Source organism: Adiantum capillus-veneris, chromosome 24, assembly GCF_014529385.1.
Source record: "Adiantum capillus-veneris isolate H3 chromosome 24, ASM1452938v2, whole genome shotgun sequence".
Classification (NCBI taxonomy): Eukaryota; Viridiplantae; Streptophyta; class Polypodiopsida; order Polypodiales; family Pteridaceae; genus Adiantum; species Adiantum capillus-veneris.
Window position 1 is genome coordinate 8,895,856 of NC_140954.1, and position 72,089 is coordinate 8,967,944.

The 72,089-nt window shown below is 40.5% G+C and overlaps 1 pseudogene; it reads left to right on the top strand.

Annotated features, from left to right (window-relative positions):
- The first annotated feature begins 1,108 nt into the window (after positions 1 to 1,108).
- LOC147425912 (uncharacterized) lies at positions 1,109 to 20,492 on the top strand (annotated as a pseudogene).
- Positions 20,493 to 72,089: the final 51,597 nt, after the last annotated feature.

Here is a 72,089-nt window from a genome sequence, read left to right on the forward strand (position 1 = left end):
ACCCACGCACCTTCTTGAAAAACCTGAGGTTCCCATTGCTGCTCCTCATTCTTCGAGTTGTGGAGAACCATACTTTGAATGATGGGTTTGGGGCGTCTATTTTTACCATTGTTGGCCATGGATGCTTAAGTGGGAGCTTGAAATTGCAATGGAGAGCTTGGGGAAGGAGGAGGGAGATAGAGTTTAGAGAGAGAGAGTGGGAGCTTAAAGTTGCAATGGAGAGCTTGAGGAAGGAGGAGGGAGACAGAGTTTAGAGACAGAGTGGGAGCTTAAAGTTACAATGGAGAGCTTGAGAAAGGAGGAGGGAGACAGAGTTTAGAGAGAGAGTGGGAGCTTAAAGTTGCAATGGAGAGCTTGAGGAAGGAGGAAGGTGTAAGAGTTTAGAGAGAGAGTGGGAGCTTTGTGTTATGGAAAGGGGCTATGGAGGAAGGGAGTCTTGAGAAAGAGGTTCTAGAGTGAGAAAATGACTTTTTGATCATAGGGTAGGTTTGGGGGGAGTTTTGGATGGAATATTTTGAATTTAAGTTTTTTTTTGAAAATTTTAAAATTTTAGGGTTTTTGCAAAAACGTATCTGTGGAACCCCCCCCCCCCCCCCCCCCCCCCCCCCCCCCCCTCCCCCTCCTTTTACCCATCCACCTCCCTCTAGGATACAAAGCAATAAATGAGTGGACAACCCTATTATTCCCTCTACTTTCTTAGGTTCTAAACTTATATACATTGCTCTCTTCCTATTGGCTGGAGCCTAATTAACCTTAATCCTATATGGCCCAAGGAGAGTCCACATTTTTCCTAATGTGCACATTGCGGGAGTCAGTTTCAAGAAAGAACATGGCTAAATAGCATGCAGTTGAATAGGATTTTGTTGCTACTCTTAGAGGAGGTGGTAATAGTAATGCAATAATTTCTCAAGGTTCTTCTATAAGTAGTAGTTCACCTATGTCTAGTGCTTTTGCTGCGAGAAACTCATTTGAGGATTCTCGAGAAAAAGGAAAGAAAAAGATGTGTTGCCATTATTGCAAGGCTAATGATCACTTGATCAAGAAATGTCCTAAGTTGAAGGCCAAAGAAGCCAAGAAGACAGAGGTTGGATCTCCTACCAGTGCAACTATGGCAAAATCTTCTATAAATGGAGATTTTGATATTGATATAGATGCAAAATGGGCATTTAGTGCAGAGTGTAGTTATGATCCTGCTGTCCTTGAGGTATGTATGTCAATTGCTATAGAGTCACATGTTTGGTACTTTGGTAATGGTGCTACAAAATACATTACTTTGCTTGTGACTTGTTTACCTCTCTTGAGGTTGTCCCTCATGGAGTACGATCACTTGTGCCAACACTGCCTCTTATCTAGTCAAGGGAGTTGGAAAGGTAATGCTAACTACTATGAATGGCAGTTATTTCACACTTGTTGGTGCACCTTTTGTCTCTATTTTCACTTGCACAACTTGGTCTTACTGTCAAATTTATGGATGATAGATGTAAAATTCATGATCTTAATGAAATTGTTGCATCTGGCATTTTGTGTTGTGGGATGCATAAGCTCACTTTTTACAACAAGTATGGACAAAAAAAATTTAAATGTAGTTGTGAAATCAAAGGCTATTTCAAATACAAAACTTTGGCATGCACGTTTTGGGCATTTGAGTTTTGCAAGTTTGATGCATGTGCAAAAATCTGATATGGTTGCTTCTTTGCCACCTCTTGAAGCACCTTCTAAGCATGTTTGTGGAGGATACATTTTGGGTAAGATATAATGTTCAAATTTTCCAAAGGATGGTTCAATAAGGGCTACATACAGGTTACAACTTGTGTGTAGTGATGTTTGTGGGCCTATGCAAACTCCATCCTTGGGTAATTACCTGTACTTCATGACTTTTGACTCTAGGCATGTACGGGTGTATCCACTTAAATCTAAGTTTGAAGTGTTCATTTGCTTCAAGAAAATTTTGGTTATGGCTAAAATGTCTCAAAATATACAATAGGCACCCTCCGTTTAGATTGAGGGGGAGAGTATATGTCTCACGAGTTAATGTATTTCTAGCTAGTCATGGGATAAAACAGCAATGTACAATACCATATACACTTCAAAAAAATGGTGTTGCTGAGAGGAAAAATGGGTCGCTTATGGAGATGGCATAATGTATGGTCAAGAGTCAAGATTTACCACTTTTTTTTTGGCTTGAGGCTGTCATGTGTGCTCCCTATGTACTTAATAGGTGTCCTACTAAAGATTTGCAGTCTAAGACTCCTTATGGCATGATAAGAAGCCATCTACTGATCACATGAGCATTTTTGGTTTTTTAGCTTATACTTTGGTGGCACAAAAGCAACACAAAAAATTGGATGACAAGGCCATCAAATGCATTTTTGTTGATTACAATCATGAAAGCAAAGGCTATATGTTATACCATCCTCAAACAACACGGTACCTGGTTTCACAAGATGTTGAATTTGTCAAAGATTTTGTCAGCCTTTGTTATCATGTACTAGAGACAATAATGTAAGCTCACATGACATTTATGACAATTTGTTGCCACCATTTACTGGTGGAAACTTGAATGTAAGTTCCAGTGAGGCAAATGTACAACATATGAGGGTTTAAAAAATTGCTATAAATCAGCCTATTATCGATGCAAATGTACATGACGTACTTGTTGTGGAAATGGCTAAGAATGAAGAGGCTAGATGTATGCCAAAATATTTGGTGCATACTCTGCATGATAGTAAATTGGATGCATCTATGTCTAGCTTTACCCATTCAAGTTCTCACCATGCATCATATACATCAGATTGTTATGCTTTGGCCATTTCTCATTTATGTAATGAAGAAGAATCTCTTTCTTTGATGAAACATAGAATTCAAAAATCAATGGCTACATACAATCACAATATGATGATGCACTCATAGAAAATGAAACATGGAATTTATTTAATTTGACTCCTGGAAAAAAGGGCATTGGTACAAACTGGGTTTACAAGTTGAAATGTAAGCTCAATGGTGAGATGGATCACAACAAGGCTAGACTTGCTACAAAAGGTCATGCACATTAGGGCATTGACTATGAAAAGACTTTTGCTCCCACTTGTTGTATGACTATTGTTCATTTTTTATATGCAATGGCAGCTCGCTTTGAATGGAATGCACATCAATTAGAATTTGTTACTGCTTTCTTGAATGGTGACATGTTTAACGAAGTATATGTAAAGAAAGTGTGCAAATGCAAGAAAGATTTATATGGGTGAAGTAGTCTCCTCGTGCTTGGTATAAGAAAGATGACACTCATTTGGTTAAATAAGGCTTTTGTAACAGTTCAATTGAAGGCATTTTGTTTGTCAAATGTGAGGGTGATGTATATCTCATTGTCGTTTTCTATGTAGATGATTTGCTAATTATTGGTCTGAATAAGTCACACACTACTGAATCCAAGGCTGAATTGAATGCTACTTTCAAGATGAAATACTTGGGGCTTTGGAAACATTACTTGGGCATACATTTTAAGTGGTGTGATGGAGGTATCACTTTATGTCAAGCAAGATATATAGAGAAATACAAACTTTATTAATACTCCAATGAAAATATGTTTCAAATTAGGTCTTCATGATGTTGAAGATCTTGCACATGCCATTCTTATTAGATTATTGTTGGATGCCTTATTTATGTATGTATTATGAGGCCAAATATTCAATTTGCAATCTCATAGGTTAGCAAACTTATGCATATCCCAAAGGCTAAGCATTCGTAGGCTGTTAAAAGGATCTTCCACTACTTGAATGGCACCTTACATCTTGGGTTTTTTAATCCCAAGGGAGATCATTGCCACTAGATTTACATGATTTTTTGAACTTAGATTGGGTTGGTTGCTATGATACACGAGTGTCCACAAGAGGTTTTTGTTTCATGCTCAGTAGAGCTACAATTGAGTATGTATGACTCAAACACTTTATGTCTCATTTGGGTTTTGGATAGGAAACTGCCAACATCATCTACACTGACAGAGTGCATGGACAATTATGAGGAACCCAATTTTTCATGCCCACTCAAAGCACATTGAGGTGCATTATCACTATGTTAAGGAGAGACTCTTAGTAGGAGAGATCAATTTGGCTTATGTGCTAACACATGATAACCTTGTAGATTTGCCTTGTGAGAAGTTTGAAGCTTTTTGCAAAGCTTTGGGTTTACTTCCCTTTGTGAATTGATCATGTCCATACGGCATGGCACTTCCCCAGGGGTACACTACATGCCATCTCTTGTTCATTGCATCACTCCAAGGGGGAATTTGTTTGCATATATGTGGTAGTGATGTGTGTGAACACTCTTAGGACCGTTGGGGGCACTTTTTTCATCACACTAGGAGGTTTTCTTCTTGGTGCATTGTATATGCAGCCATCACTCTAGGGTTATCTTTTTGTTTGCACACTAAGAAACACACTCTAGCTATGTGTCTTGAGTTTCTTCATCCTCTTCAAGTTGTGTGTGCATCCCTACAACCTCAATTGTAATAGTTCATGCTAAAAACAACCAAAAATATGAATGAATACTACGACAACAAGCTCCAGCTTGGTTCTTGGATTTATCATGTTTACAAAATTATTGACATCTAGGAACGTCTAACACTAGCTATTTGATGGCACGGCTCGTGCAATCATGAAATTTTTTTCTTGAAGTCAACAAGCTACCAAAACCCTCAAGTGGCTAGGAAAATTCAAGACTTCCATGATCTAGCCACACTTACTTTTGCATGAATCCCATTGAACTACTTCAAAAATTTTGACAGTCCCATCTAGGCAACTGATGTAATGGTATAAATTTTTAACAATGATATTTTCATTTTAACTAAGATATGAGGTTGATAGATAAATATGTAGATATTTAATTATATAGACAAAAATCAATAGTCAATTGGATATGTATGTAGATGTGTGGGTGTGTGTGCCAGAGTGTGTGTGTGTGTGTGTGTGTGTGGGTGTTTATATGAATGAGTGAATTTTTATGTATATACAATATGTCCATATGCTTGTGTTGCCACTAATTCTCTATCTACTTATCATTATGTATCTATCCACCACTATCTCTCCATGTATCTCACCACTAGATGTCTAATTACTTACACTTTTTATATGTTCAATAAACCTCTACTAAAATATGTATAGTCATAGATAAAAAAATAGACAATGGATAGATTGAAGATATAATGGTAGATAGATTGATAGTGGATGTATAATTCAATAGACATATGTAGAGATATATAAACAAATGTCTTTACAAGTACATGAAAATAGTCCATGGATTAAGAGATCAAGCTAAAGAGATATAAGACAATCAAGAAAAGAGACAAACATAGAGATAGATCAATATACTTAGAATAGATAGGTTGATGGAGTGGATAGATATATAGAGATATATATCCATAAATTGATAAATAAGCATGTAGGTAGAAAGCGTGAAAGTGTGCCCTTTTTTACTACCACTGTGAAATCAAACTCAAGTAGGATGATAAACCGCCAACTAATAGTGGATCTAAGGATTCTAACAAAATAAGGGAATTTATTGATGGTTCATCAGAGAACTCTAATGATTCATATTGAGGTGCCAGTGAATAGGGAAGGCTAGCAGTTCAAGATTTAACTAAGTAGATGCAAGAGCTTCATTTTGTTACCATATACATGTGGTAGTGATGTGTGTGAACACACTAGGACTGCCGGGGCATTTTTTGCCTCTTTAGGAGGTTTTTCCCCCCATGCATTGTATATACGCCCATCACTCTAGGGCTATTCATCTATCCATTGCACACTAAGTAATACACTCTCTATTGTGTGCCTTGAGCTTCCTTCATCTTCTCCAAGCTATGTGTGTCTCTCAGCAACCCTAATTCCAACAATTGGTATCAGAGCAGGTCACGTCCTCCCGGGCTTAGTCGCCAGCTGCTCCAGCACAAGCCTGCTCACCTTCTCCGATTTCAGTGAGCTTTGGCGAGCGTTCACAGGTCGAATTTTTTTTTGGGAGGGCTCGTAGAGCGTGGTTTGCTCAGAATTTTGATTTGGGCTCATTTCGGCCTCCGTTTCCACTACAGGCTACTAGTACTGCACAGGCTATTTCGTCATTTTGTGCAGAATTTATGTCAGTGCCGTTTTTTGCATAACAGGTTCCTTTTAGTCTTCTACAGTTTATGCTATGTAGCACGTGTTGTTCTCGCTCCATTTCTCCTATTTTCGGACAGTTTTCACATTAGGTGCAACATTAACAACAACACAGATGTGTTCAAGATGTTTGTTGTTGAGGACAGGTTGGATGGGGACAATTACCTTATGTGGGCTTATATGATGCAACATGTTCTTGTGTCAAAGGGCGTCTGGAACATTGTGCAGGGCATTGATGTACGTCCTGGTTCTGAGGATGTAGGCGATGTTGAGGATGTTGCAGGTCTTGCTGCAAGGATTGCTGCTGTTAGAGTTGTTTTGCCTACGGCAGAACAAGCTCGTTGGGATGTTAAGGATGCGCAAGCTCTTGCATTGATTGCGTTGTCTGTGAAGCGCACCATTGTTCCTCACATCCGTTCAACAAAATCTGCAAAACAGGCTTGGGATATTTTAGCAGGTCTTTATGCAAGCCGCAATGAGGCTAAAATTGCTTTGCTGCGTAAAGAGCTGGAGTTGAAGATTATGCATGAGGAAGATGATATGGACACTTTCCTTGCTAGTATCAAGGATATCAATGAGAAACTTATTTCTGCAGGTGAAGTCATTTCAGACAGTTCCCTTGTGCAGACTGTTCTTGATGCCTTACTAGATTCTTACCAGACTTTTGCTAGTACTTGAAGACTTATGACCCAAGGAAATCCTGAAGTTGTCACGTTTGATGCATTATGCACATTGCTGTTGCAAGAGTCACTTTCTAGAAAAAACAGGACTAGGCGGCGTGCAGTTGAACAGGCTTTTATTGCTTCTTAAAGAAAGGGTGTAACAGCAATGCAGCCACTTCTTATGGTTCTGCTGCGAGTGGCAAAAATACTGTTCCTAATGCTTCTGTTGGCAACACTTCATCTGGCAACTCTGGTGACAAGGGCAAAAAGAAGATGCGTTGCCATTATTGTAAAGCTAATGATCACTTGATCAAGTCGTGTCCTAAGTTGAAGGCCAAAGAGGCTAAGAAGAAAGAGGGTGGTTCGACTACAAATGTTGGTTCCACTACAAATGCAGCCATTGTTGAGTCTTCTTTGAAAGGAGAGTGTAATGCTGATGTTGATGCAGAATGGGCTTTTAGCGCAGAGTGCACTTACAATCTTGTTGTCCATGATGCATGCTTGTCAGTTGCTGCAGATTCACATGTGTGGTCTTTCAACAGTGGTGCTACAAAGCACATTACCTCACATCGTGAATTGTTTACCACTCTCGAGTCTGTCCCTCATGAGAATTCAGTCACTTGTGCCAACAATGCCTCTTATCCAGTTCAGGGAGTTGGAAAGATTGTGCTTACTGCTGCTAATGGTAGTCCTTTCACACTTGTTGGTGCACTTTATGTACCTGGGATCAAGAAGAATCTCTTGTTTGTATCCGCACTTGCTAGACTTGGACTTGTAGTCAAATTTGTGGATGACAGATGTACAGTTCATGATCTCAGTTTTGGTGATGAAATTGTTGCATCTGGCCTTTTGTGCAGTGGGCTGTATAAGCTCACTTTGTATGACAAGTGTGGACAAAATTTTGCAAATGTTGTTGCAGATTCAAGGGCTGTTTCAGATGCAAAACTTTGGCATGCACGTTTTGGTCATCTAAATTTTGCCAGTTTGCTGCATTTGCAGAAATCTGATTTTGTTGCTTCTTTGCCGCCTCTTGAAGCACCTGTCAAACATGTTTGTGAAGGCTGTATTTTGGGTAAGATCCAGCGTTCTAAATTTCCAAAGGATGGTTCAGTTCGGGTCACATGCAGGTTGCAGCTTGTGCATAGTGATGTTTGTGGGCCCATGCAAACTCCGTCCTTGGGCAATTACCTGTACTTCGTGACTTTCATTGATGATTACTCCAGGCATGCATGGGTATTTCCACTTAAAGCAAAGTTCGAAGTTTTTGTGTGCTTCAAACAATTTTTGGCTATGGCTGAAAATGTCTCGAAATGTACTATGGGCACCCTCCGTTCCGATCGAGGGGGGGAGTATATGTCTCATGAATTTCATGCATTTTTGGCTAGTCATGGGATAAAACACCAATGTACAGTGCCTTATACACCTCAGCAAAATGGTGTTGCTAAGAGGAAAAACAGGTCACTGACGGAAATGGAATGATGGATGGTCAAAAGTCAAGCTTTGCCGCATTCTTTTTGGATTGAGGCCATCATGTGTGCCACTTATGTACTTAACAGGTGTCCTACGAAAGCTTTGCAATCTATTACTCCATATGAAGCATGGCATGATAGAAAGCCTTCTATTGAGCACATGCGTGGTTTTGGCTGTTTGGCATATGCTTTGGTGCCACAAGTGCAGCGCAGAAAATTGGATGATAAGGCTGTCAAATGTATTTTTGTTGGTTATAGTGCTGAAAGCAAAGGTTACAGGTTGTATCATCTGCAAACAAAACGTATTCTGGTTTCTCGGGATGTAGTGTTTGTGAAAGATTCTTTTCAGCCCTTGTTGTCATGTACTAGAGACAGTAATGTAAGCTCACAGGACATTTATGACACTTTGTTGCCTCTTTTCAGTGGCGGAAAGACGAATGTAAGTTCCAATGAGGCAAATGTACAGCCTATGGGGGTTTCTGAAAATGTTACAGTTCAACCTATTATACTGATGCAGATGTACATGATGTGAAATTGATGAGGAAAGGGCTGAAAATGAGCAGGCTAGAGGTATGCCAAAATGGTTGGTGCACACATTGCGTGACAGTAAATTGGATGCAACTTTGTTTAGTCGTACTCGTTCAGACTCTCGCCATGCTTCTTATGCATCAGATTGTTATGCTTTGGCTGTGTCTAGCTTACATGATGTTGAGGAGCCTCTGTCTTTTGATGAAGCACAAAATTCAGAAAATTGGATGGTTGCCATGCAATCACAATATGATGCAATTATAGAAAATGACACATGGACTGTATGTGATTTGCCTCCTGGCAAAAAGGCCATTGGTACGAAATGGGTTTACAGGTTGAAACGCAAGCCGGATGGTGAGATCAATCGCCATAAGGCTTGACTTGTTGTAAAGGGTTATGCACAACAAAAAGGCATAGATTATGAAGAGACTTTTGCTCCCACTTGTCGTGTGACTACTGTACGTTTTCTATGTGCATTGGCAGCTCATTTTGGTTGGGATGTACATCAATCAGACATTATTGCTGCTTTCTTGAATAGTGACATATTTGAGGAAGTTTATGTAACGCAGCCTCGCGGTTTTGTCATAAAAGGACAAGAGGACAAAGTGTGCAGATGTAAGAAGGCTTTGTATGGGTTGAAGCAATCTCCTCGTGCTTGGTATGAGAAAGTTGACACTCATTTGGTTAAACGAGGCTTTCGTAACAGTCCAACAGAAAGCACATTGTATGTAAAGCGTGAGGATGATGATTGTGGTTCTTTATGTCGATGATTTGCTGATCATTGGACCAAATGAGAGACATATTGCTGAATTTAAGGCTGATTTGAATGCTACTTTCAAGATGAAAGATTTGGGACTGTTGCATCATTAAGTGGGTATAGAGTTTAAGCAGTGTGATGGTGGTATTGCCTTGTGTCAGAAAAGTTACATAGAGACATTGCTATGTAAGTTTGGACTTGAGGATTGCAAACCTATTGACACTCCCATGGAAATAGGTTTGAAGTTGAGTCTACATGATGCTGGCGATCCTGCTGATGTCACTCTTTACCAAACTGCTGTTGGCTGCCTCATTTATGTATGCAACACGAGGCCAGATATTCAGTTTGCAGTCTCACAGGTCAGCAGATTCATGCATAGCCCAGGGTCTAAGCATTGGCAGGCTGTCAAGAGGATTTTCCGCTACCTTAGTGGCACTTTACACCTTGGCTTGTTTTATCCCAAGGGGGGATCATTGCCGCCAAACTTACATGCTTTTTCAGACTCAGATTGGGCTAGTTGTTTTGACACGCGAGTATCCACAAGTGGTTTTTGTTTCATGTTTGGCAGTTCATGTATATCATGGTTGAGCAAGAAGCAACCTACTGTGGCCACTTCAAGTTGTGAGGCTGAGTACAGGGCAATCTTCACAGCTACGGTTGAGTGTGTATGGCTCAGACGCCTTATGGCTGATTTGGGTGTTGGACAGGACACTGCCAACACTATCTACACTGACAGTTAGAACGCATTGGCAGTTGCGAGGAACCCAGTTTTTCATGCTCGCACAAAGCAAATTGAGGTGCATTACCACTATGTCAGGGAGAGGCTCTCAGTAGGAGAGATCAGCTTGGCTTATGTGCCAACACAGGACAACCTTGCAGATCTTTTCACAAAGGCATTGTCTCGTGAGAAGCTTGAAGCTTTCTGCAAAGCTTTGGGCTTACTCCCCTTTGTGGACTGATCATGTCCTTAGGGCATGGCACTTTCCTTTACTCATGTGCCAGCTCTCGTTCACCGCATCACTCCAGGGGGGATCTGTTACCATATACATGTGGTAGTGATGTGTGAGAACACACTAGGACCGCCAGGGCATTTTTTCCCTCTTTAGGAGGTTTTTTCCCCGTGCATTGTATATACGCGCATCACTCCAGGGCTATCCATCTTTCCATTTCACACTAAGTAATACACTCTCTATTGTGTGCCTTGAGCTTCCTTCGTCTTCTCCAAGCTGTGTGTGTCTCTCAACAAACCTAATTCCAACACATTTGAGTGTTATGGACAGAGGTTAGCCGAGGGATGGAAAAGGCAGGCCTAGGCCATTGCGTGGCAGATGTATACCGGGTATGTCCACCGTAGTATTGAGCACAACTATGGAAGCATACCCCGTTACCAATGCACTACAAAAGATGACATTTTGGACTAGGTGCCCTCGAACACTTATTGCCCTATTAAGTGCACTGTATTCCAGAGCCTGGTTGATGTCCAAAATCACCAGATCACACACTGACCGAGGCAACCAAACCGATACGGAATCAGCCCTCTATGAAACTTAAATCGCCAATATGTTGGCAATCAGATATCCAGTTGCCGATTTGAAAATACCGATGTGCTCCACAAGTCCATCACTTCAAGCCCATGCATTCACTTCCTCCCTGATCCCTCATCACAGATCTGCAATCGACTCAAACTTCAAACTGACATACCTTGCTCACCGTAGCTCCAATTGACAAGACATAAAGACAAGATTGTAGAGAAATTTGAGCACTGTAGTTCTAGTCTATAAACTCCCATTGCTTATCACTTCAGATATACCCACTTTTAGCATTAAAAACATAAGTTCTTGCCCCTTAAAGCAATATTATTTGGCATACATTTAGCATTATACTTGGTTTGTTAACAAGCCTTGATCACTGCTCAAGAAATGTGTAGGCTTCAAAGAAGCTTAGCTTGCATTTCTTTGCTCTTTTCCCATCATGGAATCGGAGCGGCATGACAACGTCACATATGCAGTAGGAACACTGTTTTGGTCATATCTCTTAAACTGCTGTGAATCAGGTCAAACCATTTAAACCAAAGATTAAACACATCATTTATAACATTTTCTCGTTGGATATTATGTGAAAATTCCGCACGAGCAAAGAGTTACAGTGAAAAAATAGCTTGTTGTCCACTACACAAGTCAAATTTTTGGACCCTAGGCTCCTTGGAGAACCCCTATATAGACTCATTGGATGAGCGAACCCACTTAGAAAAACAAAAATCTTGATTAACCTTGCTGATAAATAAATTTAGGTCTATGAAATTACTTTGTGATTGTGAGTTATTAACAGTCCTATGTATGAGATTACCTACGCATGTATGGGTGCTACCAAGGGGGAGTGCCATATGCCGTCGTGAGCTCGATGAGTTGTTCATATATATTTTATAGTTTGTTTTGGTGATTTTATTCCAAGTTTTTGATGTCCATAAAATTATATGGGGGTATATGGTTAGCCAACCCGAACCTTATAGAGAAATATGAATAAGGTGTCTTTTTTTACCGTTTGTTGCATGAGTCTCATACGAGCAAAGTGATGTGATAAGGTGTTAGTCTATATTATGGATTTGAGCTTGATACATTGGTTTGAGGTCAAATACTATCATTTTAATGTTATGCATGCATCCAAAAATGACAGAAAGTTGTTTTTTACATATATGTGTGTTATGGTTGATCAAGGGGACGGGGCTATTATGCATCATGTTATGTTGATGGAATGATGTCATGTGATGTATGGAACCTCACGGATGGATGTGGATGCCTCATGTGCATGTGTATATTTCTTTCCACCCTTCAAGGCCAAAACTAGCTCTATTACTAGGGGGGTGAGGTGTCATCATAGTGCATCACTTATGCATGGTTAAACATTGTCAAAATTGGATTTTGAAGTCATTTTTAGGTGTTTGTCAGACATATTTTGTGCATAAAAAATTCATGTCTCAAGGGTCATGTGTGTGGGCTTAGTTTGATTGGTGGATATGTCAAACTCTAAGTGTGGAAGTTGGTTCAGTTTGGAATATGGGTTATGTTTAAGGGTTGAGATTCCTCATGAATTATAGTTGTGATTTTTATTATGGAAGCCAGTGTGGCTTTTGGATCTTTTTTTGGGATATGGTTGTGTTGCTAAAATTTTTGCATCACCTCAAGTGGGTGGAGTGCTCACCCATGTGATGTGATTGGATTATGATTTATGGTTCTGGATTGGATCATGAAGGGTTTTGATGGTTAATGATAGATGTGTAGGGGTAGAGACCCTTTACAGTTTGATTGCTCGGAAAAGATTGTTTGTGCATATGGAAGATGCTATTGTGATTGGACTCATGTGTTATTTTTCTCATGGAAATATTTCTACAAGATTAGGATCACCTACATCGCTTAGCCTTAGACAATAGAGTCGATGACCTAGGGCTTTGCTGGATCAGGGGTGTTGCATAGGTCTTCTTTTTTATTAGGATCATCTACATGGTTAGTGCGTTAGGGATTGAATAACCTACTCCGATAACGCATCGGGGATCATGCCTTGGCTTTGCCTAAACACATGATGATGGGCATCAAAGAGGCGTGGCGCCTAAACTGGTACGGTTGGTGTTGATACCCTACCATCTACTGGTATTTAGGATCCTTTCGGAGCTCGCATTCATGGAGGGAGGCGAAGCGTCCTCAGCTTCTTATGTCTCGCTCAAGTAGGTTGGAGGTGTTTTGGCTTGCACCCGGTGAAGTGAAATTCTCTCTGTCCGTAGTAGTAGAGCGAAAGTGGATGAATAGACCAGTCAATCCCTACACAGGGTCCCATGCTCTGCTAGTCATTTTATATTTTTGACGTTATGGTATACCCATATTTTGTTATTGAATTAATTCATGGTTGCATGTTTCATTTAGATGGGGCATTTAAAGATTCTCTCTTGCCATTCCCTTGTGGCTTTGTGCACTCTATTTCATCCTCCACTATTCTCTCTCTCTCTCTCTCTCTCTCTCTCTCTATATATATATATATATATATTCCCGCAATGTGGTGTACACATATATTCACCCTCCACAATGTCATTTTTCTTGAGTACACTTTCATTCATATCACCCATTCATAGGTAGCACTAGTTGCTAGGTGCCTCTGGATGCAGTCCGGCTCATGTCTTAAACTCCATGCTAGGTCAGAAGCTGAGAACTCCTCCTCTATGCAAACACTCGCAACTCTAATGTGTATTGAAATTGTATAAAAGTATAAATTGTATATTTTTTCATAGACCTCTTGGACCCTGGGTATCTCTCAATTTATGTGCTTGAGCATATCTTCAAGAGCATTTATAGAAGTCACCATTGTAGGTCCTACTTCTGTTGCCATAGTAGATATTGTCCGCTCACTTTGCATGTCCTTAACAATCCTCTCTTCATTGAAGATCTCACAATTATCCCCCAAGCCTATAAAAGACATATTTAGGAATTTTGGAAATTATTCAAGTCCCAATTTTTAAAATATTTCTGAAAAATTTAGTATTTTTGTGTGGTTTCAACTATCATCTATTTGCGGGCACACTAAATTTAATTCCTTTTTTGTTTAGATAGTCCCTATATTTTGGCATACCTTACCTATTTGAATGGGCCCATCACTTAATAGAATTCTCTAGACGATGTAATGTACTCTGTTCTAGTCATAACATAATAAGGACATTAGGGTGCTTGGAGGTCAGATAGAAGGAGTTTGATGCTTGTTAATGAGTTCAATTTAGGGCAATAAGAGGTCTTTTGGAAGGAGTTTGATGTTTGTTACATATTAAAAAGACTCCTCTTTAAATAATTTGTTCGGATACTAAGCTGAAATTTGTTAAAATTAGGGCTTTTTGGTTTTAAAAGAACATATATTTGATTCTAATTAATCGTGAAAAAATAAATTTATAAATTGAAACCACTTTCCCTAGCATGAAAATTTTAGATATGACAAGAGAACCAAGCCTCTATCATGGCATGTACAAAAAGATGTGGAGGATTGAACTTAAGTTCGAACATCCACACTTAGCTCGAACTTAAGTCTGAGCCTCTACCCTACTCGGTACAAAACTCGTACAATATTGGAAGAGGGTAAACCCCTACTAGGTAGGAGAACGGGTGGAAGCTCGAACTCAACCCTTGGTAGAAACAAATTAGAGAGAAATATGAAATAGATGAGTGAGAGAGAGAGAGAGAGAGAGAGAGAGAGAGAGAGAGAGAGAGAGAGTCATAACATAATAAGGACTTTAGGGCACTTAGAGACAATTAGAAGGAGCTTGATGTTTGTTAATGACTTCAATTTAGGGCACTACGAGGGTTTTTGGAAGGAGTTTGATTGTTTGTTACTTATAAAAAAAACTCCTCTTTAAATAAATTTTGTGCATACAAAGTTGCAAATTTGTTAAAATTAGTGGACATTTGGTGGAAAAAAGCATATATTTGATTCTAATTAATCGTGAAAAAATGAATTTATACATAGAATCAAGATCCCTAGCATGCAAATTTTAGATATGACAAGCACTTTTTAAAGAACCAAGCCTCTATCATGGCATGTACAAAAAGGTGTGTAGGCTCGAACTTAAGTTCGAACCTCCACACTTGGCTCGAACTTAAGTCCACAAACTTGTACAAAATTGAAATAGGGTAGACCCCTACTAGGTGGAAAAATGTGTGGAGGCTCGAACTTGAGTTCGAGCATCTACCCTTGGTAGACACAAATTAGAGGGAAATGTGAAATAGATGAGAGAGAGAGAGAGAGAGAGAGAGAGAGAGAGAGAGAGAGAGAGAGAGAGATAGATAGTTCTATTATCGTCCTGGGAGGTCAAATATGACCTATGGGACCAAATGAACATGTCACGGGGTGTGAGTGGAGTACATAAGTGACTCTCGATGCTCAAAAATGGCTGAAATGAGCGTCGCAATAGAGAGTCCACATCGTGGTTGGGAGAGGAAGGTATGTAGGGAGAGATCATGGCTGAATATATGGGGAAAAGAGGACCTAATGTGGTCAAAAGCTGAGCACTCGAGTAGTGTGTGGTACTCACTCTCTCGCACTTGACGAGGGCATAAGGTGCAAAGTCGATGACACTCCTCGCTAGTGCCCCAACGTCCTGTCTCGCAGCGTAGAGAATGGGAGCTAAGACGAATGGAGGCAATGGTGCGGATCGCACTCAACGGGATGGGCTCAAGGATGTAGGAATGGGTTCGGTTACCTTGTTCCGAGAAGAAGAGAGATTTGTAGTTTGGGGCAACGTGTGTGGTGTAATGGCTGAAGCGAGAACCTCCGGATTTCTCCCAAGCCGTGATACATTGGCGTTGTAAGAAGGCCTCATTGACTTGGGAGTCGATCGACGCATCCTTGACCAAGTGACATGCATCCCATCTTCCAAACCATTTCTTGATATCAAGCATCCACCCCGAACTTAGTATTTTGCTCTTGCATGTCTTTTGAACCATTTGACATGCTTCATATGTGATTCTAGGAAGTCGATGCAAAGGGCTACGTTGTGTCTTACGCATGTACTCCACAACCCTTTGCATGCCCAAGACCTCAATGGGAAGCAATCCGGACTCAAGAAGTAAGAGCATGTAGGGTGTTTGTGTCTTGACTTGGAGAAAGTTGGTGAGAAAACGCTTTTGGACATTCTCAAAACTCTTTCCAAGTAGACTTCCCGATGCTTCCACCCCACACCTCCACTCCATAAAGAAGCACCGGTGTCACCAATGTGTCAAAGAGGTACTTTTTGAGAGCCCAACACTTGATCTCTCCTGCATTGCACATGTTCTCAAATGCATAATAGGCCCTCTTTCCGGCTTCCAAGCGACGCATTGCACAATCCTTCCATTTATGATTGGATGGAACCTCAAGGCCAAGGTACTTGAAGTGATCTACCACTTCAAGTTTCTCATTGTTATATACAATGCATGGATTTTCATCATTGAGGGTCTTTACAAGCATAACCTTGGTTTTGGATCCATTCACGATCAGCCCGCTATGTAGGCAAAAGCGTTCCAAGACACTCATAAGCTTTTGTGCATCTTCTAAGGTATGTGCCAAGAGCACTACATCATCGGCATAAAGCAAAAGCATGATCACCGCATTTCCAATCTTAACCTCTTCTATGCCTTCTTGCTGCATAAAGTCAAGAACCATGCATTCCAATTCATCAATGAGTAGCCCAAAGAGGGTTGGGGAAAGTGGGCATCCTTGTTTGACACCAATAGTGCTTGCAAAAAATTCTGAAATTCCATCTCCCATACGTAATCGACATATCACTTTTTGGTATGATGCTTTCAAAAACCTGCTTGGCCAAGTGCACGTTTGCCATTCTTTTCAGCCCATTCACTTATCTTCATCTCCATGATACATCCAAATAACTTTGCCATTAAAGAACCAACCATTATAGTGCGATAGTTGTTCACATTGTTTACATCTCCTCCTTTGTGCAAAGGTTTGATCCAATTTGCACTCCAATCATGAGGCATGCCATACTAAAGTGCAAGGTTAAACATATCGCATATCCAATATCGTGTTTTCTTGCTTGTCCATTTAATCATTTCAGCCTTGACACCTTGAAGGTCACCTGCCTTGCGAGTAGCAAGTTTCTCAAGCGCATGGCATACATCTTCAATGGTAAAGAAGGGAGACATAAACGGAAGGGAGCTACAACACTCCATCTTATCAACATTGGGTTGCTCATAGAGATTCTTACAATGCATATACATATCCTCAAGAGTCAAGTCACCAAAGCTCTCAACGCGCTTGCCTTTGAGATTTTGCCAAAACTTGCCACATGCATGTGCTTTCTCTTGTGCTAAAAGAAGTTGTTTTTCGACTTCCCACCTTCTCCTCTTCTTTTGAACAAGTGCTTTGTATGTGTGTGAACATTCCAAGTAAACTTCCTTGTCTTTGATTGCATCCAATCTTAGCAAGTGTTTTCGGGCTTGACTACATTCCATGTCAAACCATTTCTTCTTGGTGCTACCCTTCTTAGACCTTTTGCAAGACATGTGTTTCACAGAAAAGCATTCCTTCGCACAAGAGAAAATTACTTATTTGAAAACTTTCCACTTGCATTCTAATGTTGGGCTCTCTTGATGCTCTATCATGCTTAACATTTGGTCCACCATATCAGCATATATAAGTGCTCGTTTGAAGTCTAGACGTAGGTACAAATGATTCACATAATGATTGGAGGCTACATGCTCGGACCGTTTACCACACTTGAGGTCAATACATAACATCCTATGATCCGATTCCGGATTCCATTCACCAAGTGTAAAGCTTTGTATGCATTCTAGAGTGGCTTCCGAGAACAACATATAGTCAATCACGCTAGCACCGTTGTGCTTTCTACATGTAAAGTCATTGGTGCCTTGCTATAGAGATACACCATTTGCAATGAGCATTGCGGTACTATTGCACATATGTAGAAGTGACTTTCCATAGTGATCCACTTCTTTTGCATCATTAGAACTTCGATTATACATGAATGAGTCATTCATTCTTCTTGAGACATGTGGCATGTCTACTTGTTGTGTGTCGTGTTGTAGCATATTTGTGCGAGCATTCATGTCTCCAAAAACAATGACTTCACCTTGATCCTTGTAATGAGCAATGTCTTCCTCTAGTTCAACAAAGGGCTGATCTCTATCCATATTCAAGCAAGCATAAAAGTTGGAGTCATAGTGAGGAATGTAGCAACCGGCCACAAACATGACTTGACCATTTGGTGGACTGATTTTCAGCCATAAGTAGCGTTTATACTTATCTTCTTTGACAATGGAAACATCTTTCAAACCCTTTTTAGTCATACATGCTACGCCTCCTTGGCCTCTTCGTTGCTTTGCATTTTTGGCCCACATCAAAGAATGCACATCGTATTTGTCAAATCCAAGAATTCGTTGCGCATCATGCTCCCATGTTTCGACAAGAAGTATCACATCGGAGTCATTGGTAAGCTCATCAATGCCAATTCCCGCATTCCATGGATACCCGTTACAATTCCAAAAGCTTATTCGCAAGCGTGAGTTGGTCTCATAGATCATGTGTCCCTATTTGTTGGGTGGACTTGCATCCTCCTTAAGTGGCTTTTCTTCTTGAGGTGATACCTTAAACTTCTTGCTTCTTTCCTCATATGCTTTGCGACGTACATTTTGTTGCATAATAGTGCGATCCTCATATACATTACAACCTGTTCCTTTGAGGTAGATCCAACCATTGTCAAGGATGATCTTTCTCTTTACCTCATCAGCCATCGTACATACAATAGGTCTTTCTCCCGAGCGAGTGGCTCCTTGTTTTCCAACTCGATGTGCACCATAAGCCATGATTCCTGACATGCCAAAGTGTGTAGCAAAAAAATCTTCAATAGCAACTGCAAGAGATTGGGGTGTTTCCATGCTTTCCTCCTTGATTCCACGAATGACGATGTTCTTTGAGCGTTTTTGTCGTTCGTGCAATTCTTGAGTGTCCACATTCTCTACATTCTTTGCTTGGACAACGGCTTGCGTGATAGGAGATGTAGAAACCACATTATCCTTACATATATCAGCCCATGATTTGGATGCATTTCTCATCTCACATACATCATGTCGTATTGTATCTATTGTTTCCTCTTTCAATACATGATCACTCTCAACTTTGCTCAAGCGCTCTTTCAATACATTCATGTCAACAAGAGAGCCTTTACATTCTTGAACTTCATTCTCAAGATGCATCAAGCGTGTTGTTTGCATTTCAAGAACCTTCTTGAGGTGCTCATTCTCCACAACGAGAACTCTTAAAGTACCATTCTCCATTGCAAGTGCGCGCAACTCTTCACCTTGTTTGTTGACGGTTTCTTGTAACGAGATCAAGTAAGCCATGATCATTGCGTCCGTTGTTGTAGATGATGTGGTTGGATTAGCATCCAAATTCCTTGGAAATTTTGCATCATTCTCCATGGCGAGTGTGGATTTTCCACCCTTGCGAGTTTTGTCTGACATTGCCTTCAAGTCGGCAACAAAAACGCAAAGTTTTGACAGTTTTTTCAGTTCTGAGATGCTGTTACAGCAAAGCCTTCCATTACACAGAAAAATTCTGTCTTTACATCAATGCGTAGAGGGATTCGTGCTCTTCGATTGAGGCTATAGATCACCTAAATCGGAGTTCGGATGAGCAAGTTATGGTCAAAAGAGTGAACTGCTGTCTACTAGGTCAAAAAACGGCTGAGAGAGAGAGAGAGAGAGAGAGAGAGAGAGAGAGAGAGAGAGAGAGAGAGAGAGAGAGGCCAACCTAATTGTGTCAACCTTGCAAGAGTGTATGTGATGCTAGATCGGTGCAGAGCTTTAGTGAGTGGGAAGGGGGAGAGACATGTAACTCTCATCTCAACTACTTTGAGTAGTCTAACAGTAGTTGATATGGATGTAGAGGATAGTTGCAAATATTTTCTCGCAAAATGTTGATGTCGTAGGCTCAAGCACTTGAAGGAGCTATGACATTGAGTGCATGAGGTTTGCATTGCAAACAAGTTCTATTCCCAAGTTCATGTGCACAAGGTACTAGCTTCTCCTGCATGCCTGCAACATGCTTGAAGAAGGCGAGGATAGAAAGTCCTGCCCATCTATGAAATCATAAATTGATCCAGCTGCATTCTCTAATGTGGACCTGCACGTGGGGCTTATATCAAGTACAAAACCAGAGCTCGACCCTGAAATGAGTGCAAAGCAAGGAAAACCTACCGATAGCCGACGACTCCTGGAATTGGCTATTGATATTGGATGTGAGAGCAGGACTGTGGTCTTAGCATGCAAGTATGTCATGGATGTTGAAGATATAGTAGGGAAGAAAGTGCACGAGCTTCAAAGTTATATTACATGGGCTTGGCTGCCTCCCACCAGGCTCTCAAGTAGCGGAAGCTGCATTTCCAAAGTAACTTCACCGGATGGTGTAAGCAGAACCTTCCTTCTCGTTGTCGTCTAGCTATAAGAACAAAGTTGATAGATCCCTATGGTTTCTAGGTTGAGATGAGCTTGATGACATGAAGTGGCCAGATATTAGCTTGAATGGTTGCGGGGCTACTGGAATGCAAATGCATTATCTCATGCTGATCGATTGGACAGTCAATAGCTAGAGAATCTCTGGAAGCGCATTCAAAAAAAAATTTAGCTTGCAAAGCAGACATGATAACGGACTGTGCTGCTATCGGAATCCAGCATTACAGCTTGAGGGTTGTGAGAAACAAGCTACTACTTACATAGTAGGGGCTTGCTGCGACGTGGTTTTGTGCTCTACCGCCTGGACCAAGGCCGCGGGATCTATTGTTGGTGGCCAGCCTTCCAGGGCGTCAGCAGACAACAATGAAGCTGTACTATTGAGCATGTGATCTTTTGCACTCTTGATAGAGCTTGCTGCTCCAGATTGTAGCAATGCAGCACGACAGGCTCCTGTGGACAAGAGCTTAGCACAACTGGATTGCACAATACCACTGACGGCATTCCCTGCTCCCAGTCGTCATATTTGACGGCCGCCATGTTTGAAATTCAAATTAAAGTGAAGCAACTCGCAATCAATAAACTAAAGTGAACTTGGAAGCATGCCTTGGATCGGTTTGAAGTTTGAATGAGCAAGTTTGGGAGTACTCTGTGGACTTTGGTAGAATTTGGGAGCAAGTTTCTACCAAAGGCCTTTGGATTGTCCACTCCAGAGCCAAAGTTTTGTGACATTTACTTGTCACAACAATTTGGTTCTGAATAACATGAGGATTGAAATTTCTGTCATCGATGAACTATTACTTGTCTACGGGGTGTAGAAGATAATCCCCAAGGCTATGTATTGTGACACCATCATCAGAACAAGGATAGCCACATGGTTGTATACCATGTACTTTTGATAAGGCTCAGCTTAGATCAGTTTGGGCTTGAAGTTGTGTTTTGACACAATGCTTACTCCTAGAGAATCACGCTTGAGGATGAAGGTTCAAAAGAATTCATTTCCACCCAAGTTTGTAGTGTCAAGACTCAATCATAAGTGATTTTACAAGTCCATGCAAACCACTAAAAACTTCCTCTCAAGAAACAGAGAACAAGAAGAATTGTCCCATTTTTATGCATTTTTCCCATAATTCCTAATATGTCTTATAACATCTAGAATGCATGCTTCCAGGGTGGTATGCTTCTTGCTATATAGAATATCATGCAACCCTTTGTTGAATAAGCCCTCTAGAAACAATGAGACAAGTCACTCCTCAGTTCGAATGTCACCTCCAGACATCTGTCAATGTACTATCTCATCCCAACTCACACATCTCTTACAGAGTCCCCTTGTTTTTGCTTGAAACTGCAGATTTGTGCTACCATGTTGTGCTTATTTTCCATCTTTAAACAAGCAACAATAAATCTCATTGCCAATGTCAATAAATCTGTAATGTATCCAAGAGGTATGGTTTGAATCCATACCAAAGCCTTACCTTCCAAAGTCATTCCAAATCCCTTGAATTGAGTATGGAAGTTATATTTTTTTCTACCCTCATTACTTGCATGAAGCTTGCTAAGTGGTCATATGGATCCCTAGATCCACTGTATTTTTTGACCCATTTTTTAGAAGCAATTGGTATGACTCTATGGTTATGCTCTGCACCCACTCTTTTGGCTGGTGGACCTCCAACTAAGCCTTCAAACCAGTTGCTTAGTAAATGTGACTCCTGTGGACCTCTTCTAGTCCTATTGTCACATGTTCTTTCTCATTCTGTGGTGGTTTTTGTCCCTCTCTTCCAATTATCATCATTGAGGTGGCTTTCTTGGGCTACACTACTCCGTTGGTTAGCCATACTGCCAAATGATCTTTCTGTTGGTCCAATTTTCTATTTCGTTTCAAGTACCATACCCTCAATTATCTCTCGAATTGAGTAGCCCTGATACTTAATATGGTCAACCTTCTTCAGAGTCATCATAACAATTGTTGTCACAATCCCTAAAGAAATGTACAAAAAGATTTGCTAAACCCTTCTCTCTCATCTTTAAAATGTACATAACTTTCAAGGGTGTCGATTGCCTTAGTTTAGCGTGAGATGTCCATATCAGTCTCGTAACATTATTGTACTCCCAACAATGAACTCCGACTTGTGGGTTAGCAGTTGGTATGCATTTCAGAGGCTTGATATCCACCTGTTCATACCCTTCTAACACTGGCGGTCCTTCTTTAGTGGCCATGTTTGAAATTAATGTATCCACCTCCAAACCCCATTTGTCCACAGTGTTGGGATTCCCAATTTTTAGATTTTGCACTCCGTTTTGTTCCATCTAGAAGGTATCATGTTTGTTTGCTCTAACCTCCTCTTCAAATTCAATTGTTTGGTCATTGACTCTAACCACATACTCTTCATTAGGATCTAGATAAATTTGAGCCCCATATATTATGTGTTTGAGCCTAAGAGAGGTTCCCATCCCCAATTGAGTAGAGAAGGAAGACATCTCTGAACTTGAGTCAGAGTAAGTATACCGACACTTCTTTCACTATGGTCTCTAGCGGTCTCCCTTGATTTACGCTCTCCTCAGTAGATACTCTACTCTTAGTTTCTTGATTATAACCATAGTTTACTATGACATGGCCTAATCTAAGGTACATAAAGACCCAAAATACTTAATAAAATAGAATGCATGGTCTTTAGAACCAATACCAATCCGTTTCAATTGTCGTATATCCTAGCTAGTTGTTGCTCAAGCTTGATCTCGATCACTCCTATACAATCAAAGGTATATAAGTCAATCTATTAATCTGCAAGTATATACAAGGACTCTTGGTCAAAATTTTTTGCTTTAAACCTTGCAATGTAGCCAAAGGACCAATCTACAACCTTCAATGCCAAAAACTCAATTTCAAGCAATACACAGTGTCCGAATGACTTCAAATTTTCTAGGCTATCTGTATGAGGTGTCTACTAACCTTGTGCACCAAAAAATTAAATAATGAGCTCTCTGGCTAGCACAAGATAACAATTGTGCTTATTATCTACTAAGTAAAAAAGACACCATTTTTCACTTTTGTTGATCCCCACTAGTTAAGTGTATGTTCCATAAGCTCTTAATGAGGTTTTACAATTTTTGGGAAAATTTGCCTCAATCTCTTAGAAGTTTTTATGTCTGGTAGTTTCAGATGCAATTCAAGTGGTCATACAAGTCAGATGTTGTTTAAATCACTTGAAAATTCCCACAAGTACTCTACTTCTACCCTAGACCCAACCCCTTTTGAAAAGAATTTCAAGAGTTGAATTTTTACAAAGGAAGATAATAAGCACACTTATTGTCTATTGGGTCAAAAGAAGGATTCTTTCCACTTTTTTGACTTATACTGAATGTTCACACTATAAAAAAAAGTCACAAATCAAGTTTCATGGAGTTTGGTTTAGTTTTCAAGTTTCTAGGCCAAATTTTATATCTGTAGTTTGATTTCAATGAAGTCTAGGCCTATCTGGCTATCCAAGTTTTCAATTGGAACCAAACTTAAATCAAGGTTTTATTATACTATGTTCTAACCTGTGCTTTTGACAAATGGCAAAAATCTTGCAGTTTAAAGCCCAAAGATAATGATCTCGCTTATGACCTAAGTACTCATTTTGTAAGTTTTTCTCACTTTTCACTTCCTATAGTTGTAACATGGTATTTTAAGACTTGTCAAGAGGTTTCAACGAATTTTGTTATGTTTCAAGTGTTCTTAGCCCCAATCGTCTGTCTGTCCAAAGTGAGAGTTGTCTTGGCTTAGTTTTTGCATTCAAATGGAATCACAATATTATGAGCCTTTACAAAGGTGTTTACATATTACCCAAACAAGATGTTCATGTGAAAAAAGTTCAAATTTCAGGCCTCTGAAAAAAGCACTTATTATTATCTACAGGACAGAATATGCACTATTGGAAATTTTAATGGCAATCAGGTTTTATACAATCTATTGCAACTTTTGGCCCAAAAGATTCACATTTGCATGCATTTAATTCAAGGGAGATAATAATCGCTCTTTTAGCCGAACTTTGAAATTTTTCTTGAAAGCTAATTTTTGACGTACCAACATGTTTCTACAACTTTTCCATTATCAATGATGACCAGAACTACTATTTTTGATGTCTCAAAATCACCTCATGATTCTTGTACCGAAAAACTCTGAAATTTGCAAAACGCTTCACTGATGACAATTCAGAGGGTGTGATAGGTCAAAAACTTGCCTTGATGTCTACTTACCCTACTCCTAGTCAACTCAACAAACGGTAGTGGAAAGTGTCCACTAACACTTTTTTTTTCTTGTTTTTCTTTTTAAAGTGAGTATCAACCCCCAAACGCAGACATAGTCTAAGCTATCAACCACTCAAAAACTCCTAATCTAAGCCTAAAGGTCTTCGGCGAGTACTACTCCTCCCAAGATACCTCTACACAGCTGAAGACACACCTCAACCATGCGGTTTCTAAAAGTTGTTTTCATACTCTAAGTGAACCTAGAGGAATTTTTGGACAATATTACTGAGCACTGAGTCTTTTTCCTAGTTTAGGTCACCTCATCCCTGGCAACGGCCAAAATGTGAGCTCACTAGTTTGCCAAGCCTCACTATCTTAAAGTAGAGACATTGAGAACCACGTACATAAATGTTATACAATGGGATGAAGTTAACTTGAATAGTGCATGGAAGCTACAAGAGGTTGTTAGGCTCTTGGGAAACACACTCAATCCCTATCTACTCGAAGCTACACTCAATTGCATGTGAGATAGAAAACGCTAACTACGACACCCGCAAGCAAATCTCATTGATTCACTAAGCAAACGAAGTCCAATCGAGACTTGTAGAACAGTTAAGCATTTACTAAAGAGATATACCTATGGCCTCAAATACCCCTTTCCAACACTTGCCATAATTGCAATTATTATCTACATGACGGATTTGACCAAACTATTTTCGGCTCAGAATACACCCTAGAGCTTAGCAATGATGCCTCAACACCCTTCCTATGCATGAAATGTAGTTTTGTTATGTAAATATTGAGTTGTGAGCACATTTAGAAGGAGGTTAGTTACAAAAAAACACAATTTTACCACAAGAGACTTCATATGTCGGAAAGAGATTTCACATGTGAACGAGATGAAGCAAACGGACACTTCATGAGCGAGTTATGAGCATGAAGGGGAGTACACAATGCTCTATAGAAACATTGTAAACTTATTGTCCAAAAAAAAAAAAACTCTCCCTAAGTTTTACAAAAATTGGCTTTTATACCTTAGCCAAAGTTTTTAGGTCACAATGGATAATCTCCTAACTCTTTTACAGCCTAGGGATTCATTGATACAATTTGAAAGCATTTAGTCCCACTATATTTGACTCATAATCATATCATCTTTTACATTTTTAGTCCTAGAATCAATAATATACAAAGGCATTTGACTAGAGACATCTAGTTTGCTCAAAAAATGGAAAATTACAATATAAGTTGTTACATAGGCTCGCGAGGTTTCATATGGCAATAGAAACTATGCAAGTGCAGGGGCAAAGGTGTGCGGGCATGTACATGACAGGTGTTTCTAAAGAGGCCTCCAAAATTATAGACCATGCATTAGGGATAGAAATGAATAAGAGGAAGTGATAATGACAGGAAAGCACAGAGTATGTGTTTTGGAAACTCAAAACTCAAACTTGTGTGTGATAAATACCGGGTCAGAATAGCTAAGGGTCCCGATTTACTTCTAGTAGAGACTTCCAAAGGAGGGTAGGGAAAGGGACCTATGTGGCTTGCAAACACTTGTATTGCATCTACTTGAGAGTGTTTGGAATGGACATAAACCATAACATGTTCATTCATCAATCTAGTTTGGGTAATAACCGGCTCCAAACTCTATTGAAGGCCAAAAAAGTATTGTAAGAATTTTGCAATTTTGGGTTGTCATTTCGAGTTCTGCAAATGATTATATTGTCTTCACTTGAGCACAAAGTGAATTCTTTTCTTATTGTCTTTTAATTTGTAATTCAATTTTAAGTGCGTAACAATATAAATATTTTGGTGAATAGATAGAAGTACAGAGAGACCAAGATACGAGAGCGAGAGAGAGAGAGAGAGAGAGAGAGAGAGAGAGAGAGAGAGAGAGAGAGAGAGAGGTGAAGGCCCCATGGATCACGAGGAAAAGAGAGCCCTGTGGAGTGGGGGGGGGGGGGGGGGGGGGGGGGGGGGGGGGGGGGGGGGGGGGGGGGGGCGGCGGGGGGGGGGAGAGAGAGAGAGAGAGAGAGGGGGGGGGGGAGTGAGAGAATCTAGTATTTCCTTGTAGATTCAGCGAAATTAAATTTTATGAAAGGAGAAAGGAGAAAGGATTCTCATAAGAGGATTTTGTAAAGGAGAACCATAGATCGTGTTGGTTTGATTTCATTGCACATTTACACATTAGACCACCAAATCATGCACATAACTTGAAAAGAATTACAAAATTAAGCTTGAAACTTGTTGAGGACCGGATTTGCTTGGAGCTGGTCCCTTCTCCAAACAGAGTTTGTATTATAATTCTCTCAAATAGACATTGATTACAATACAAGATTGTGCTCTTGCAAAGATTTTGTTGAACCAAGAAGATGTTGAGCTTCATGATTTCATGGTGTAACCCTCCTTCCTAAGTCCTAAACACCCCAGCAGACACACACACACACACACACACAGAGAGAGAGAGAGAGAGAGAGAGAGAAAGAGAGAGAATTGTGTTAAGTATGGAGCCTGATTTACCCCTTGTAATTTTTTGTGGTAAAAGCGCAAATTTGTAAGGCCCCCATTATGAGGAGAAGCCATCGTGCGTGAAGGAAAATCACTCGCCGGAAACCAAAATTTTCACGGCCAAAAGTCAGAGGCAACTTTAGGGGCCTCAGGGCGGAAGCCCCCGAGACTTTTTTTTTCCTTCGACGGCGGCCGAAAAGTGGTCGAAAAAGGACCGATCGGTGGGCCGATGACCGGTAGTCAATGGCCAGTGGCCGATGGTCGGAAGTCAATAGCCGGTGGCCGGTGGCCGAATTCAAAAGTGGACTTGACTTCTCAAGGACGGCCACATATGGACAGATTGGAGGGTCCGATTTGGACTTATCTACACAAGGGCGGCTACACATGACTGTCTCTCATGAAAGAGGGCAGCCCTGTTAGCCTATAAAAAGAGGCCATTTCTACACATGTTTCATAGTGTAAAGTTGATGCAATAAGGTGAGTGTGAGGTGGTGAGAGTGAAGCAAGGCGTGAGCTCTATTAAGGGTATAATCCCTTCATAAACTACTTCTTCTTTTGAAGTACTAAAGCCATTGAGTGGTTGCTTTCCTGTGGACGTAGCCTACATTGGGTGAACCACGTATATCGTGTGTACTCTCTCTCTCTCTCTCTACTCTATAATCTCGTGTGTGTGAAATCTATATCTCTTCATTAAGTAATCTACTCAAATATCTATTTAGCTACATCATATTTCCTGACAAACTGTGAGGTAAGAGGTACCTCAGAGTGAAAAGAAGTATTTCTTAAGCAAAGAAGTAATTATCTTTTGTATGCTTACTCCATAGCAATCTCTTAGCATACTTAGCATAATAGAGAAGGACAAGAAGAAGAAGATAAGCTCACTTACTTGGACTTGCATCCATAGCCAAGTTCTCGTACAAGGAAACCCACCCTTGAGCTCCCATGTGAGAGGGAGTGTGAGAACACTTGCTTAGCTACTCTTGGACATTTAAGAATAAAAGAAAAAAATGAGAAAGATTGAGGAAATCCTAGGAATCTCTTCTCTTTTTTCTCACTCTCCCCTTGCCAAAATTTCTCAAATGGAATGCTTATTACATTGACTCCAATAAGCAGTAAACATTCAAAAATGCAGCTAAGTGCATACTTTGACACTTGCTACTCCTTGCTATTCCCCCCTTCTCTTTTGGCTCGTCTTTGGCAAGGATGCACACACACACACACACACACATAAACCAATTTCCACAAAGCAAGTGCGAACTACTTTGGACATGTGGCCTAGCCAAACTTGGAAGAGAAGGTCTAGGGGGGGCTGATCTAACCTTAAACTTTTAATTTCTCATTCCATTAATTACAAACCATAGACTTACCTTTAGTTGTACCATCTTGGGTGTAAGATCTTTGCACTATCCTTTGGATGCTTTATGAAACTGACCCAGGATAGAGCCTACTTGCTAATTTTGAACCTGTTAAATTAAGATTCAAATGACCAAATTAAGATGGAAAATACTTTTAGTAAAGTAGAAGCTAATTTCATGACATTATTTTTTCCTTGAAATCATAGTCGTCCTTGATTACAGAGTAGGAAAAATAAAGTGATAGCTAGTCCTGTTAATTTGGGTAGAGGATCCCTTTTTACCCATCAACATTCTTCCACACTGGTGACTAACTCTACTTTGCACTTGAAGTACTTATTTGTCGCAAGTATGTCTTGACTTAGCCCGTATCTCTTCTAGAGTAGATTGGCAAGGTATGCTTGGTGTTTGAGAGAGTAGACTCCCACAAGCATATATTCATTATATGCATATACTTATAAACTTATGAACGTTAAAAAAGGAATCTTAGAGTCAAAACAAGACAAAATTCCTTATAAAACCTAATTGTTCATACCTAGTTCTTACCTTTGACATGATTCATTGTAAGCATTTACAAGGCTTACTATCCACCTTACATCTTCAAAAGTATAATTCTTAAATTTGACAAGAAAACAGTCTTACCACTTCACCTTGTCTTCATGTCATAGAATGCTCTATGGCTACATGATCTTTTCTTGACCTTCAAACTCGGATGGTTCCTCAACTACTGGTTCTTTGGGTGGCTCTCCCTTATAAGGTTTTAAATGGTTCACATGAAACTCATTATTAATTATCCAAGTGCTTGGTAACCTTAATTTGTACGCTGATTCATTATTTGGCTTAAGGATCTGAAGGGGCCATAATATCTTTTTGCTAGCTTAGAATAATATTTTTGATGAACCGTTGGCCATCCTTGTATCCCCTTGCATGTTGTATAGGTGAGGTATGCTTTGGGAAACTTAAGAAATACCCAATCGTTTTCTTTGAAGGTTAAGGCTCTTTTATGCTTACCTTAGAAGTAGCCTTTTTCTTATGTTGCGTAATAGATATAACTTCCTTAATCTTTTTGAAAGATTCTTTAAGATCTCTACTATGATCATCAACACCAAAGATCCTCTCTAGTGTTTTGACTATCAATGGGAGCTTGGGTCTTCCTTCAATAACTTCAAAGGGTGCCTTTCATGTAGAAGTATGGACATTATTATTGGGCACATACTCTACTGAGGGTAAATACTTTTTACATTGATCTTTCTAACCTACCTCTATAATATAGGCTTTGAGTAGATCAATAATTGTTTAGTTTTATATTTCACTTTGTCCATTGGTTTGTGGGTGATACGCAAAAGAGAAATTCAGCTTAGTACCCAAGTTCTCAAAGAGACCTTTCCAAAAATTAATGGTCATTTTTGGATCTCTGTCAGATACTATGGATGTGGGTAAGCCATGATACTTAAAGACCTATGAGATGAAATGGGTTACCACATGATGTGCTTTAATAGTCTCTTTGACTGGTATAGTTTGTTAAACCGATCTACTATTGTCCATATTCCCATATTCCTATGTATAGATTTTGGTAATCCAAAGAATCTATGGATATACTCTCCCATGGGGAATCAAGTATAGACAATGGTTGAATGAAGCCAGACTGCTTTTCTCTATTGTGTCTTTTGACATACAACGCATTTGGCAACATAGTCCGGTATGTCTGCCTTCATTGTTAGCTTTAAGTTCAGTGATTTTGCAATTTTTGTTTGTATGTTGCTATTGATTTCTCGCTTGAAGTGTTTGAGCCTGTGATAGCATATTGTTACAAGCTTGAACACTCCAAGAGATAAATCAATAGCAACAGACGAACAACAATTGCAAAATCATTGAACTTAATTAGAGAGAGAGAGAGAGAGAGAGAGAGAGAGAGAGAGTCGACAAGGTATGACGGAGTTCCAAGTCAAGATGCAATGGACCCAAAGATTGACGTCCCTTTGGATATTTCTTTATTATTGCTCTTTGCAAGTCCCTTGAGAGTAGCTTGAATATCTCTATGTCCCGCATAAGGGGGGACATGAGATTTGTACATAAATTTGTCACATAAGCTATGTGTAATGTATCACCTATTGCCATAGAGAAGATAACCATCTTGCACATTATATGGTTCATCTTTCTTTCCCAGTGTAATAGATAACATTATATCTTTGAAGTTTGGATCCGTAACATACTCATCCATCATAGAAGATAGATCAATGTGAGTAGCTATTGATACAACATCCACCTTTACTCTACGTGAAAGAGCATCGACCACTTGGTTGTGCTTACCAGGTATGTGAACAATATGGAAGTTAAATTATGAAAGAGTGTTTGCCCACCTCATTTGCTTATCACGCATCTAGTTTGCATCAAAAAGTACTTAAGACTTTGGTGATCTGTGCGCAAAATAAATGGAGTGCCTATGAGATAATGCTCCCATGCATCTAAGGCATATAAAATAGCCAATATCTCTTTGTCATATATGCTTAGATTCTTTCATTGGTCATCCAATCTCCTACTTTTATATGGTATGGCATGCCCTTCTTGAAGCAACACGGCTCCGAGGCATTGTTCACAAGCATGGCATTGGACCTCAAACGGTTTTGAGAGATCCGATAATATTAATATTGGTGGTTAAGAGATTAGCTTTGCTTTGAGATTTTCAAAAGATTCATTCTCTTGTGCAGTCCATATATATTTAACTTTCTTTTTAGTAAATTCATACTATGGCCCTGCTATGAATGAGAATTTTTATATGAAATGTGTATAATATGCACAAACTTCTATAAAGCTTCTCGATTCATGTAGATTCATTGGTATAGGCTATCTTTTGATTACCTCGAGCTTTTTATGGTTCATTCGAATCTCTACTTGGGAGATAAAATGAACTAGATATTGAATTTCTTTTAAGAAAAACCCACTTTTCTTTTAATCAATATAAAGCTTATTATCTCTCAAAACTTGAAATATTACCTGAAAATGTTGCTTGTGTTTCTAAATACACTTGGAATAAATGATAATGTCATTGAATAAAACTCTTGTGAAGCTTTGATGAGGTCTAAAGAGCCTTTCTATTATTCAATGAAAGGTAGTTGGTGCATTGCTAAGCCCAAAAAAAGTACTAAAAATTCATACACACCAAATGTTGTACGAACGGTCGTCTTCAAAATATTTCTGTAAGAATCCTTATCTGATGATAACCACTTTTAAGATCTATTCTACTAAAGTAGGTAGATACTTGTAGCTTATCAAATAGATCATCTATCCTCGGTACATGAAATTTATTCTTTATGGTTATCCTATTAAGTGCACAATAGTCCACACATTCTATAAGTACCATTCTTTTTTTTCACTACTAGAACTAGATTAAAAAATGGAGATGAACTAAGCGTGACAATCCCCTTTTCCACAAGCTTGTTCACTTGCCTCACAATCTCCTTTTGTTGAGCCGGTGAGATTCGATAAGGAGGTGAACTACCACGTAGAAGTTCTATGGAATGATCATCTTGTCCTCTTTTGAGAGGTAACTCTCTAAGCATGTCATCCGGAAGCACATTTTGAAACTCATTTAGGAAACTAGACAATTTTAATTCATCTTTAGTTTCATTTTTGACCTTATTAGAAACACATGTATCTTCCTTAGACTCTATGATAAAAATCATGTAACAAGAAAGAGAACATTTTATTACTTTGTTTAAAGCTTGAGTCTGTTTAGGTGGTATAGTGTTACCCACACTATTTACATCAAATGCAACATGCCTATCTCTATAGCAAAAGAAGACTACTTTTTTCCAAGCATAAGAGAGTGGTGCTCCTTTACAATGCCCTTCCACTTTTGGAGCTTCTACCATGGTAGCTCTAAGCGGGTCATTATGTTCACTTCTATAGGACACACACGTGAAACATGTACTTGATCCCCACACTTGGAACACTTATTATCCTTATGATAATGTTCTACTTCTTTTGGTGAAAGTTTATTTTGTAATAGACAGACTATTTAAAAAAAATGCATGGAGACATTTCATAGGTTTGAAGATTTTGAGAAATATTTATCTCCAAAAGCCGCTTCAAATTGTTAGATAAAAGCCAACACTTTATGAGTTGCTCCAAAGATTCCATCGTAGGTAAGGAAAGTGATGTTCTTTTCTCCCTCTTTGAATTTTTTCAACTTACGTGGCCCTTTCCATGCTGCATAGCTTCTTTTTTTTACCTCTTCTCTTTGCTCTCTTAGATGACGAGTTACTGCTCTCCTTATCGAAAGATGATGACGATGAAGAAGAAGAGAAAGAAGAAGGTGAGGATGGTGACCGCCTTCTCCACTTCCTCCTTCTTGTGTTGTTTTCTCCCTTCTTAAGGTTTCCATGGAAGAGAGTTCCTAATGACTTCCTCTTCTTCTTAAGAGGGCTGGGTGATTGTTGTGTACGCCACCTTTTTGGGCCACATCACTCTCAAAGATAATAGTGGTGTCACTTTCATACCTCTCCCTTGAAATTTATTGACACACTTCTTCTTCTAAAACAGTTTTCTTTGGAGGCCCTTACGAGATCTACTCTTCATTACCCAAAGAGATTCCTCTTTTGGAGGTCTCACTAGGAGGCCTCGTAGTAGCTCTCTCTTTTTGCGTACCTAGAAAGCTTGAAGAGCTTGTGGTTGACTTTGATCCTCCACTTGCAAAGTAGGGTTTCCCATAGGTTCTTGAAGCTCTCCAACAAAATAGTTGACAACTCTGCTATTATCATCACATGTTCACCATGTGCTAAATCTAAGGCATACAAGTGTAGAGAGCAAGGACATGTTTCACGAGTGTGTCCTAAGAGAAGTAAATGTAATGATCCTCCTTAAGCTACCATGGTGGAATCTCTAAAAGAGGAAATCAATTGCAAAGGAGTATCACTCTCTTATGCTTAGGAAAAACTAAGAGAGCATGATGCTTTCATACTTTTTGATCCTGGTTCTACCCACAATGTTATCTCTATTGAGCTAGCTACTAAGCTCGAAATCCATGACTTTGAGATGGGGGTGTGGTGAAATCACATGGAGCTATCAAAGAGAAAGAGGCCTCAATCACTCCGTTGATTGGGAATCTAAGGATCCATGTGAAAAGAAAGCTATGTAGACAAATAATATTTCTTCATCTCCCAACTCAAGCATGAAGATAATATCCTAGGGACACCATGGTTTAATCGCATGGTTGTCCTTATAAAGTTTCCTGAAAACCAAGTCCTCTTTTCCTATAGAGACAAAGATGTTGCACTTGATGGCAAAATAAAGCGGGTAGCACCATACGTGACTTGTATAAACTTAACATTTAGACAAAGCAATGAAAATCTCTCTTTCTTGTTACACGGTTTTTGTTAAGGAGTTTAAGAAAGATGCATGTGTTCCTAATGAGATCAGAAATGAAACTAAAGAGGAGTTAGAATCATTTAGTTTCCTAAATGAGTTTCAAGATGTGTTTATGAATGACACTCTTAAAGAGATACCTCCCAAAATATAATAAGATGATTATTCCATAAAACTTCTACCTGGTAATTCACCTCATAATAAGCCTCTTTATTGAGTCCCATTGGCTCAACAAGAGGAGATTATGAGGCAAGTGAACGAGCTTGTGGAAGAGAGAATAGTGCATATCTATTTTGTTCACTAGTTCTATTAGTACAAAAGAATGATGATATTTATAGAATGTGTGTGGACTATCAAGCACTTAATCGAAAAACCATATAGAATATATTTTCAGTTTCCAGGAAAATAGAAAATCTATTCTATAAGCTATAAGGGTCTACCTACTTTAGTAGAATAGACTTCAAAAATGGTTATCATCAGATACGGTTTGTACATGAAGATATTCATAAGATGGCCTTTTGTACAACATTTGGCCTATATGAATTCTTAGTACTCCTTTTTGGACTTACTAATGTGTCATCTACCTATAATGTTACGAAATTAGATCAAAGAGATCAATGGGAAAAGTATTTCCCCTTAATAGAGTATGAAGACAAGCTTTTAAGAAGTGGTAAGACCATCCGATGATATCTTGTCAAATTTAAGAACTATCGTTTTGAAGATGCAATGTGAATACAAGACATCCAGCTAAAAGATAATGTAAACCTCGTAAATGCTTACAATGACTCGTGTCAAAGGCAAGAACCAGATATGAGCGAACACATTTTAAAAAGAATTTTGTCTTGTTTTGACTTTAAAATTTCTTTTAAATATTCATAATGTTTTACGTGTATGCATATAGTACATCATGCTTGGGGCAGCTTAGTATCTCACACACTCACAACACTTTGCCAACCTACTACAAAAGAAAGGGCTAAGAAAAGACATGCTTGCGACAAGTTAAGTCTTCCAAGCACAAAGTGAAATTAGTCACCATTGTGAAAGACTCTTAATAGGTAAAAAAGGATCCTCTATCCAAAGCAGCATGACTAGCTATGACTTCATTTTCCCTACTCCATAGTCGAGGACGACTATGGTTTCAAGGAAGAGGCAATGTCATACAAATTAATTTTTAACCTTCGAAAAGTATTTTCCATTTTAATTTGGTCATTAAAGTGTAGGAAAAATAAAAGAGAACAAGTGAAGTTGATTAAAGTGCTTATAGACCATCTCGAACAAAGATCTGGGACCAAAGAAGAGAAGTCTATATAAAAGCAAGGATAATTGTTGTTTAATTATCTCAGTCAAAAGTATGAATCTATCCCAAGCAGCCTTGATCATAGGTACAAAACAAAGGAGATTACCTAGAGCAATTATAAGAGTCTAAACAGTAGAAACTAACTCTATTAAGTTCAAGTAATTAAAATTACTCATTAGACTCAAAGTATGAAGTCTTGGAAGCCTTATGATAAATTTTTAACTTTTCACAGATAGTTTAAATTTAGCAGGTCTAAATTTAGCAAGTTTTGGGACTAGCTTCGTAGTGCCTCCAAAGCATTGTGCTAAGGTTTTGTACAAAAGATGGAGCCCTGAAGCCCAAGGGCGAGTGTTACTTTTACCAGAGTCCATTCTAATTTAGCATATCCTAAATTAGCGGGTAGGCTTTAGCTCCAGTTAGGTTTATAAGAATCCAAAGAATAGTGCAAGGTCTTGCACCCAAGCCGGTAGAATTAAAGGTAAGTCTATGGTTTTTAATTAATAAAAGGAAAAAGCTAAAGTCTAAGGCTAGATCAACCTTCATTGATTAGAAAGTTGACCCTAGTTCTTCTCTTCTAAGTTTGGTTAGGCCACATGTACCAAGTAGCTTACACTTGCTTTATGTGAAGTTAGCAAGTGTATGTGAGTGTGTGTGATGTGTACACTTTCCAAGAAAAATCAAAAGAGGAGGAAGAGGCGAGTTGATCAAGTATATAGAAAGGGGAGACATTTGTTTGAGCATGCACTTAGTTACATTTGAAGGTTTATTTTTCATTGGACCATGTGAGGAATTTTATTTGGGAACTTTAGCAAGTGTACAAGAGGGAAAAAGCAAGAGGGACTCGTGGGGTTTTTGCACTCCTCTCTCTCATTCTTTTTATTCACTCTCAAGAGCTCCTAGTGAAAAATCAAGTCTTCTCTCACACTCCCTCTCCATGGGAGCTCAAGAGAAGGTTTTTATACTCAAGAGCTTGGCTATAGATGCAAATCCAAGCAAGGGAAAGTACTTCATCTTCTTCCCCTTCTCTATTATGTTAGATATGCTTAAAGTTTGTTCATGGAGTAAGCATACTAAAAATTATTGCTTCTTTTTTTAAGAAATACTTCTCGTCATCCTCATCCATCTTTTTCCCTACAGTTCTTTCTCCCTGCTGGGGTGTTTAAGGCTTGGGAAGGAGGGTTACACAATGGAATCATAAAGTTGATCATTTTCTTGGTTCGAAGAAAGCTCTGCAAGGCACAAGCTTGTATTATAACTAAAGCTCTCTTTGAGAGAATTTTAATACAAAGTCCTTTTGGAGGGGGGACCGGTTCAAAGCTAATCAAGTCCTTATCAAATTGTCAATCTGAATTGTGTTATTCCCTTCAAGTCATGTGCATGATTTAATGTTCCAATGTCGAAATATGCAATGAAATCAGATCGGCACAATCTCCAAGTCTCCTTTAAAGAATCCTTTTAAGGAAAAACTCTTTCCTTTCATGATTTAATTCTCTCAAATCTATAAGAAAATATTAGATTCTGTGACATTGGTATCAGAGCTCTGATACCAATGTCAAAGAATCTAGTATTTCCTTATAGATTCCAAAAAATTAAATTATGAAAGGAGAGAGTTTTTCCTTAAGAGGATTTTGTGAAGGAGACCCATAGATTGTGCCGGGTTGATTTCATTCCACATTTACACATTAGAACATCTCTTGTGCAAGAAAACCCACCCTTGAGCTCGCATGTGAGAGGGATCATGAGAACGCTTGCTTAGCCACTCTTGGATACTTGAGAATGAAGAGAGAGAGAGAGAGAGAGAGAGAGAAAAAAAATTCCACGATCCCCTTCCCTTTTTGCTCACCCCTTCTTGTCAATAGTTCTCGACACGGACCAATAAGAAGTAAAGATTCAAAATTGCAGCTAAGTGCATACTTTGACACTTGTCCCTCCTTGCTATTGTTGGAAGAACTAGTTCACCCTTCTCTACGAAGGTTGACCTTGCTCCCTTCCGGTTTGACTTGTCTTTGGCAACGATGCACGTGCGCGCGCGCGTGCACACACGTGGGTGGTGCCTAAAAAGACAATGAAGATTCGCACCCACCCTCCTTTCATAATTATATTTCTCTTGTTAATGCTAATAAGAATGCATTGATCAAGCAACTTCCATGTAATGACAATCGCACATTGATTGATGCATGGGAAAAAGCGATGCACTCTTACAAAGGTGTACTTCTTGGCAAGGCTTCCATCCCTTATAAATCATGTGGACACGTTTCCTGCTTGAATCAACGGATGGGTTCTAAAATGGGTGTGGTGGATGGAGATGTGTCTATGGGCACTTCTACTTGATTCCTATGTTCTTTTGCCTCTTGTATATATGATTCCCAATGCATAATCGCACCAAATGCATCTCATGCAATGTGTGTGGGTTAGGTAACCCTGATAAATGGCGACTGACCTTGCACTATGTATATACATGTAGGCAAGACATAATTGTTTAGCAAAAACATAATCAACATGAGTTTGTTGGTCAGTGTTCTTATTTTGCGGGTTATTGGATTCCATATGCTGGCTTGCATGATTTTCGGGTTAATTGATGTTGGCTCGTCATAAGCTTCAGCCTATTCTAATGTGTAACGATCCGCGTGGGCACTGGATGGTTGTGTAATGCTTGTTGAATGCTCAAGTATATGAATTTGGAGGCATAGATTTATATATAGCCTCTCGGCAAAGGGCCGCCTTATGGCGAGACATCTCTTCCCACCCATGGATCTCCAATGCATTCCTCTGTGGTGAGTTTAATAATACCCCTGATACTAATGATAGTATCATAGGCAATTCAGACATGTTGCTTTCACAAAGCCAAGAATGGGATCATCTCTTTGCTTCTGCACAGATGATTGATTTATGATAATATTTGCATCCAAATGCTTCTGGATTACCTTTCACCATGTTGCTTGCTCCTCTCATCGTGCACGGTTGGATCGTTGGTATTTGCTCAATTTACAACAATATGATGATTTTGTATGTGATAAGAGAATGGATTATACCTTGCGTGCTTTTCAATTTGAAGCTTTTCATGTAAACTGATTTTCATACACCAAGGGCCTTTAAATATGTGCAGAGGGCTCAGTCTCTGGCACACTTCCGAGTGAAGGTGCAGAGCGTGGAGTATCGACTTGTACTGAGTTGAAGCAATATAAAGAAATACCAAAAGGGGCGCGAGGGTTTGGGGCAATGCTCGGTTGGGGTGGAATTCCGCCACTTCGGGTCTCATATGTCATGTATCTCTCTCTATCAGTTCAGTTGTTATTTGAAGTGCTTGAAGTTGTTCAATCTATTCTTTTCCGTTGGCATGTGGTATCGTCCTATAATAAACTTGGACACCCCAAGTCAAGATTCTACCGTGACACAGCAAAGATTCACTTTAAAACAGTTCACAAAAGAGAACACGGCTAGGCATAGTTTTGTGCGCAGAGGTATTGGCCCCAAAGACTGGTGCCTCTTTCGGTAATTCTTTTTATATTAATCTGTGTGCAAAGTACAAGCGAGTCCCTGGGATCTCACACTCAGACTCTACATCCAGATGCTCTGAGTAATGAGGCCCAAAAGACCTATTTATTGTTATAAGGGTTGCCCAAAATCAGAGCCCAAAAATCTCAAACTCAAAAGCATTATGCCAAAAGTCAGCCAGCGTAATTTACAGACGTCCGTACACTGCTACGTCAGCATGACCAACGCAAAAGACAAAGATATGTACGACATGCCATGTGCCAGCCTGTCACCGTGATTTTCGATGGATTTTCGTTGGGTTGTTGCCACGTCAGCCTGTCGCGACGCATTTCTCTGCGTGTCCGAGGGTTTGCCACATCACCAATTTGTGACACGTTGTAACAGCCTTGGACGCTCCAAGTCAAGAATCTACCGCAACACGATAGGAATTCACTTCAAAACAGTTCACAATTTGATTCGACACTGGCTCGGCGGAGTTCCGTGCCTAGAGCTATTGGCCCCAAAGACTGGCGCCCCTTTTGGTATTTCCTTTAATATTAAAATCTATGCTCAAAGTACAAGGGAGTGATTGGGTCTCACTCTCAGACTCTACGTGCAGATGCTCTGAGAAGTGAGAGCCCAAACCACACTTATAAAGGTTTACAAGGGATGCCGAAAGCAGAGCCCCAAAAGCTGCCCATAAAAAGCATTCAAAAATAAATCAATTATTCTCACAAGCTCTCTCTTGGGAATAAAGCAAGTAATCCCCAAAAGCTATCTCTTTCTCTTGCATAGAAATCAGCCACCTTTTGCGTAGAAATTCCCTACAGTTTTTTGCCACGTCAACAGCCCGAAAAATCCACCGGATTCTACGCCGCAAATTGTGGGGGTCCGTACGACAGTGCCACGTCAGCATTTCCAGGGTTTGTCTGGGGCTGCCTTGCTGTACCATTTCCTGCTGCCCATTCTAGGGGTCATGCCACATCATCAGTTTGTGACATACCCCCCTTTTGAAAGCATTGTAATCACCCTCGATTACGCCTACAAAACAGACAGAGGCCATAAACTGTCTTAACAGACACTGACTGTTAGTACTAACGCACTAGAAACACACATCGAGCACATGTACCAATCGACAGTCACATCACAAGACATCACTTGATAGCACAGGACCTCACATGACAAATCACATTCACAAATTCATTCGAATATGAGATAGCAATCGCATGTAGATCCACTCAGGACCTCATACATGCCCAATCAAGTAATCCATATTGCAATCACGTCTATCGAGATCTTTCAGACCGAAATGCTGCAGTCATTTTGTCTATCAATTCCTGCACTTAGACAAGTCAAGAACAAATCAGTATCATAGTATTGAGAATTCCAGTTTATAAAGCCATACAACAGAATATTGTCAGCTCACAGAATCCCTAAAACTCAAAAAGAGACATCAGTGACTTAAGTATCAAAAATCGAGGCAATCTGTTGACAAAGGAGCGAGCGACTCCCCTCTTGTGCATACCCGCTACACCAGATTTCGCACGGGCTGAGTTCGGGGTTCCATTTAGAATAAACTATGCTAATCCAAATGCTTCAAGATAAAGATTCACAATCTGAGGAGTATCTGTTAGGTCCTCCTCCTCCATCCACTTCGCATCCAATGCAGGATAGTTCTTGAATTTAACCAAGAACCACCTTATGCTTTACCCTTAATCTTTCTGTCTTTAGGTGTCAATATCTGTTCTGGAACAAGAATCTCCTTGTTTTCTTCCACTTCGAGTTGCTCAATAGGCTCCCCATCTTTGGACACATCGCCTTTAAAAGGCTTCAAGAGACTCACATGAAAAGCATTGTGAATTCTCCAAGTATCCGGCAGCTTCAGTCGAAAGGACACATCATCTATCTTTTTGGAAATCTGGAAAGGTCCATAGTATCTCATGCTAAGATTTGGAAAAAGCCGCTCTTTTCCCTTTTTCTTTCTTAGGCGTGCCTTCTCAAAACGTAAGAGCACCCAATCGTTCTCCTTCAATTTCAAACCGCGACGATGGCGATCTGTTGCCTTTTTCTGTCTTTCTTGAGATTTCTGCAAAGCCTCGCAGACCTTGGCAAAAGCCGTGTCCAAGTCACGCGTATACTCGTCGGCTTCAAAAATCTTATCTTTCGTGCTTAGGAAGCGTAGAACCTTCGTAGCACCTTCATTAATCTCAAATGGCGCCTTCCCCGTCGGTGTATCGTGTTATTGTAGGAAAATTCCACCAAAGGTTTAAATACTTTTCCCATTGAGTCTTTTGATCCAAGATGTAAGGCTTCAATAAATCTAGTACCACTAAATTAGCAATCTCAGATTGATCGTCACTCTACGGGTGGAACGATGACGAGAATTGCAACCGCGTGCCAATGTTCTCTCAAATAGCCTCCCAAAACAACTCGTGAATATGGGGTCCCTGTTGGAGACAATCGTCTCAGGCATGCCATATAATCTGAAGATCTGGGCCACAAACAGTCTCGCTAAGTGATCCGGCCTAACTGTTTTCTTCGCTGGATGAAACGAGCTTGCTTGCTAAATCTGTCAATAACAGTCCACATACCATCGTGACCATTCTGTGTTCTCGGGAGATCAAAAATGAAATCCATTGCAATACTTTCCCAGGGGCAGCAGGTGGAAATGAATAAAGGCTGTAACAATCCCTGTGCTTTATGCATGTCAAACTTGACCTTTTGGCATACCAAGCAACTACGTACAAATATGTCCACATCCTTCTTGAGTCCCGGCCAAAAGAAGTATCTCTCCACACCTTTCAAGGTGGTAGCAATGTCGCGGTGGCCCGTAAAAGGTGGACACCGGCATTCGGTTTGAACATTTTCCCTTAACGACTGTGTAACGCATAATATCGTTTTCTTCATCAAGTAGCCCTCCCAAATGGAATATCCCGCTACTACCTCCCTATTCCGTATCCGAGTGAAAATGTCTGCAAAAGCTGTATCTGTGGCATACTTATCGACTATATCCTCGAAGCTCCTATGATGTATCGTGGAAATAAACAGAACCAACGGCTTCCGAGACAAAGCATCTGCCACCAAGTTCTTATGTCCCTGTACATGGACAATCTGGAAGTGAAACTGTGACAAGATGTTTGCCCACCGCATCTGCTTTTCCAATAATTGCTTCTGTGACAAGAAGTAGCGTAAACTCTGATGGTCTGTGAAGACAGTAAAATCCGCTCCGAGTAGGTAATGTCGCCACTGAGTAAGAGCATGGATAACCGCCAAAAGCTCTAAATCTGTACTGTCAATTCTGGCCTTGAAAACAATCGGCTTTCGTAGGCAATGCCATGGACTTCTTGCATTAAGACCGCACCCAGACTACGACCACAAGCATCAAAATATACTTCGAATGACTTCTGCAAATCCGGCAAAGTCAAAACTGGTCATGTAGTCAATTTCTCTTTCAATGTTCGAAAGGCAGTCACCTCTATGTGTCCCCACGAGAAAGGGACTCCTTTCTATGGCAAGATATGCAAAGCAGGAAGCAACCTCTGCAAACTTTCGAATGAATCGCCGATAGTACGAACATAAGCCCAAGAAGCTTCTAACTTCATGGACATTCTTCAAATCGGGCCAACCACGGATAGTCTCTATCTTGGCCGGGTCCATCTGCACTCCTGCTGCTAAGACAATATGTCCCAAAAAGTGTATCTCGGGTAGGAAAAATTAACTTTTCTTTGCATTAATCACCAACTTGTGATCTTGTAATGCCTCCTAAAAGACCTGTAGCAGATGTTCTCTATGTTCTGCCTCATCCTTGGAGAAAACAATGATGTCGTCAAAGAAAGTGCCAACAAATAGTTTGTCCTCTCGAAAAATCATGTCCATGGTTCGGTTAAATGTCGCAGGAGCATTGGTCAGGGCAAAAGGCATTACCAAAAACTCAAATAACCCAAAAGTCGTCAGAAAAATTGTCTTGTAGACATCTCCCCGCGCGATTTGGATCTGATGATATCCGCTCTCAAATTGATCCTGCTAAAACATGAGGATCCCTGTAGTCGGTCAAGAATATCATCGATCCTAGGAATCGAAAATCTGTTTTTTATGGTGATTTTGTTGAGAGCTCTATAATCGATGCACATTCTCCAAGATCCATCTTTCTTCAGAACCAACAACACTGGAGAGCAGTAAGGTGAAGTACTTGTAACAAACTACTGACGTGTCAAAGCCTAAAGAATGGAGCCAACTTACAGATGTGGCCAAGGGTCCTAAACTGTCACAAAGTGATGCTCGAGAGCAGAAACCCTAACCCTAATTTTTGCCAAAAACCCTAACTGTTGAAACCCTAATTTTAGAAAACCCTAACCCTAAAACCTGCAAACCCTAATTTTGCTACCAAAAACCCTAAAACTGCAAAAACTTATATAACCCTAACCCTAAGGGCAGCAAGGAGATTTCCGTGTTTTGAACTGGCTGAAGACGTGGCAAGCTGTATGGATTTCCGTGATTTACGGTGGCAGCTTTTTGGCTTTGCTTTTGAACCAGAAGCTTTTGAGTTTTGAAGGCTTTTCACTGTAATTGCTTTTTAGGCCAAGGGCCTTTAAATATGAGGTTAGGGCTAATTCTCTGACATGCTTCCTAGCGAAGGTGCAGAGTCTGGAGTACCGGCTTGTACTATGTTGATGCAATATAAAGAAATACCGAAAGGGGCGCCAAGGTTTGGGGCCAATACTCTATAAGGTGGAATCCCGCCACTCCATGTCGCGTGTCGTCTCTCTCTCTTTCAGTTTAGTTGTTATTGAAGTGCTAAAAGCGTGTTCAGTCTCTTCTTTTCTATTGGCACGTGGTGCTCGTCTTGTGACAGTACTCGGTTGGACAAGACTCTTTTCCAAGAGGTCTTTCACTTGGTTCATAATCTTTTCATTCTGGGCTCGGCTCACACGGTAAGGTGGCCGGTTCGGTGGTGTGCTTCCAGGTATCAGATCAATGGTATGGTCCTCAGGACGAGCGGGTGGTAACTCGCCTGGCAGGCCCTCTGAAAAGCAATCGGCATAAGTGTGGAGAAAATCTTGGCGTTCTTTATCAAGTTCAGACATATTTGTCCTATTCTCATCATTCAATTCTTTCAAAAAGATCGAGTACAAAAACAGACTGGATTTCATTAATTTTGAAATGGCCAAAGCCGATACAATAGGGACAGACTCGCCCTTTAGTTTTACATCAAGTACAATGGTTCGGCCCTTCTCTGTAGTCAAAGTTGCTTTTTTCGCCCGATAGTCGACCACGGCGTTGTTCTTATGGTACCAGGGAATTCCCATGAGGACATCACAACCTTCCAAAGGCATTATGTAGAAGTCCTCGGGCCCCAAATACCCCTGACAATGCAACCGAAGTTTTCCAATGACAAGTGTAATGGCTACGTCCCTGCTGGGTGCCGCTAGAACTGCCTCTGCTAGTGGTCCCATCCGATCAGGTGTGATCTCGAGCCGCGTCGCCAATTCAGGTGAAATGAAGTTGGCCTTGGCTCCTCCATCAAAGAAAATCAGGGCTTCTTGGTCTTTCACTTTGACCCAAGCTCGACAAAGTTCTATACTCTCGTCAATCGTGCTTGGGTCATACCCATGCAATTTGGAACCAATCCTGGTTTCGTCTTGCCTTTTCTTCCACGTTCCTTAGCTGCTTTCGAACCCTCAGGCATGTCTTCATCTTTGTCGTTCTATTCTTTCGACAGAGATATGCCCAGTTTCCCCGCATCCAAATCACTTCCCTTCTTTGATGTAGTTAGCCGTCTCTCGAGGAGTGAGCTTGGGTCGTGCATCCTTTTCTTTCTTTTCTGGGTTGCTCTTCTTCTTTCTACTTTCATTGTTCGATCCTTTGCGTCATGATTTCATCTGTGGGCTAGGTCAAACTACATGAATGAATGACAAAACCCCGTTTCACATGACTCGTCAGTTCCTGAATGGAATCTGACTTTTGCTCTAAGCAGTGATCTCGGATCTCTGTAGGTAGTGACAAGGTAAACCGCTCAATCTGTTCTTTGAACGAGATCTTCTTAAATGAAGAAGCTGGTAGAAAAGAGCTCCAAAATCTCTCGCAATATGCGTATAATGAATCTTTCTTGGTCATCCGAAGATGGTTCCAAGCAGTTCGTTTGTCACGTTCGTACTCTGGAGTCAACCAAGAAGAAATAAAAAGCCTTTTAAATTTCAGCCATTTAATTGGCGCTTTCTTGTTCAATAGAAGCGTGGACCACCAAGTTCGAGCATTTCCCTTGAAGTAAGAGGTAGCCCTTCGAATCTTGGAGTCCTCTGAGTAATGTCCTCTAGAGGAAGTTATGTCAAACTGCTGTATGAAGACCAAGCCCTTCGAACCATATCGAAATCCAAAAAACGTGTCAAATTTAATTGACTGTCCATCTTCTTTTATCTTCCAGAAAGTCATACTAGTTGGCTTTATAAAAATTCTTCTTCCTTGCATAAAATCTACTATCGTCAGAGTCCAAGCTATTCGAAGATGAGTCCTTTGTAGAATTGTCCGAAATTGGGCGAGATTTAGATTTCTTTGCCTTTTTTTTGCCCTTTCCAAAGCGTTGCTTTTTGCTTCACTTTTTTCGTTTTCTGTCTTCTTTGCTCGAATCAAAAGAGCTAGAAGAACTGTCAGAAGAAGAAGAAGAACTGGGTACTCCTTCAAATCACACATGCTGCTTCTGCTTTCTTATCGAGGCAAAAGTAGATTGACGACCCAAATAACCCGAGAAATCAGTGCCTTTCTTTTGCTTTTTGTCGTGCTTTTCGGCTGTTCTGCGTGTCAAAAAGCTGGCTAATCCGTGCATCAACCACCTCTTCCAATTTTTGCTTTGTAAACATCCTCGGCGTAGGAGGTTGTTTGAGCGCCGGTTTGAGGGGTGGCTCCGTGGTTTGCCGCCACTGAGAGTGCACCTCGTCGAAAGAGGTCTGGGTGAAAAATTTTGCAAGTTTAGAGTCCTTCGAAATATTCATCATCGACCAATGTCCGATGTTCCATCTCTTCAAGCTCTGCCGGAGTAGGCAGAGGCGGGCCGTACTCTTCGGGTGAATCTTCTTCATGATCTCTTCCCGCATCTTCAAATGCAGAAGAAATCGAATGTCCTTTGCTTGAATCCATAAGTGCCGCGTAAAAAGGATCGGATTTCCCGATAGAAGAGAAATCGGCCGCGCTCTGATACCATTGTAACAGACTTAGACACTCCAAGTCAAGAATCTAACAGTTCACAATTTGATTCGACACCGGCCCTTCCGTGGCCCCTTTCGGTATTTCTTTTTGTATTAAAATATATGCTCAAAGTACAAGGGAGTGATTGGGTCTTACTCTCAAACTCTGTGTCCAAATGCTCTGAGAAGTGGGAGCCCAAACCACACTTATAAAGGTTTACACGGGATGCCAAAAGCAGAGCCCCAAAAGCTGCCCATAAAAAGCTTTCAAACATAAAGCAATTATTCTCACAAGCTCTCTCTTGAGAATAAAGCAAGTTATCCCCAAAAGCCATCTCTTTCTCTTACATAGAAATCAGCCAGCTTTTGCGTAGGATTTCCGTACAGCTTTTTGCCACGTCAACAACCCGAAAATTCCGTCGGATTCTGCGCCGCAAATTGCGGGGGTCCATATGGCAGTGCCACATCAGCATGTTCAGGGTTTGTTCGGGGCTGCCTTGCTGCCCATTCTACGGGTCATGCCACGTCACTGATTTGTGACACACATCCCGTGAACATGAAATATGCAAAATACACCTAGCAAGATGTGCTTGTTATGCAAGTTATTGGCCAATGTAGTTTATTTCTTGTATGCTCATAGTAGACGAAATCTTGGCCTCTTGGCTGTTCCGTTAGACAAGGCCTGCCCCTCAGTGCTTTGTTGTAAGCTATTGCCGCTCACTCCCTATTGATGTATCTTGATCACTTGACCTCTGTTGACTAGTCGTCTTCATGGTTTGCGGTTACCCTGGGGTCATAACTTTATTGGGCAGGCTTATGCGGATGACTCACTGGTCTTAGAGTCAACTTTCGCCAATCGAACCTTCTGCCATTTCATTCTTGCGACTAGCATAGTCTATCGTGGCCAACTGAGATTGTTCCTCCGAATGTGATTACCACGCATTTGGGGTCTCCAATCGAATGGAATGTCACTCACTCAAAAAATGGATTGGGTTATGCAACGTTTAGATGTCAAACTTCAATATTGAAAGTTACCCACTTGGCCATTGCATGTTTGTGTGCGAATCGTTCAAAGTATCCTGATGCCTTATGTTTAGTTCTATTTGCCACTGATACAATGGCCTCGTCATTGTCTAGAGTCTCTTATATCAGCCATTTTGTCTCATTTATGGCAAACTCATGCTCACAAAAAAGGCTTGCGTTTGATGTCGATGGAGAATCTTTGAACTCCTAAACGTTTTGGTGGTCTCAATATCTTGGACTTGCGTAGGCATGTTCTTGCTAGGAAGGCTATGTTGTTGCCTATACGAGGGCAATAAACTCATCCATGGACTCTTATGTTTGCATACCTAGGTCAGCACGTTGTTACTTCCTCATTTGGCCATTGGCAATTATCAATTTGGGAGGTTGTATTTGGTAAGATGGATGGGCACATTCCTGGATGTACTCTTGCGTCCACTTTGATCTCTATTTGGAAAGAGGTTACGATTCATCTATCATGGAATGCTCGGTGGGAAGGAAATTCGTTTTGTTTGGAGAGTCTTCATTGGAACCGGGCATTCTCTCTTGCTTTGGTTGACCGCTCGCCTCGACAAGCTTACTTCCTCTCTTGTCACAGCATTCGTGTGGTTGAGGATGTGGTAAATGAGGCCAAAAACACTTTTGAGTTTCCCTTTGCCGCTCGCCATTTTGGATTGGGCATGCATTACCGTCAATTCTAGAGAAAACTTCAGCACATGCTGATTGATCTTTTACTCATTTCACCTTTGCCTGATGGTGGTCGCATATCTGATTGGAATTTCCTAGAAACGCCTTTTCAAGGTAATTCTGTCAGTCGAGTTTATGCTCTTCTCCTACCGCAACCTTGGCTTGCTACTACCATTGTAATGCCCTTTGGCACATCACAAATCTGGTATCTGGTGGAAGAAGCTTCTCTCTGCTCGGTGGAAAAGTCACTCGCCTTTGAAGGAGAGATTGTTTCTTTGGCGTTGTTTGCTTGGAGTTCTCCGGGTGGACACTTTCCTTGGTGCACGTCATATCCGCTCTTCTTCTTGTGTCCGTTGCTCAACTATATAGAAGAGAATGTTTGCCACCTGTTGTGGGATTGTTGCATTACTAGAGATTACCTTCGTCACATATCAACTTGTATGCAGCTTCGGTTTTAGCGATGGTTTTCCACAAGCGGTTTTGTCCATTTGGCATTTTCTCACCTACCTTGTAGCGATTCGCGGTCTTCATTATGTGGGTCAGATGTTGGGCTTACTAGACCCTATGGCGCCGACGTAATGGCTATATGTTCCACCGCATTGATGTAGATCCCTTTTCATTCTTCAAGCTTTCTCTTAGGCAATCTTTATGGTTCACCATGGAAGTTGGTGATATCACCACAAAAACACATCAGCTTTCCTATGAATGCTTTTAACCATATTGTACAGCTAAACACTTTTGTGTTCTTTCCCTTGTATATGATCTTTTCGGTGGGATTTCCTCGCTTTGAGGTTTCCCACTAGTAACTTTAATCAAAATGATTTGAGAGAGAGAGAGAGAGAGAGAGAGAGAGAGAGAGAGAGAATGTTAATTGTAATAGTTTTATGCAAATATTGATACCGCTATGACAATGATCGAGCTGTCTTTCTCACTGCGCTTGCCACTGGGGAGACCTATGATGCCAGTGACCAAATCTTCGCTTCCCCATCTCACACAAAACTTCAATATGGCGGTTATATAACCCCTCCTCTCTCATCTCTCATAGCTTAAAATGAGCCACACTGCTCCTAGATTGGATCAGAACTGATCCTACAGAGACTTGATAAGGCTTCCAAAACGGAAAAGCCAACCCTCCGTGCAGCATAAGCTGTCCCACAATCCCCACATCAAACATGAGCAGTTACCTCAATTCTATTGACTCACAAATGTTCATGCCAACTAGAGCTCCTGTGGACAAATTCATCCCTCCAGTTGTCACATTGGGACTTGCAACAGACGGACCGAAAAAAAGCCTAGACACAACCGTACTGCAGAGCTCTAGCCTGCTGATGCCCTCAAGTTTCAACCAATAAGAAAACTAAGAACCCATCTTTCTATTGCTGCCTCAAGACATTTGACGAGCTGGTTTTCTTTTTGGCACCCATCCATGTGCTGGTTTGAACTTCAAATGTGGTATGTGCATGAGAAGATCTGCAACGTTCCCCAAGGAGCCTCTCCTCAACCATACAGAAATTGCAAACGCTAGTCTAAATTATCACTGCATGGACATTTGCAGTGTGAATGTATCATACCACAGATTGGATATGTACTGCAGTAAGGCCTGTTGCAAAGACATTGAAGAATCCTGATAATGACCATGTACCAATATCTTAAAGTACCAATATCTTTTGATCGTCTTGTTTCTATCTCCCCCAAGCCGCAGTCCATACAAACACAACAATTATTATGATTCACAGAGCACAGTCCATCCGATGGCAACATGCAATTACAAACATCTACACACGGATGCGCAATTTCAACACAAATTTCATTTACCACATGCTCTTCCATGGAAGCAAATTAGCGACAAGCATAATTGCAGTATGAATGAGGACCTCACAATCTTGTTATACAAAGTCAATAATCTGATGTGTTGCATGGCACTAAGCCACTTCTGCATGACTCGTTGTCCAAAGCATACACTAATCATACTCCAGATCCAAAACATAGTTGTACCCCTATGCATTTCCCATACGCTATCCTTACGAAATACCCCAAGTCGCAGATGAAGAAAACGTGCCAGCACAATACCATTACAATCCTAAAATAACATTCAACCTCTCACTGATTACCGTTGCCATAAAGCACAGTCGCAACATTCAACAGATGAAAATGCACTCTACTTTTCGAAAGCGAGAAAATGATGGGCTATGATTGAACTCCAGCACATCAACCAGTTAACAAAGAAGCTTCGCATAAATCTCAAGATCTGTTACTTAAGGGGAGAGAGAGAGAGAGACGCAAACCTGGAGATGGAGGTGCTGAATAACAGTGTTGAATCTCACTCTCAACCCAGACAAAAGTACAACGACGTAAAAGGCTCAGACTCGGGCACACACACGCAGATAACTACGAACAGATAGGTTGGGCGAGACTTCAGCGTATCATTTCCTCACAGCCGGAATACACTGACACGCTCAAGCACATTATGAAAATTAAATGTCAGTCTTATAATTGCTATGTGGGTTAAATCTTCCGTGGAGGGGGTGAACATGTACCAAACCTTTGAATTGTTTTTACATAGGATTTTCAAGCTGGTGGCCTCTTATTGATCAATCTCGGTCTTAAAGTAGGCTTAAATAAAACATTTAAAGCTTTTGATCATTGCTTCAGCTGAGCATTGTTTGAATCATGTGCTAGCTTGGGACGCAAAAGTGTGTCCGATTTCAACAAGAAGGCTAGGGACATCAAGGACAAGAGAAGAGTGATGATTAAAGAGTAAATTATTGTTTTGCCTCATTGTCAAGCCCTCCCACTAATGAGAATTTTGACCTTAGGGGTATGTAAGTTGGACAGGTCGGATACCTATAGGATTGACCACAATACAAGAGCCGCTTTACAACTAAGGGAAAAGACCTAACCTTACATGTGTATATCCCATTGTGGCATCTAAGTTAATATATGCAGGAAGAGTTAAGCTCTCACTAGGACAAGCTAAGCCACATAATGAAAACTATTTGGAAGGCCACCTGAGCAAGGATATTTTCTTTTTTTAAAGGATTCATGGTCTCTTTCAGCTCCTAAATAGTCAAAGGTTGATTCAAAATAGTGGCTACGTGAGGTTCCACACTTCTTTTCTTCGTTTGAGCTACTCGAGCTCTTGCTTTATCAATTACTTTTGACATGATGGGAGACTTAGAGAACACATTATTGAACTATTAATAGACAATTTGGAATATTCCAATGCATTCACAACATCTAGCTCTCAATCATATATAGTTAAAGTTGGAATAATATCTTCTATTTCCTTATTCATTAGCAATATAAACTTACACAAGGAAGTTTGGTCACTTAGCAAAGTAGTAAATTCTAGTTTAGAGGATGACTTGTGTTAAAGGTGCAAGCTTGAGGAGGAGTATGTCCAACACCTCTTCTTTTACTATCCGTGTAACACAAATCTATTGAACCTAATCCATGAAGTCTAAGAGATTCCATCCTCTACCATCTACTTGGTAAGAAACTCTTAAGGGGAAATGTAGAGGCTAAGACATCCTCCTCTTGCATGTTACTAGAGAACATTACATGTAGCCACGATGGAGAGCTAGGAGTGCTTGTGACTTCAATGGTGACCTCTTTGACTCTTTTTTCCTAGAAAAAAACTCAAGATATTTCTCTGCTAGATTACTTACTCCATTAAGGAGACACCTCTCTTAGATTGTCCACCTCATCTCATTTAGAAGGTCTTCAAGTGGCTGGCTTGGTACATGAAGATTGTTGCTATCTATGTTAGGAAATAGAGTGTAGCTAAGTAGATGTTAGAGTAGTTTATTTAATGAAGAGAGATAGTTTTCACACACGAGAGATTATAGAGTAGAGAGAGGGGGGGGGGGGGGGCACACATGATATACGTGGTTCACCCAATGTGGGCTACGTCCACGGAAAAACAGCCACTCAATGGTTTTAGTACTTCAAACTAGAAGTAGGTTACAAAAGGATTATACCCTTAATGGAGCTCCCGCCTTGCTTCATTCTCATCACCTCACACACACCTTGTTTCATCAACTTCACAATGCACCACAGTACGTTTTGTGTGTAGAAAAGGCCTCCTTTGATAGGCCAAAAGTGCTGCCCTCTATCATGAGAGGCAAGCCGTGTGTAGCCGTCCTTGTGTAGACAAGTCCAAGTTGGACTCTCCCTAGTGCCCATGTGTGGCCGCCCATGAGAAGACAAGTCCGCCTAAAAATCAGCCAACGACCATTGAATTCGGCCATCGGCCAACTAAACAACCATTTTTTGACCACTTTTCGATCGTCATCGGGCCATAACATTTCGACAAAAAAGGAATATTTTGGTGTAAATTTTTATTTTTCGACGAGTTATTTTTCTTACGCACGATGCCTTCTCCTCATAATTGGGGCCTTACAAATGTGCGTTCTTAAGACTAAAAGCACAAGGGGTAAATCGGGCCCCATACTTAACTATCTACTCAAGCAAAAGGGTTCTCAGTTTATAGGATATTCAAAATGTTGTTTAGGGTCACTATACTATGTTGACACAGACTTGTGTGTTTGAAGTGCAAATGTGTCAACCAAGGGGGTTTTGCAATTGAAAAAGCCTCAATATTGGTTAACTCTGAGGTCTTGGTGATGGAGTGACTTAGAATTGAATCTTAATGACAAGTGTGAATGGAACCATTAGGAGGAACTTGGACTGACTTTCGGGCCTTTTAGTTTTAGAGAGAGAGTGGCGCTCGACCAATGAGAAAGAGATTTATTTTACGTTGAAAATCGGCATTTTTGAGCCAAACTCATTGAGAAAAACGAAAAAATAATAATTTTGTTCTTCAAATTATACAATGTCACACTTTCAAAGCATAAATGTCATAAATCGTACTAACTCTGTACCGAAGAATTTCAAAACTTGCATTGAAGACTCTAGTATCTATGTTCCCATCCGAATGTTGCTTTGAGTAGCTCTACTTCCCTCTCAAAACCGTCTTCACTTTTTCATATTTGCACTAACTCTATTGTGTGTTCTAGTGCACACCATGAATACCTCTCGAAGGCCTAGCACTAACATCGACTCTGTTAACATTTTTAATAGTTACACTACAGATGTTTATGCATGAATACCATCGAGAATAACTATCAAAAGTTGGGTACTCTTGCAGACGAGGAGAAGAAAGAGGAGGCAACACAATGACTTCGTGGAGGCTTTCAAGGGGCAAGTTAAAGAGTTTAAAGTGCGTGCACAAAGCAAGCGGGTGAAGGAGGTCCTGATACAACATGCTTTCCAATATGCAGACCTAAGGTTGCAAACATCTCCTCCTAGTTCTCCTAGTTATTTTGAGCATATCTCATTTAGTGCATGATTATGTTCGTAGGTTGAGAGTTGATATCATGTTTGGTATGTTGCAGATATTTATCCATCAAAACGGATAGACTGGCATCCAGTTGAGAGCGTAGTTGGGATTTTTTATGCTTTCCATGCATGGTGAGCAAATGTATCGAGGAAGGCATCACAAGGAGCTTACAGATAATGGAATATTCTTTCATGATATGTCATATTTGGAACCCAGAATATCCTTTGTCTGGGGTCGTGTCGCTCCTCTGCCACTTCCATCCTTTGACAGTGAGGATTGGTCTTTGCCAGATTTCCAAACTAGCGAAAGCTTCAGGAATAGGTTTTTTTAGGATATAGAGAAGTCCCTCAAGTATTCAATTGCTACAAAGATTGTTAGGCTCACTCTATTTATGCATGTTGAAGTGTTTGTAGATTTCTTCTTGATAAGCAAATAAGAACTACCACAACAATGTTCATTTTCAAGTCTGAGAGTTTTTTGGACTTTTTAGATGATAATTGGGATAGGAAACAGTCACAGGGCACCATATGTATTTTGCAAAAGAAGTCCATAATTTGCAAGTACATTAAAAGCTCTTAAAATTTCATAGTGTCATTTTACTATTTTAAATATCATCTTCTTAGTGGGCAACTTATTCCACTCAACTAAGATATAGAGTCTAACTGAGCAAGCCTTTAGCAATGGCGATCTACTTTCGAGAGAGTCTACTTACTGTGATGGAGACAATGTCAAAGGAAACTCTTGCAGAGCTTAGGGTAGATCTTACATATGAAGACCTTCCACTTTTGTCAAAAGTGTATGCATTCAGTCTCAACAATAGAAAGATACTTAAATGGATAGCTTTCCTTTGTCTTTAATGCCTTAAGATATAGATACTAACTCTTTCTTTTTCTCAGATTCCAAGACGCAAGGAGAAAACAACATTGTGCAAGGAGTCACTCTCAAATGTACTTCACTTGATTGCTTCCACCGGAAGCTAAGTCGCATACATTGTGCACGCAATGAGTTTTAATGCCATGAAATCCAAGATGTATACTCCAAAATGACTAATACAAAGACATTTTGTGCCGCTCAAACATTGTTTCAAAAATGTTCACTTTTCATTGTTTCAAAACTTTACACACTGTATTGTTTCTTTCAAAATGTATACAAAAGGGTGACAATTATTTCTCCCTTTGCTTGCTAGTGCTTTCTTGCACCTCCCCCGATTGCCGCCACTGCTTCCCTGTCCTCTCCCCTGTTACTACTCCTTCTCCCTTGGGGGACACTAGTCTCGGGTGCCCTTTCATGTCGTTCGAATGCATAGGACTCCTCCATGGCTTCCCATGCATCTTACACACGTGAAGCTTCCCTCTATTCTCACTCTTGCCACTGACGTGTAACCCAATCCTCTACTTTTGTGGAGTGTGCATAATATTGATTGATTGCATCTTGCATGTTTCGAACCTTGTCTTGAGTCTGTTAGTGCCGCTGCATCATTTCGTCAATGCGGGTTTGTTCAAACTCCTCAACTCAAGCGCTTTCCTCTCTTGACTGTCTGTGCACCGAGATTATAAGATGTTGAATGGCCATTACAAAAAAATTGTGCACATCATAGGGGTTGTAGTTATGTAATTGAAGGTCTTGTAGAAGCGTGATGATAAGAAAGTAAGTAAAGAAGTTACTTCTTTTGAAACAAAAATTGCAGCAATACAAGCATTGAAAAAACACCTATATTTACGTTTAGTACATCCAAAATTTGGCTAACAAGGAGCATAGCATTCACACGTAAACCACTCACAGTTGTAGTCATCAACCTACGTGGGCACGCTGACCAAGTTGGGTTGAGTGGCAGTCCCTAGATCATGTTCTAACAAAATGTGCTCTACACAGCATACAATTTTTTTTGCAGCACTACATACATAAGCACTTGCTTCAGTAAGACATTTACAAACAAACATTACTAGCAAATGCATAAAGATGTGCCTTACGTCTTTACACACCCATGAACCCCCTGATTTGCTCGGAGTTTTTGTAGTAGACAATCCTCTCTTCAACATCAAATAACAATAGACTCCAATGTTCGCTACACAAAAAACACCAAAACCATCAAGGATGAGGAAAAAGAAGATCCTGGCAAAAAAGGAAACTCCATTGTTGTGAAGCATATGAGAAATAAGTGCGTATATTTTGTCCTTAATGTTTACGGGCAGGAGTGAGATAGTGTGTCTAACATGAATAAATACTAGTGATTAGATTGCTTAGTGGATGTAGGTCAGAACCAAGCAAATTGGGGCCTTGAAAATTTCATTAGGGTCCCTATTCGCTTGGTTCTGGCCCTCATTGTCGCAACTACATGGTCAATGCCAAGTGAATTGGCACCTTGAATAATTCATTAGGATCCCCACGCTTTGTTCTGACCCTCACTTTCGCAAAGACATGGGTCAATACCAAGAGAATCGGGGCCTTCAAAATTTTCAAGGGCCCTTATTCGATTTGTGTTGACCTCAATAGCATGACCTATATTGAATTTGAGATGTACCACATAGCAATGTCGACTACTGTATTCGTTGCGTTAGTGTTGGAAAGATCGCGTTGGCATAGAAAATCATATCGATCAAGGTTAAAAATGTAGACCTCCTCTGACCTTCTGGGCAGATGAATTTGTGCACGAAGAGGCGCTAAACTGACCAGAACTTGCAATTCATCTATGTTTTCTTTGTTGATTTTCTCTACAAGTGGCCAGTCTTCTGGTAGAGGCTCTTGCTCTGTGTTGGCTGGTTGTTGCTCTACTTTGGTTGGTCCTCACAAAGAAAAGGCTTCCCCTTGATTTTCTTGATATGTCTCTGGCTCTTCTTGTGCGGGCTCCCCCCTGATTGGCGTAGTCTCCTCCCTAACTGGCTCAGACCCCTCCTTAATTGGCTTTGCCTCCTCCCTAACCAGTTCACGCTCCTCCCTAATTGGCTCAGGCCCCTCCCTGACAGTCTCCGGTTTTTGGAATGGAGTTAAACCTGGTTTGAGTACTCCCTCGGGCTCTAGATTTTCCTGCCCATCTGTCTGGGTTGAGGATTGATCTTGCCTCTCAACTTGTGAGGATCGGGTTCTTCTGTTGCTTTCATTCCTTGAAGGCTATGTCTCTAGCGCACGAGGATGGAGAGGGGGGATGTTAATAATATCCATTATTCTACTATCCCGGATAGGTACTGGCTAAAGCAGCCCATCGTAGCGGAAATGCAACTTCCAAAGTGTGTCAAAATCCCATGGCATAATGCAAACACGATGGGCGTGGGAAGCCAGGACATATCCATCACTAAAGAATTCAATGAGGTAGTCTTCTGCAATCTCATGAAGCAAAGAAGATCACTTCTGGCCCATCGCATGCCCACTCTCCAATGCTCGCAAATCTCTCACACTACTCGTTGAAATGGAAGCCATGGGATGGCCGATTGCATGTGTCTCTCGATCCTTCACAGCTCTTGTAGGGCGCATCTGTAACCCTCATATCGACATCTTCTTGCTTGAGCATGCAAGGACTCGCATGTCACTCTTCTAGGCCTAGACTTTTTACGACCATCTCTACAAATAGCATTAAAGAAAAAAAATCACCACATTCTATGAGCAAATGTCCCTTTCATAGAAGGGTCCCCAAGCGAGGATGGTCGAACCAAGCAAAGAAGAGCACCAAAAATGATTCTCTTGCCCCTATTCACTTGGTACTGACCTCACAAAATAACACTACACAAATGAAGAGCATCAAACACAGTTCTCCCACCCCTATTCGCTTGGTACTGACCTTACAAAATAGAATTGCACAAAAGTACGATAGCATACATATGCACTGTATGTAGAGATCTGTGATCAACAAAGCGAAACAGAAGATGAGGCAGAAAGAAGAAGAGGATGCAAAAAGAGGCAAAAGAGCACTTGTCCTTTTATTGTTTGCTCATTGCGTGTACGCTCAGCTGGGACAGGGGTACATTTAAAATGGTCGGCAGGGGTACCTACCTCTAAACTTAGGAGCATGTGCCTCTTTAATGAGCATCATTACTAATTTGATGGTGGTTGGTTGATCATATTGCATGAGAATCTGAGCCCATTTATTGCTCCCAAATTGGTTGTCCTTGTAAGCACAACCCACATGCCTTTTTCAAGGTTTTGTTTGGCATCAAAAACCAATCATCGTTGTAGTCACCATCTCCATCTCCAAATAGGAGAAACAGATCACCCTTGCCTTTACCTATTCTGCGATCTTCCTCCCTAGCCACCTTTCATGATCTTGCGCTCAACGATCTCCAAAGCTTTGAGTCTGTTACTGCCGCATCTCCATCGCCCTTGCCTTCACCTTTTCTTGATCTTGCTTTCATCCACCTCTCGCGACCTTGCTCTCATCGACCTCCAAAGCTTTGAGGTTGTTACCTGCAGCATCACCATCCACCTCCATGTCATTGGATATTGCAGAGACAAGTTCTCTCTCTCTCTCTCTCTCTCTCTCTCTCTCTCTCTCTCTCTCTCTCTCTCTCTCTCTCTCTGCCTGTGTGTTTCACATATGTGCGCATTGAAGCCACTACGTCACGGGGCTAGGGCACAAGGGGAACAATACTTCAAGGGCCGAGAGTAGCTGTTAGGGTTGAATTAGGAGGCTCAAATATTGATAATGTTGTGGTCACGCAACACCAAAATTGGCATAGCTACAAATCATACCAATTAGTTGAGATTCTCTATGCATGGTTGTGAGGTTCAATACATAGTTGGAATAATAACTCCTTGTGTGACCATGCAAGTCTATGGTTGTTCATTTAATGCTATGTTTGGGCATAGTGAGTGAGTGGGCTTAGATATCTATTATTGATAACATTTAATGATATCTTCAGACCCATCTGTGTCAAATGGACATGGGTATAGTGTGAATTCTACTAATGTTATCAATTGGGTCAGAACCAAGTAAATAGGGTCCTAGGGGGATTCCTCAAGCCCTTATTCAGTTGGTTTTGACTCTCATCATGTGACGTGTGTCAAAAGGACATGGATACAACATGAATTGTACTGACATAATCACATGGGTTAGAAGCAAGCAAATAAGGGCCATGGGGGATTCTTCAAGTCCCTATTTGCCTCTGACTCTCATCACGTGACCTATTAAGACCTCAACACACGGGTCAGAACCTAGCAAATAGAGACCTTGAGGGATTCTCCAGGCTCACTATTTGCTTGGTTCTGACACCAAATAGTGTTCAACATATAATAGTAGTTTTGGCTTGTTGTTTTTTTCATACATGGGGAACATAGTCCTAGAGACGGATGATGTAGAGGAGGATACATGTGAAGAAAAATTGTACACGTTCTTATACAGCATCCGTGCTCATCACCATGTACTAGAGCTATCAGAAATGTTTAATGCAGAGTTTTATGTCCAGTAGATCATTGATTGCTCAATTGAGTACCTATAAACGCATTTGCAATAATATGAAGTAGTCATTTGTGACAATTCCCTGACAATTGATGGCATGAAATGTGTGCACCCAACCGATCTTGACCCTGTGAAGTGTGCAACAAGGAGTCTAAATCGCTGTCTAGAAAGGTGTCCCTCCGATGCACTGCTTGTCCAAGATAGATGTCTTCGGTACTCTAAAGAGTGTTTCTTAGTGGAATTCAACCACGGGTTTGTCTATTACTTGCACTTGCTGATGGATGGCGAGTCAGAGACTTCTTAGTCATCAGATTTTGGGTAGTTGCCCATTGGCACCAGAGGAAGAGGTAGAGGATGTGGAGGTACAGTTTGACCCAGAAGAAGAGCGGGTAGAGGTATTAAAGGAAACATTTGATGTAGGTTTAACTCTTGCTTCTCTTGCAAATGCAGCATTAGGCAGCAAGAAAGAAAGCCCAAATGAGGAAGGGTCTTTGCCTCTGAATTGTGCTGCCAGCTTTCCTATGGCAGGCAACATTCACCACATTTTTCTCACAAATATATGGGAGGACGACTGCTTAGCTGCAATTGAAAATTTTTGTGAGGCAAACATGGATTTGTGGATGATGATGGAGTGGACCAAAATCTCCTTACTAACACAATTGTCCATGACACACAGTTCACTTCAGATACAAAATCACGCCTATTTTTAGGGGCCTATTTCTAGTAGGTTGATTTTGACGTCTAATACACTCAATAGCTTTGTCTAAGGGAGCTCTATCCTCTCCTATGCTTGAAATTTCAAATGGATGCATAATGTTGGAAATAGCATTGCAGGGTAATGCACACAACTTGCAGATGACGAAGGAAGCTCAAGGCACACAACAGAGAGTCGTATTACTTAGTGTGCAATGGAAAAATAAGATAGCCCTAGAGTGATGGGCGTATATACAATGCACCGTGGGGTGGGATCCTAGTGAGGGAAAAATGCCATGGCGGTCCTAAGTGTGTTCACATACATCACTACCATATGTATATGGTAACAAATCCCCCCTTGGAGTGATGCGGTGAACGAGAGGTGGCATATAAAGTATAGGAAAAGTGCCATGCCCTGAGCACATGATCAATCCACAAAGGGGAGTAAGACCAAAGATTTGTGAAAAGCTTTGAACTTCTCATGAGACAATGCCTTTGTGAAAAGATCTACAAGGTTGTCCTGTGTTGGCACATAAGCCAAGTTGATCTCTTCTACTCAAAGTCTCTCCCTAACATAGTGATAATGCACCTCAATGTGCTTTGTGCGAGCATGAAAAATTGGGTTCCTCGCAACTGCCAATGTGCTCTGACTATTAGTGTAGATGATGTTGGCAGTTTCCTGTCCAACACCCAAACCATCCATAAGGTGTCTGAGCCATACACACTCAACCGTAGCTGTGAAGATTGCCCTTTACTCAGCCTCACAACTGGAAGTGGCCACAGTAGGTTGCTTCTTGCTCAACCATGATATGCATGAGCTGTCGAGCATGAAACAAAAACCACTCATGGACACTTGCGTGTCAAACCAGTTGAGCCCAATTTGAGTCCAAAAAAGCATGTAAATCTAGCGGCAATGATCCCTCCTTGGGATAAAACAACCTAAGATGTAAAGTGACACTCAAGTAGTGAAAGATCCACTCAACAACTTGCCAATGCTTAGACCCTAGGCTATGCATAAATTTGATGACTTGTGAGTCTGCAAACTGAATACTTGGCCTTGTGTTGCATACATAAATAAGGCATCCAACTTAGTAAAGAATGATATCAGCGAGATCACTAGCATCATGAAGACTCAATTTTAAACCTTCCATGGGAGTTGTAATAGGTTGCAATCCTCAAGTTTAAACTTACATAGCAATGTCACTATGTAACTTGTCTAACACAAGGCAATACCACCATCACACTGCTTAAATTGCATACCCAAGTAATGATGAAACATCCTCAAATATTTCATCTTGAAAGTAGCATTCAGATCATCCTTAAATTCAACAATATGTGCCTCGTTCTGACCAATGATCAGTAAATCATCCACATATAGAACAACAATGAGAAGTACATCACCCTCACGCTTCACATACAAAGTGCTTTCTGTTGAACTATTACGAAAGCCTCGCTTGACCAAATGAGTGTCAGCTTTCTCATACCAAGCATGAGGAGACTCCTCCAATCCATGCAAAGCTTCCTTATATTTGCACACTTTATCCTCTCTTCCTTTCTTGCATGCCTGGAGTAATCACCAATGAAATTCACGAAGTAAAGGTAATTGCCCAAGGACGGAGTTTACATGGGCCCACAAACATCACTATGCACAAGCTGCAACCTACATGTAGACCTAACTAAAAAATCCTTTGGAAACTTTGAACGTTGCATCTTACCCAAAATACAGCCTTCACAAACATGTTTGAGAGGTGCTTCAAGAGGTGGCAAAGAAGCAACCATATCAGATTTTTGCAAACGCACCAAACTGGCAAAGTTTAGATGCCCAAAATGTGCATGCAAAGTTTTGCATCTGAAACAACCTTTGAATCCACAACTGCATTTGCAAAATTTTTCCCACACTTGTCATACAAAGTGAATTCATACAACCCATGACATAAAATGCGAGATGCAACAATTTCATCATCAAAACTAAGATCATGTACTGTACATTTGTCATCCACAATTTTGACTACAAGACCAAGTCTAGCAAGTACAGATACAGACAAGAATTATTCTTGATCCCAAGTACATACAATACATCACCAAGTGTGAAAGAGTTGTCATTGATAGTAGTCAGCACAATCTTTCCAACTCCCTTGATCAAATAAAAGACAATGTTGGAACAAGTGACTGAATTCCCATGAGGGGCATCCTCAAGAGAATTAAACGATCACGATGAGAGGTAATGTGCTTTGTAGAACCACTGTCAAAGTACTACACATGAGCATCTATAGCAATTGACATACATGCATCATGGATAGAAGGATCATAAGTGAACTCTACACTAAAATCCCATTCTACATTGACATCAGTATCACAATCTACTTTCATAGAAGACTCAACAATAGCTGCACTTGTAGTGGAACCAGTCTCGTTCTTCTTAGCCTCTTTTTCCTTCAATTTTGGACACTGCTTGATCAAGTGATCATTATCTTTACAACAATGGAAATGGATCTTCTTTTTGCCCTTTTCACCATAATTCCCAAACAAAGTGCTGCTAGCAGAAGCATTAGGGACACGTGCCTTTCCACTTGCAGAAGTACCATGAGAAGTGGCTACATTGTTGTTACCACTTTTACTTTTAGCAACAATAAAGGCGTTTTCAATTGCATGTTGTTTAGCCCTTTTTTTTTGGAAAGTGACTCTTGCAATAGCAATGTGCATAATACATCAAACTTGACAACTTCAGGATTTCTTTCTAAGTATTAGCAAAAGTTTGGTAAGAATCTAGCAAAGCATCAAGAACACTCTGCACAAGGGAACTGTTAGAAATGACTTCACCTGCAAAAATAAGTTGCTCATTTATATCCTTGACACTAGCAAGGAAGGTGTCCATTTCATCTTCCTCATGCATAATCTTTGACTCCAGCTCTTTCCCAAAAAATGCAATCAATGCATGATCCTGCGTATAACTACATCCCAACGAGCTTACTCATCCATAGGCAAAACTGTTCTAGCAACAACAATCCTACAACCAAAGCCTGCAGTATCCTCAACATCGTCTGTATCCGCAGAACCAGTATGTACATCAATGCCCTGTACAATATTCCAAATTCCCTTTGACATAAGAACATGTTGCATCATGTAAGCCCACATAGGGTAATTGTCCCCATCCAATCTGTCCTCACCAATTTGTCCTCAACAACAAACATCTTGAACACATCTGTGTTGTTGTCAGCCATGGAAAATACATGCACTTCAGGTGCAAATTTCCCAAAAAGAGGAGAAACAAACCAAGAACAGCACAGGCTATAAAGCACAACTGGTAGAAGATTGTAAGGGACCTGTTATGCAGAAAATGGCACTGATAGAAACTCTGAACAAAATGATGAAATTTTCTGCACATCACTGTATGTAGTGGAATCAGAGGTCAAAATGAGCCCAAATGAAAATTTTGAGCAGACCAAGCTCTACAAGCTTACCCGAAGTATTTTTTGACCTGCTAAGGCTCACCAAAGCTCATTGAAATCTGCGAAAGTGAGCACGCATGCTGACGATGATGGAGACTAGGCCCAAGAGGATGCAACCTGCTCTGATAACAATTGTTGAAAATAGGGTTGCAGGGTAACGCACACAGCTTGGAGAAGATGAAAGAAGCTCAAGACATACAACAAAGAGTCGTATTACTTAGTGTGCAATGGAAAGATAAGATAGCCCTAGAGTGATGGGCATATATACAATGCACGGGGGGAAACCCTCCTAGTGAGGGGAAAAATGCACCGAGTCCTAAGTGTGTTCACTCAGATCAACACCACATGTATATGGTAACACATAAATCAAGCAAAACAAGCGAAAATAGTAAGAAATGGCCACTCCAAAAACACAGAAACTTTGCAAGACACTTATGTTGAATCGAAGAGCTTTCACCTGTGATTGCAATGCCAATCACAGATTCACAAAAGAACTTCACACAAGGGAGATATGAGCACAAGAAGCAAGAAGGTAGACATAGTACTCAAAACAAGAGCGCTTATCCAAAAACTTAGGCTCAATTTACAAAAAATGGCCTTTATACTTTGCCAATGGTCAAAAGATGGTCCTCTGAACAATATGGCTCATAAAATTGACAAACTAGGTGCCTTGGGTAATTCAATTACAAGCAAGAAGCCATCCCTAATTTACTCAATAAAGGCTCGCATATACAACAAAAAAAATAATATTATAATTGTGAATCTTGCTTCGGCAACATGTGCTCCCACTTTGATTGGCATGTGTTAGCTTAGCTGATAACATTCCCCCCTTCCTAGTTCACGTCGTCTTGTGACATGACCAGATATAACTAGTTTGTAGTCAACATAATGCAAAGCTTGTTATACGTTCTTTGAGTGATGTCTTCTTTGGGGTGTACTTGTTGTTCTAGACATCGTATTTATAATGATTAAAGTCCAAAATTCCAGATTAAAAAAATTATTGCTTGTTTTCAACTTAAAATTTAGCACAGTGATGCACAACACATCTATATGCATACAGGAATGCACGAGATTTGTAAAAAGTGAAAATTGGCACGTTAGAGAAAATTAAAGTAGAAGCAATCACATATCAAACCATATCTCACCATAGTATAACACCATCCACACAGAGGACCCACATATCACCAAAACATTACAGCCAACCAAAGAGAAACTCACACCATCAACATATTGCATTGCTATATTTGTATTCAATTTTGGTGAATAATCGAGTGTTCCATTCATGCCTTATACCTATAACTAGAATCTCAATGTACAAGAGTGTAGAGAGAGTATTGGTGCAAAATGTAGCTTGATTATTGATCAACTTAACAAGAGATTACAAGCCTCTTTTATAGGCATCACAAGTGGTTTTTACACATCTCTAAGTGGGAAGATACTCTTTAACCCTTGACCATTTCACATGACCCTTCACATGGCCTTTAGGGCATCACATGCATCCACATGACTTCACAGGTTTCATCACATGGCCTTGCACACAGCGAAGTCGGAATGGCTAGAGGGTGTTCATAAGTTCTTGTGCAACAGATGCCACACCCTAACAACCTTCTTCTTCTGGGGTTTTTTGCACAAGGTATGTGTTAGTGGTTGACATGTTAGTATTTACCTTTTACTTACTTTCTGGTAATAGCTAAGGTTGAAGCTTTGAACCTTAAGGGCATATTTACATAAGTGCCTAAGTAGTTGTATTTACTCAAATAGTACTATGGCAAGAGGTGTAGTTGTTCATGAAACAATCATGTAGTTTGTTAGTTATTCAACAATTGTACTACCTTTTGCGTGTGTATCTTGCGGTCGATGATGAATGAATAGAGAGCAATACCCTTCCTTTGTCAGTCATGGTGTCTTCTATGCTTCTACTTTATAGTTCTATGGTTTAATGTGCAGTTTTTTGTCGACTTTACTCCTGCACTGCATGTTTTCATTATTGCACATCTGCTAGGGCTGTGAGCCCCTAACACTTTGGCGATCCTATGGTTGTTTTTGAATTCAGCCTGCACCATATGGAATTCAAGAAGACAGTAGCTCCACACTTTCCTAGATCCTCTTTTGTGAAGTATACTTGACACTTGCAACCACACCCTTCACTGTGCACTCCTGTCTTACTTTGTCTCATCTGGTTGAATGCATCCTTGAGGTATATCATCTGTATGTGAGCAATGCAACAACAAGTGTACCTATCCTTCAACTTGTGAGCAAACCTAGGATTCAATCCCTCAAAACATTTGAGAGAGATCTTGATGTGTGAATATTGCATTTGGAATCTCCTCTAGAATTCCACATGTCCAATGAAAAGAAAATCTCATCAAAGCTTTGAGGCTATGAAGACAAGGTTAAAGTCATTGAAACTTGAACATGCTACTTAACATGGTACTTTTTTAAACCTTTTGTTAGGTATTAAAGTACCTAAGCCACTGTAAATGGTACTTTATCAAGTACTAGTTTTTGCAAAGCACCCAAGTCCTTGAAATTGATACTTTAATAAGTACCTCAGAGAGTACATTTAAAGTACCTATATACCTAGAGTTTGTATTTCAAAAGTACATGCTAATGATCACATGCTAGATTCTACCTAATCTCAAGGTACTTTTGAAGCTTCCAAGTAGCCCAAGAGAGCCTATTGGTATGTACTGTCATGGTTGTAAAGGACCTATGAGTTTACAAAGGTGGTTTTAAAGTACCATTAAATGTACATTCATTGTCCAGGAGGACCCTAATAGAACTTATGAGTTTACATTGGTGCTTTTGAGCACCAACCCCTTTGACATGGTAGTATTACTAGCATCTACATGTAGATACTCTAGATAATCTTCAATGTAATATATTTCTACAAGGTACATGTAGCAAAATTGGTACTGTTGAAGTACCTAGTCTATGCACTTTGGCCCAATGCACTTTTTTTTACTTTATGTATACTCGAAGTACTTGTTTGACCTCATGCTAGCTTCTACCCAAGGTGAAGGTATTCTTCATGGTTCCAAGTATTTTAGGAGATCCATGAGTATATATTGGTGTTTGAAGAGTTTGTATATACTATACCTATGGTGCTATGGTGATAGTAAAATATATTTGAGTTTAAATTGGTGCTCCAAGAGTAATAAAATATTTCCTTTTGAAGCGTACACACATCTAGGGCTTCACAGACAACATTATACATGATGTAATACTACCTATATGCAGTTACTACCTATACGCATGGTACCTATACTAGAGCATGCAAGAGAACAAAATAATTCAGGGACTTTTAAAGCATACATGTGACTCCTCAAGAAAATGTATTGGATGCTTTATGTCAGATTTTTGCTCCATACGCTTTTGACACACATCCTTTTTGTTTGGGGACACTCGCATCTTCGTTTTTTGAAAATCCAACACAATGTCTCTTATCTCTTGCATGATACAATGACTTTGAGGCTGTTGACGCCGGCATAATTGCAATGAAAATGCTCCTGCCTCAGCCTGTTTTAATCGTGAATTAGCTGCTGCAAAATTTCATCGATGCAACCCTGTGAACCTCGCCATCTTTGAATTGCTTATAGACCTTGATGGATCCCCTTCTCTATTCACCAACATCATGCATAAAGTTCTTTTTAGCTTCAGCTCCTCCTTAGACAAGGATGCTTTGACTTTGGTGAATGTGCCTTGTATATGTTGGAGAGTATAGACTTATCTAATCCACAATGCAACCGCTAAAAAGTTGGCTTCTCTAAAAGCAAAGGTGTATCCCTTAGCTTTGCAATTCATGCCTTTTGTAGCTTCTTTCCAGCAAAGCACCATTGTTTTGCAAACTCTACTCATATCTTCAGGCGTTGACAAGCATGATGCATCCCATTCTCTTTTTCTTCTCTCTTTAATAATGGCCCAATACAGTCACATCCTATGTGTGGCTTCTTGGAAAAATCATGGTTGAGTAATCAGTGCGGCCATGAGGGGACAACCCATCATTTCTTGGATTGTCCTTGACATGATCCTGAGGTGAGTGAGACCACTCCATTGGATTTGAAGCTTGCTTATGGTACCCAAAACCATTGTTTGCAATTATTAGTTGCCCGATAATGTGGCGATCATTTGGAGGATGTTGTTGGTGTCCAATTGCTGCTTCCATGGACGTAGGCTAAATCCAATCTGAAGGATCTACCAATGCAGCTGCTGCAGTACAACCCCCTCTTCCAAGGTACTCTCACCCACACAAAAATGTTACTGTTGAATTTCCTCTCTAAGCCTGCTGATGCTTCCATCCATGGGTAGCCATCCACTTTGAGAGTAGTGAGAAGACTGCTGTTGTTGAATGTCTTGCTACCACATTTGAGCCACACCAACGTGGGGTAGAGTAGACAAGAGCCTTTCCCTTTTGAAGGTTGGAGCACGTTGGTTGTAGTTTTTGAGTGCATTCGCATCAAGCGAGGACATAGACGTCATTGAGGCAGATGGATGTGCAAGCCATGCTTGCTTGCTTCAAGAGAAGGAGAGATGAGGGTAGATTGCTGAACAACATACAAGTAGAGAGAGAGAGAGAGAGAGAGAGAGAGGCACTCAGGTACAACAACACGCATGAAAGGTAGAAGGAAAGACATTTCAAGAAATTGTTAAAGTGGTTGGATCCAACGTTTCAAAAAAATAAACATGAAGCATAGTCTCACAAGAACATCTTCAAAAGTGTGCTAAAGCACCATCCATGAGTGCCTCACAAAGAAGTGTCAAGGACACTACTTTTTGCACCACCTTTTCATGCTATCACCCTTCAGTGTGTGGGGCCCAACACTTTTATTTTGGCTGACATAACAATTCAAAAGTGTCTAAACCCGTGAATGGATTTAGGCTTAATTTTTTTGGGGAGAAATAATAGGCAATCGAGTTGTCCTTCACGTTAATGATACCATTGAGATAGGGACCATTTATGCATGCGAAGTACTTGAGAGGGTGAATACTTGCAAGAGTGCTATGACTAAGAATACTCTGTATTTTTTTGAGGTTGAAAGGATGTCAAGTTTTCACAGCACTCCTACTGCTACTGGTTTGGATTCGTGAGTGGAGGACGATGAGATACCCATGGTGGTATGCTATGTGCGCAAGACGTGCTACTAGAACTTGAGGATAATGAATAGAATACTGCATGGTTGGGAAAAATAGGTCTGTTGGAGTTTGCAAGGTCACCATGGGTAAGCTGGAGGCAAAATCAAATGGTACCAATTTATTTTGAAACATTTTCAGTTGAATGATGGCCACATATTTGGGGAAGATTATCTGACAGAGAAATTGGTTACCAAGGTGTTTGAAATTTTGACTTCAGATGACAATGAGGTGGCTAAATCTACTAATAAGGTAATGGCAATAGCTTTTGGGCCATCTCAAGGTGAAAGCCATTATTACCAACTATCAGGGATGAAAATTCATGTTAAACTGCAACAGGTAAGTTCGTTCATCGTTGAGAGGGTTTTTTGTTGGTGAAGTCTAAATACATAAGTCGAGAGAATTATGGCATTTTGATGGCAACAGAGAGTGGTAGAAAACTGGATGGGCCAATATCTTGTATGACACGATTAAGTTTGAGATTTACACAAAGCAGAGGAGGAGGAATAGAACTACCAAAGTGGGACCTTATTTGGCTGTAATTTTTGAGCATGTTAATAATAAGAGTATTTTGCAAGGTAATATTTTTAAGATGACCGGATAGTTACTCAAAAAATCATGGTTTATGCAAAGGAGAGAGAAGAGGTAGAAGCTGCATCAAGACCATAGAACAAGTCAAATGACCAAGGATGTGGAAAGTTTGATGGTTGCAGGTTATTCTGAGATGGAAGCAGTTAAGGTGAGGCTGGACATAGAGTTTGGGGATTTATTCTCTACATCTGTTTTGGAACTACGTGTTGGGTTTTAGGCCCCGTGGTCAGGTTGTGATTGGGCACCCACCCATTACATTCTTTCTTATATAGAAAATAAGAAGAGTGAGAAGGGTTCTTCTCATAAGCTCCACCACATCTTGTCTATGCTCCTCATCCCCTTCTCTCCTTCCCTCTCTTGCACTGCGCATCCAACCCTTCAAGTGGTATCAAAGCCCAGGAGCACAGCACCCAAGCCCCGACTAATCCGCATGTGCAGTGCTCCCAGTCAAAGGGAATCTTGGAGACCTTGGTAGCTTTGCAAGGTTCTGCTGAGGCATCAAGCAGTGCAGGTGAGCAGCAAAGGCTTGAAGAAATCAAGCAAGGAAAGCCAAGCAAGCTTGGAAGCCCGTGAGAACAAAGTTTTGAGAGCAAAGGTCAAATCAAATCTGCAAACAGTCAGACATGTGAGTTGGGCTGTAAATTGGCACATATCGACACCAACATGCAGGTTATAAGGGGCTTTTGAGCCCATTTACACACAGATTCTTCAGGTTTTCAGACGCTTACAGGCATAGCACTCTCACACATGATTTTTGCGATCATTTTGATAGCAGTTTATCTATGGATAGATGCACTAATAGATGCATGTTTGCTTTAGCACACCATACTGCTATTGAGCTCTTTTAAGAGCGAATATCCCTGTAGGGATCACTTTTATTGCATGCAGCAGATCTTGGCGCTTGTTTGAGCACGGTCACTCATGTACGTTGAGTTGCAAATACTACCTATTGTATTATGTGTGGATCCATCTTTTGGCTATTTTGATAGTTTTCCCGACCGTTTCTAAGACTCGAAATGGAAGAGCCCTTTCTGAGACTGTGGCTAGTTTTTTTAGTCTACTTTAGCCTTTGGAGGGTCGATGGCGTGAGGTTTTCTTTGAGCTAGGGTATTCTCAAATGTTGAGATACCTTCGGTAATACAGATAGCTAGAGTTCCCCTCTTACGGTACCCTCACCATAGGATATGTATCTAGACGGTTTCTTATGCTTTTGACGCCAAGTTGGTGATCACACGGTAGTGACAGTGTCTTTTACATGCCCAGTTAGTACATCTGGCACATTCTATGTGTTTCTTAGTTGAGTTTTGACTCCTCATACAAAGGAGACTCTGCCAGATTTTTCCGGTGAGTTGCAGGAGCTATTGGATGTGAAAGCCATGGCTACGATACATCTACATCTAGCCGAGGGTTAGTGTTCTTCACTATCATAGGGAAGACAACAACCAAATCTCTATGGGATAGCTTATGTTCAACACGGGAGAGAAAAAGTGCATCCAACAAAGTTTTTCTCATGAAAAATCTTATGAAACTCAACATGACAGAAGGTAGCACAGTTTTTGTACACTTAAATGAGTTCAACTCCTTGTTCAAACAGTTGACATCTCAGGGCTTTAGTGAGTTTGATGACTAACTCAAGTCTATTTTCCTGTTATAATCTCAATAAAACTCCACCAAAGACTGTATGTGTTCATTCCCTTCCCCCTTTCTTTCCATCCCTCTATTGCACTCACCACTCTGCCATTCCTTCAAGTTCTCCACCCACACATTGTGTACTCTCTCCTTCCCACACGCACACCACACCGCGCATGAATGCATCCGCGTGCACGCACTCTTCACCAAGTGAGAAACCAGTAGTCCCAGTGTCAGCTAAGACTAGTTTTGAAATTAGAAGAGGGAAAGAGAAAACTGCATTGGAAGCAACTATAGACAAGGGTAGAGCTTGTGGTATGAAAGAAATTGGTATTGCTAAGACTTAGTTTTCAAATGTGTCATTTGTTGAAGTGTAGTAGGCACTGCATTTGGTGAAGGAATATGTAGAGCATTATTGTATGGACCTAAGATTGTTGAACAGGGATAATGATGTTCTCCATAGTGAATTGAATCAAATAAAGGAGGGAGCACTCAGGGACAAGAAGAAGGAAACTAAAGTTGTGACATTGCAAGAGAAAGTAAGGGAATTTACTAACATGCATGAAGAGATGCAAAAAGAGTTGGCTTTCTATAAGCAGGCGGTTTCCACCAGAGAGAAGACTTTAGTGAAGATCAAGGAATTGAGAGATGAATGGTTTGAGGTACTGCAGGGGCAGTTAAATGAACTGTCTAAGGTAAATGCTACTTTGGAGAGCAGTAATAGAATTTTGTTGAGTAGGGTAACAACTTGCAGGATGGTGGAATAAAAGATCAGGAAAATGTCAGATGAGGATTTGGATGTTGAAGGTTGGTATTTGAATTCAAGGGATGTGGAAAACATGAAATTAGAAATGATGGATTACATGAAGACAGTGTGGGATCAAATTAAAATGAGAATGTATGATGTGGTTAGCAAGCCATACGAGGCCTTTGCTGAGTAAGAGGCTAATGAGAGGAAAATCTTTTGTTGCAAAATCAGCATACTGAACTAATGGATCAGTATGAACATTTGAAGCATAAGGTGGAACAACAGGTTCACAATCAACCAAAATCAATGGGTGTTAATTGTGAGGTGGTACTGTTGGATAAATTTGAGAATGAAGTTTGGGAGCAGTTAACTGAAGATGTAGTTGTAGTAGTAGGATAGGAGAGTACGAGAGAACAACATCATGTTGAAGAATCATTCATGAACACTATCAAGGAAGTGTCGGGTGAGAACATTAAAGAAGATACACTGGATGAAGTAGCAGATGAGGTGGATGCAAGCATCGGTGGGGATGCTAGCAAATCACATGAAATCCAAGATGCAGATAAGAATGAACTGTAGACTGAACTTGAATACCATTTTGATTTTGATTTGTCTCATCAAGGGATGATAGGTCCTCACAATGTTTGTTGAACACTGTCAACCGAGTGTGCCAGGTGTTAATGCCTAACATGTCCGTATTTACCTTTCACTTACTTTTTGGTAATAACTAAGGTTGAAGCTTTGAAGCTTTGAATCTTTGAATGTTTGAACCTTAAGGGAATATTTACATAAGTGCCTAAGTAGTTGTATTTACCCAAATAGTCCTATGGCAAGAGGGGTAGTGTTAGTTATTTAGTAGTTGTACTACCTTTTACATGTGTATCTTGGGGTTGATGATGAATACATAGCGAGCAGCACCCACCCTTCCTTTGTTAGTCATGGTGTTTACTGTGCTTCTACTTTACAATTCTATGGTTTAATGTGTGGTTTCTATCGTCTTTATTCCTGTGATGCATGTTTTCATTATTGCACATCTGTTAGGGTTGTGAGCCCCTAATAGTATGTTAATAGCCCTCACACAAAACTGCCTCCCCTCAAAACACACAACAGGTGAGGTACACAAATTCTTCCCTAGCACAAACAGTATAGATGCACAATCCTCCCCTAGAGCACAACTAGGTAGAGGGAACACATAACTTCCCCTACACACGTGCACTCATGCGCACGCGCGCGCACACACACACACACACTAGGGTTGAGGAGCACACTCCTTCTGTACACAAAGAGGGTTTCAACAAAACATAGGCTACACATATATTCTTAAAGTTTTTGGAGGATTTTCTTCCCCACAAAAATATGCAAATAGCTGTTGTATTTTGGTGTACTCATTGTTGCCATGTGTTAGTGTTGTTGTTTTTTGTTGATCCTTTTTGTTCTTGTTGCTTATTGTTCTTTGATCACT